This window comes from Schistocerca piceifrons, chromosome 1 (assembly GCF_021461385.2).
Source record: "Schistocerca piceifrons isolate TAMUIC-IGC-003096 chromosome 1, iqSchPice1.1, whole genome shotgun sequence".
Classification (NCBI taxonomy): Eukaryota; Metazoa; Arthropoda; class Insecta; order Orthoptera; family Acrididae; genus Schistocerca; species Schistocerca piceifrons.
Window position 1 is genome coordinate 1,142,042,315 of NC_060138.1, and position 72,089 is coordinate 1,142,114,403.

The following is a 72,089-nucleotide window of genomic DNA, read 5'->3' on the forward strand; positions in this document are numbered from 1 at the left end:
CATTGTCTCGAAATTTGGTAGAAAATCCGAAGAAATTCTGGTCATATGTAAAGTACACAAGCGGCAAGACGCAGTCAATACCTTCGCTGCGCAGTGCCGATGGTACTGTTACCGACGACTGTGCCGTTAAAGCAGAGTTATTGAACGCAGTTTTCCGAAATTCCTTCACCAGGTAAGACGAATGGAATATTCCAGAATTTGAAACACGAACAGCTGCCACCATGAGTTTCTTAGAAGTAGATACCTTAGGGGCTGCGAAGCAACTCCAATCGCTTGATACGGGCAAGTCTTCAGGTCCAGATTGTATACCGATTAGGTTCCTTTCAGATTACGCTGATACAATAGCTCCCTACTTAGCAATCATATACAACCGCTCGCTCACCGATAAATCTGTACCTACAGACTGGAAAATTGCGCAGGTCGCACCAGTGTTTAAGAAGGGTAGTAGGAGTAATCCATCGAACTACAGACCTATATCACTGACGTCAGTTTGCAGTAGGGTTTTGGAGCATATACTGTATTCAAACATTATGAATCACCTCGAAGGGAACGATCTATTGATACGTAATCAGCATGGTTTTAGAAAACATCGTTCTTGTGCAACGCAGCTAGCTCTTTATTCGCACGAAGTAATGGCCGCTATCGACAGGGGATCTCAGGTTGATTCCGTAATTCTGGATTTCCGGACAGCTTTTGACACCGTTCCTCACAAGCGACTTCTAATCAAGCTGCGGGCGTATGGGGTATCGTCTCAGTTGTGCGACTGGATTCGTGATTTCCTGTCAGGAAGGTCGCAATTCGTAGTAATAGACGGCACATCATCGAGTAAAATTGAAGTAATATCAGGTGTTCCCCAGGGAAGCGTCCTGGGACCTCTGCTGTTCCTGATATATATAAATGACCTGGGTGACAATCTGAGCAGTTCTCTTAGGTTGTTCGCAGACAATGCTGTAATTTACCGTCTAGTAAGGTTATCCGAAGACTAGTATCAGTTGCAAAGCGATTTAGAAAAGATTGCTGTATGGTGTGGCAGGTGGCAGTTGACGCTAAATAACGAAAAGTGTGAGGTGATCCATATGAGTTCCAAAAGAAATCCGTTGGAATTCGATTACTCGATAAATAGTACAATTCTCAAGGCTGTCAATTCAACTAAGTACCTGGGTGTAAAAATTACGAACAACTTTGTTGGAAAGACCACATAGATAGCCGGCCGGTGTGGCCGATTGGTTCTAGGCGCGTCAGTCTGGACCCGCGCGACCGCTACGGTCGCAGGTTCGAATCCTGCCTCGGGCTTGGATGTATGTGATGTCCTTAGGTTAGTTAGGTTTAACCATTTTTGAACCACATAGATAATATTGTGGGGAAGGCGAGCCAAAGGTTGCGTTTCATTGGCAGGACACTTAGAAGATGCAACAAGTCCACTAAAGAGACAGCTTACACTACACTCGTTCGTCCTCTGTTGGAATATTGCTGCGCGGTGTGGGATCATTACCAGGTGGGATTGACGGAGGACATCGAAGGGGTAAAAAATGGGCAGCTCGTTTTGTATTATAACGTAATAGGGGAGAGAGTGTGGCAGATATGATATGCGAGTTGGGATGGAAGTCATTAAAGCAAAGACGTTTTTCGTCGCGGCGAGATCTATTTACGAAATTTCAGTCACCAACTTTCTCTTCCGAATGCGAAAATATTTTGTTGAGCCCATCCTACATAGGTAGGAATGATCATCAAAATAAAATAAGGGAAATCAGAGCTCGAACAGAAAGGTTTAGGTTTTCATTTTTCCCGCGCGCTGTTCGGGGGTGGAATGGTAGGGAGACAGTGATCGTGGTTCGATGAACCCTCTGCCAAGCACTTAAATGTGAATTGCAGAGTAGTCATGTAGATGTAGATGAAGCTTTGCTCAATTTACTATTTGTGTCTGTGTCGCAGTAATTGTCACATATTAAGATAAACATTTATTCACAGTCAAAATAACTTCACCACCTACGCGAAAGCTACTTTGTCACGGTCTTATTCAGATTTAGTCAAAAATCAAAGCTCAGTTGGTAATCTTACGGGAGCGCAAAAGCCGGCTGCGCCCCTGTCGAACAGCTAGTCCTCAACAATTGCGTGCTGTACGCCCCTTCTCCCCCACTAAACTGTTTGTGACACCAGCACCATCTTTTTCCTTAAGACAGACTCATTTTACCTTATACTGTCACTGTTGCTTTCTGCGCATATACACTTTTGATCTACACTCTTCTTCAAATTTTACCCTGGCCCTCTGCTCTAATTAAAAGTTTTGTTTTCAAACGAACTACTTTTTTACCCTTTGGCAGCCTCTGGTCGGACCAGTCCACCTTCTCCATCCCCAAGAGGGTTTCACCTGTGGGCCGGCCGGTGTGGCCGAGACGTTCTAGGCGCTTCAGTCTGGAACCGCGCGACCGCTGCGGTTGCAGGTTCGAATTCTGCCTCGGGCATGGATGTGTGTGATGTCCTTAGGTTAGTTAGGTTTAATTAGTTCTAAGTTCTAGGCGACTGATGACCACAGAAGTTAAGTCGCATAGTGCTCAGAGCCATTTGAACCATTTTTTTCTTGGGGACTGATGACCTCAGATGTTAAGTCCCATAGTGTTCAGAGCCATTTGTCCACCTGTGGATACTACGTCGTATTTCTAAGCTACTCCTGGCTTTTCTGTGTACTTCCGCCTTCTCGTTCTTGCAAGTCACCATGCTGGCCTACCGCACCCGACTCGGCTCTTATCATAACCCTTCTGCACGCTACCTCCGCTCTGGCCGTTCGTCTGTCTGCCATCCAGCTGCATTCTAATCGGCATTCGCTTAATTAAAAAGGTTACAACTTCAATTCATTGCCCGTACAACAACCGGGTTTCCTTCTGAAGCCACCTCATATTCTTAGCTATCGAATGAAGTTATCTGAAGCGTGGTCACTCGTACACAGCACATTGTCACGTTTCACAGTGATAGCTACTACGAGATCTTGAGCCCATAATTATAGCGGAAAAGGAGAGGGAAGCTTCCCAACGTTTAATCTATTTTATGAAAATGCCTGAGCCGGCCGTTGTAGCCGACCGCTTCTAGGCGCTTCAGTCCGGAACCGCGCGACTGCTAAGGTCGCAGGTTCGAACCCTGCCTCGGGCATGGATGTGTGTGATGTACTTAGGTTTAAGTAGTTCTAAGTGCATTGGACTGATGACCTAAGATGTTAAGTCCCATAGTGCTCAGAGCCATTTGAATCATTTTTGAAAATTCCTGTCCTCGTACAACTGGAAAAAATACAGAGAATTCTAAATCCTTTTTTTTAACTGCTGGAGCAACCACCGTATGATTCTGATCAAGTTCCAAGTGATTTTTTGACGGAGGAGACCATGCGCGAATCCAGTTTCTCGTGGGACGACGAAGCTCTGAACGTTACCAGACACTGTGAAGTACTAGAAACATGAAATTCGTTAGGGTCAGGTTTTTGTTAAGAAGGGAAAGAGTGGGAGAGAATCAAACGTATCTTTACGGGGACACATTTCCCGCAACATAAAGTGGGTGGCTAGCAGGCACTGAAGAAGGAATGTGAAAAGTGAGGCTCTGATGATCTTGAGCTGGTACCAGATATCTCACAGAGCAGAGCACTGACAACAGTGTCGCGGAAATATTTTCCAAAAACATGTTTCACTGATGTGACATGGTAACCGCCGCACGAGTGACCATTCGTATAATACAGAATAAGTGTTGCTGATTCTTAGTGATAAATCCTGGTTCCTATGACTGTCAACAATGCCTGTAGGATCATTGTATGAAGCATCTACGGTAAATATACGACCTTTTATAGGTGGCGCAGTGCAGCGAAAGATGTCGGTACCACAGGGACGCATAGTCAACGGCGAAGAAGCGGAACCAGGCGAATTTCCTTTCATGGTAAGTACTACCAAAAAAAGCTTGACGGTGTAAATTTCACTCACTAGAAAGAGGAAAATCATATGGTGACGATCAGGTTTAGTTATTTTGCCCTCCAGTAACTCTCTACACATTAATGAGTGTCTCCTTTACAGGGGAAAGGAGAAAGGGATTCTTCAGGTACCTGCCTATTCCTGTAGATCTTTTACAGTAAGATATCTCTGGAACTTCAGTATTGTTTTCCTTGTTTATATACTCTGAAGTTGGAAACCGAATGTAACAAAATAACAGGAAATCATTGGTATGGACTCGTATCCAATACAGGCAAACCACGATAAGTGAGAGTTCAAGGGACCAGAAATTTTACCCTATTTATAGACGTTAGCAGAGGTTCACAAAGAACTCCTAATACTTTTAGAGGTTATTCTTAATGTAGGTGTACACGCTACGAGAAGCTGTGTACAATGGCATACTCTCAGGCAGTCGAGGGCGTATCATCCACTCGGCAGAATTCCATGGAGTTAGGATATGTGTAATTGTTTATGGTGGTTCAGACATCGGATGGAGACGCCAAATAAGACGCCATTAGCCTTATTTGAGAGAAGCTGGCTATGATCCAGCACCGAGTTCAAGGCTGTCCCTTTCTTTGCCTTCCATATTTCTCCATAGCGAGACAAGAAAAACCGCCCGTCACAGTCACACTATCTGTGCAGAAGCATACGTTACGCTTCATACAGTGTCAACAGGAGGGCCGGCTGAGAATCGTCACTGGCGGAGCATAACAGGGAAAATTTGTAGTGGAACATGAACAAATTTCCCGATCATTATATTGAAATATTACGAGCTATAGAATGGGAGAGTGATTTTTCTGAGATTATTCTGAATGTTTTGTCCGATTATTATTTCGAGAAGACAGAGAACTAACTCATGAGGTCAACATTTCGGATTCGCTATCGTGGAGGAGGGTTCCAGCGACCATAAAGGTATGATAACATTAATGTCTACCTATGTTATAAGATGTAGAGGCCTGGAGTGTGACCTCGACGCTACGAGGAGGTGAGGCTGGCTGAATTAGGTGAGTATGTCTTGCAGTTCAGTACCTGACGACTGACTGCAGTGGTGTAGTGGCAGGTATCGGACGGTGATCCTTCATGGAAACAGTACTGGTTGAGTAATCCGTTTATTTCATAACAAGTACATCGGCGAAGGAAGAACTGAGTAGGCGGCCAGTGCCCTCTGTGACGTTGGTGGTCTCAGCTGGTGAGGCGTGCTGATGTCAGCAGCGGGCAGTTGGAAGGGTAGAGCACTGCATCTCCTCTCAGGTGATGGCGGCAGTTGGCAAAACTGTTGCTGTGAGCATGGCACCAGCTGGTCTGAAGGAAAGGATGGCGACCCCGCCCTCCCCCTGCCCCTTTCTAGAAAAAGAAAAATAACTACGCTCTGGGTTAGCAGTTGATAACTAGGAATTTAGGTGGAAGGGTTTCGTATATGGTAACACTAATGGAAGGACTGGGGTTCACACATAGCTGCTTCAGCGTTCATAGCCTTTAATATCCTTGGACTATATACCAAAAGCACAGAATCCTAAAAACAATCAACAGTCATCGAATAGTTAGCTACAGTTAACAGAAGTTCCCTGATCACATTTCAAGCATTATCGAACAGCTGCTATTAAGTTTGAAGCCACCATCATTCTGTACACAGGCTAATTATAGTAAATGTCTGAAGATGGCCTTGTAAGCCGAAAACCGGTTAACAATAAAAGTAATATTGTTTGATGCTTTTCATTTATTATTATGCTAATTATAGCGTTATCAAAACAATTAGCAGTCACTGAATAGTTAGCTACAGTTAACCAAAATTCCCTCATCAGATTTTAAGCAAGTGATTTTTAAATAGCTGTTATTAATTATAAACCGGCTGTCAGTCAGTAGACATCATAACGCAGAATTAAAAAAAACAATTAACAGTCACTGAATAAGTAACTAAAGTTATGAAAAATTCACTGATCAGATTATACAAATAATTTTTTAAAAAAGAGTTGCTATTAATTTTGAAACCCTGTCTTTCTGTACAAATGCTAATTACAGAATTATCAAAACAATTAACAATCACAGAAGAGGCAGCTATAGGTATCCACAACACACTGATCAGTTTTTAACCAAATGACCTTTAAACAGCTGCTATTAATTATAAATGGTGGTTGCATAAGCCCCACAGGGGGTGGGGGTGGGGGGGGGTCGGGTGGGGGGAAGAGCGATATGTAAGTAAATACATGGAAGTTACTTACATTGGACAGGATGGCCGCTGTCCGTCAACTCCTTAAGCCTGGAAGAGATCCTCACTAGCGTCGAACAGGCCGTATAACCTCCCAGTCGCTGGTGTGTTTCCCAAAATGTCATGCCCAATCAAGGAAACCGACGCGCTGGGCAGGCGATAACCCACAGTCAAAATCAGGCTCGGTGCCTTCAGAGGAGCCGATTCGCTCTCTCGTGTACCGTCCAGAACTCCAAACATCTTGTTCCCCCAGCCGACTCCCTCCGCACACCACACACTCACTGACCAAAACTTTGTCGCTTAGTGGCTGTTGTCCCCAACGATGACGCCACATGCACACTTCTACAGTTATTCAGACAAAGATTGTCAACGATGGGTGAAATTAATAGCAGACGCAGCCCGTATGGCTCACAGTATAGGGGGAGGAAACCTTCCGCCACACACTGTTAGGTGGCTTGCTGAGTATGATGTAGATCAGACGAGGTTTTGGATGTCCGCAGCAGTTGGGACTCAGCAGTACTTTGTCGTGTTTCAGCTGTCGCTGCAGCAGGGTGAGGCTCACTGGTGCGGCGCCTCCATCTTGAACGAGCAGTGGGGGATCACCGCAGCCCACTGTCTCAAACAGTGAGTAATTACCTTTCGCGGGCAAGTGCTCTACCAACTGAGCTACCGAAGCACGACTCACGCCCGGTACCCACAGCTTTACTTCTGCCAGTACCTCGTCTCCTACCTTCCAAACTTTACAGAAGCTCTCCTGCGAAACTGCAGAACACGTGTATCTTTCCATGCGATCTCTGCTTTCCCTTACTTTAATATGATGATCATTTCTCCCTATGTAGGTCGGCGTCACCAAAATATTTTCGCATTCGGAGGAGAAAGTTGGTGACTAAAATTTCGTGAGAGGATTCCGCCGCAATGAAAAACGCATTTGTTTTAATTATGTCCATCCCAAACCCACTATCATGTCAATGATACTCACTCCCCTATTTCACGATAGTACAGAACGTTTTGGTGTTCTTTGAACTTTCTCGATGTACTCTGTTTATCCTAACTGATAAGGATCCCATACCGAGTACAATGCTCCAAAAGAGGACGGACTAGCGTAGTCTCTTTAGTAGCTCTGTTACATTTCCTAATGATTCTGACAATAAAACAGTCTTTGGTTTGCTTCACCCACAATATTTTCTATGGGTACTGTCAAATTAAAAATTTTTCATGATTCTAATTCCTAGGTATTTAGTTGAATTTGCGGCCTTGAGATTCAACAGATTTGTCATGTAACCGAAGTTTAACGAATTCCTTTTAGCACTCACGTGGATGACCTCACACTTTCCGTTATTTAGGGTCAATTGCCAATTTTTGCACCATACAGATATCTTTCCTAATCGTTTTGCAATTCGTTTTGATCTTCTGATGACTTTACTGGATGATAAACGACAGCATCGTCTCCAAACAACCTATGACGGCTGCTCAGATCGTCTACTAAATCGTTTAAATAGATAAGGAACAGCAAAGGGCCCATAACACTACCTTTGCCAACGCCAGAAACCACTTCTGTTTTATTCGATTACTTTCCATCACTTAATACGAACCGTGACCTCTCTGACAGAAAATCACGAATACAGTCACATAATTGAAACTATATTGCATATTCCACAAGCGTCTTAAGTGATACATTTTGGAATAAATTTTAGAAATGGATGGAAATAAGGAATCTATTTGAAATCCCTTCTAAAGAGCACTCACCACTTCGTCTGTGTAAAGAGCTTGTTGTGTTTCACAAGAACGATGTTTTCTATATCCGTGTTGACTATGTGTCAATAGACCGTTCTCTTCCAGATAATTCATAATGTTCGAACACAATGTATGTTCCAAAATCTTGCTGCATACCGACGTTAGGGCTGGTGCCATATAAAAAAGTTATACCGCTGTTCATATCTTTGTAAAAACAAAGCTACAACGAAGGCAATCATGCTGATTGATGTCCCCATGACAGCTAAAGAACATTTGCTTGAAAAAGTTTGTAATTTGCATCTCGATAAACATTTATGGTGGTCAAGATAAATGGGGCACCCTGTATACTAATCCAGTCACACTTCATAACCTTCACACTGAAAAAACAAACTGCAGAGGTGTTTCAAACAGTCTCAACTCTGCTTTTCAAAATTCAACAGCAACTGAGTGTATAAGAGCAGCAACGGACAAGTATTATTCCTTTTTTTTATACATTCAAAACTATAATAAAGCATTAAGATATCATAACCTAATTCTCAAATTACAGTTTCATTTATTTCAGCCTTAATTTCAGATCGAAAGATGTAATAAATAAGAGAATGTGTTAATTCACTCAGCTGTGAAGCCTCAAATCACAATACTTGCAGGGAATTAATGGAGAATTACCTCCATTGTAGCACACAAATGAAATTAAAATTAACCATTCAACTGTTCCGGGAACAATCCCAGTTCCTACATGAACTACTAGAGACGGAGGCATTAACTTTGCAAGCACACAAAAAAATGATTGATTCTATTATTTTCAGCATTAATAATTACTGACCAAACTCTCCACTCTTATCTCAACATCAGATCAACACAAGAAATCAACTGATTGCGTTTACACTGATTAGAGTACACTGTGCCCGCAGTTCTCTCAAGATCACTGAATGAAGAAACAGAACTTTATCATAATATAACCACGCGCAGCAATACAAGTAACAAATGAGATCTCAGATATGAGCAACAGTGAACGCACTTAGTAATAATTCTCTTCTTCTGTAGAACAGAGACCATGAGTAATCACAATCTTACCTTTTGCAACCTGTAATAAATTTTTTCCAATCACATCAAACAAAACTGCACATTTATACTATTCACAGCCAATGAAACTGGCAAGTATAGTCCCCACAATTAATTGCAAGTGCCAATAGGAGAAGTTACGTGCATCTAGTGAAAGATTAAATTGAGTATTACACTTCCGAACAGTGACGAGGTAAATGTTAATACTCGCAGTGAGTCAAGAGCGTATGTGCTAGTACTTGGTAAATGTCTGTGGTGTTCAAACGAACCTTCTGGTTAACAGATTTAGTTTTAGTCGCTATTTGTATGAAATACTTACACGAAATACTGTATGTTATATTAACCGACAACACATCTATCTAAGTGCTGTACACTTGAAAATAGCTCTATGTAACGGTAACAAGTTGCACCTATTTCTATTATGAATATTTCTGATACAGTTTTGTTTTCTTTTGGCTATAGGGTCAACCCATACGGGGTGCTGGCTGGTACCATCCAACTGAAAGAAGGGGGTACGAGACACAACGTGACAGAGATCTACATTCATGCAGATTATAACGCCTCTGATTCCTATGTCAATGATATAGGGGTATTCAGGGTAAGTACTACACATTTTTTGTAGTGTGATTCATGTCATGAGTGCTCAATAAATTTCGAAAATATTCAAACTGGACAGATTCAAAGATTCAGCACACAGAGACGTAGAAAAATGTGAAACTGAGAAGGTGAGGCGTAGCGCCGTATACCGATCCTGCCTTTGGGGTGGTTAAGTGGGAAATGTGTCTCAGAGCTGGATAGTGACAGATGGTGACGCGAAACTGGACGCGCACGTAGTTTATGTATAAGCCGATAGAGGACAGTACTGAATAGGAGACTGTCATTTAGTTTAGATTGTGCCCACTAGAGTGCACAAAAGTAATAGAATGTTTTTAATAAATTGTTCTAGTATTTTCATAAATTGTTATTACGAGGTGCATTCAAGTTCTAAGGCCTCCGATTTTTTTTCTCCGGACTGGAAAGAGATAGAAACATGCGCATTGTTTTAAAATGAGGCCGCGTTCATTGTCAATATGTCCCAGAGATGGCAGCACCGTACGGCAGATGGAATTTTACCGCCAGCGGCGAGAGTGAGAACCGTTTTAAATATTTAAAATGGCGACGTTTTCCTTACTTGAACAGCGTGCAATCATTCGTTTTCTGAATTTGCGTGGTGTCAAACCAATTGAAATTCATCGACAATTGAAGGAGACATGTGGTGATGGAGTTATGGATGTGTCGAAAGTGCGTTCGTGGGTGCGGCAGTTTAATGAAGGCAGAACATCGTGTGACAACAATCCGAAACAACCTCGGGCTCGCACAAGCCGGTCTGACGACATGATCGAGAAAGTGGAGAGAATTGTTTTGGGGGATCGCCGAATGACTGTTGAACAGATCGCCTCCAGAGTTGGCATTTCTGTGGGTTCTGTGCACACAATCCTGCATGACGACCTGAAAATGCGAAAAGTGTCATCCAGGTGGTGCCACGAATGCTGACGGACGACCACACGGCTGCCCATGTGGCATGTTGCCAAGCAATGTTGACGTGCAACGACAGCATGAATGGGACTGTCTTTTCGTCGGTTGTGGCAATGGATGAGACGTGGATGCCATTTTTCAATCCAGAAACAAAGCGCCAGTCAGCTCAATGGAAGCACACAGATTCACTGCCACCAAAAAAATTTCGGGTAACCGTCAGTGCTGAAGAAATGATGGTATCCATGTTATGGAACAGCGAGGGCGTAATCCTTACCCATTGCGTTCCAAAGGGCACTACAGTAACAGGTGCATCCTACGAAAATGTTTTGAAGAACAAATTCCTTCCTGCACTGCAACAAAAACGTCCGGGAAGGGCTGCACGTATGCTGTTTCACCAAGACAACGCACCCGCACATCGAGCTAACGTTACGCAACAGTTTCTTCGTGATAACAACTTTTAAGTGATTCCTCATGCTCCCTACTCACCTGACCTGGCTCGTAGTGACTTTTGACTTTTTCCAACAATGAAAGACATTCTCCGTGGCCGCACATTCACCAGCCGTGCTGCTATTGCCTCAGCGGTTTTCCAGTGGTCAAAACAGACTCCTAAAGAGGCCTTCGCCGCTGCCATGGAATCATGGCGTCAGCGTTGTGAAAAATGTGTACGTCTGCAGGGCGATTACGTCGAGAAGTAACGCCAGTTTCATCGATTTCGGGTGAGTAGTTAATTAGAAAAAAAGTCGAAGGCCTTAGAACTTGAATGCACCTCGTATGTCTTTTTGTGTAGGTAAAATGTTATAAATGTGTTTGAGCAGTATGAATGATGCTTGAGTGTGGTTTAAGGTTAATATGAAGATAACTGTTTAATGAGTTATGTAGTTGGATTTAGTGTGGGAACATTTCGAAGAAGTATGGATGTGGACAAACGGGATTTTTGCAGAATAGATTTGTAAAGTAAGTTTATGGTAAAGGGAAAGTTAATTCAGGTATAAATAACAATAGTAAATAACTTTATGAATAAACAAAACTTCAGCATATTAGATAATTACGTCGGTAAAAAGTGCAGTCGTTAGCTTTACTATTTTGCGATTGGTTATTGATGAAAAGCGCGGACTGACGCGGTAGAATGTTGTTTTGCTATTGGCTGTTGAGTAAACTGACCAATGGTAAAGCAGTATTCTTCGCGCACCTTTCTCTGCTGGTAGAGAAGACTTAGAGTATTCTAGAGAGGAGTCGGAGCCTAGCCATGAAACAATTCGGACGTGTGTAGTAGTAGTTCCGATGGAAATGATAAGTTTTCGGATCTAGAAGTGTTTCATACATCAAAAGTGTTGTAAAGTGACGGCATAATTATTCCGATGGGTGTGTAGAAATTTCGGAATTTTTAAGTGAATGTTGCACGAGAAAGACATAAATTTCGCGTCGTGTATTGAGTAGGTCGGTGGCTAAAAACTGTGACTGCATTAGGTACCGACAGACTTGATATTTGTCGACCATTCTCAGTCAAAAACAATCGGTATTATTGTAGCTATTACGTTTTCTGGAAACGCAACACCATAAACTTGCTAACGTGAGTGAAATGGATTATGAGTGACTGTGTTAAGATTAGCACGGGCTTGGCAGTGATACTTGTTCACCTAAGTTTCAGAATATATTAATTAAGGACAAAATTTCCAACCTTTCGTTTCGTGCGAAGACTTTCTCCCGAAACGTAGATTTAGTGACTTTAATTGCAACCTGGTTCACGTCGAAGCACAGTAGGTTTCGCTCGGCTTCCCTACTAATGATCTGCTGAGATAATGTTCACAGGCAGGTGCAGGTTCGTCGTAAAGGGACGGAAGGAACCGCGCCGCCGCAAAGGCGGCCATGGTCCCCCACTGGAGACAGCTGACTTAAGGATGGTCAAACTACTGAAAGGACTCCAGAAGCCTGTAAGACGTAGGAGACAGCTACGTGCAGACTTGAAAGCACATCAAAATAATTAAACCTACAGTAATAGCATTATCATTTCAAATTTTATCCTTATTAGTCAATTCATGAGTGCAGAACACGACAATCAATAACTGTCCACAAGTATGATGAAATCGAAAGACTGCCATACCAACGGTAACTACTCGAACCAGAAGCCTTGGAAGGTAATGAACCTATCACACTTCACATAAAAGGTGACATGGAAAATGTTCTAAAAGAGGAACGCAAGATTATGAGAAAGATTTTTGGTCCAAATAGAACAGAAGATGGCTGCAAACTAAAACCCTAGAAACAACAGAAACATTTTCCCACCTCTTGTTAGACATCCCAAAAATTAGATTTAAATTTTATGGACATCTCCAGAGACTTCCATCAACAAGACTTCAACAATAATTTTTAACCTACACGGAACGACTGAAACATATATTCCATAAACAAAATAAATCAGTTAAGTTCCAAGACAAATTCCTCAGATATGTCAACCAGAAATCCATACTGACAAAAAACTGACAAATGAGAAGCGCTGCAAGAGAAAGGAACTACAAGGGAAACAGGAATAAAATTGACTGATGAAACTTTAGGTTGCTTTTCCTTGAGTCATGAATCAAATGAGTGGTTCATTGCAGTCTGCCATGAATTCCTCTCTTCTGTCAAACTTCTTCGTGGTAACTCCGTCTACCTGTCGGTAGAATTTACCACCACATTGGAAGTAAGTGGTAGTCACTGCGTGGCGGAAGAGTTCCGCTGTTTCTTCGTCGAAGTGGTCCCTTAGTAAATTCGAGGAGTGCTCAGAAGGTAGCCGTGTGAAGAAGGACGTAACATCAAAGATGTCCCTCGAAGTATCTTCACAAAGTCCGTACTGTTTTTCACAGGGTGAGGACAATGACCCACGAGAGGTTCAATAGCTGCACCAGGTGTCTGGCTATTCCATAAGTTGACAAATGTTTTGCGTCCTCTATTGCATGTAATGAAACTCCCTTCTTGCGTGACTTCGGATGTCCATGAAAGTTTGGTGGTATCAGTGCTCTGGGGTTCAGCATTCGAACCATATCCTTGTCCATTCCTGAGTTCTTTAGCAGTGAGATGGTCTTACTCGTCACAGCTGATGTAGGATCGTGTTTCATTTGGATCTTAGAAAGGCATCTATCTTCTGCCAGTAGTCAAGTGATCACAACAGCATCGTCGCTCTGCCTTTGTCCGCCACTAGGGCGACCGTATCTTCGTCTTGTCGTAGGTTGTGCATTGCCCTGCGTTCTACCATGGAGGTGTTGGTTTCCCGCGTTTTTGCTTTTTACATGAGTCTGCATGTCTCCCTTCTGACGTCTTTGGTGGTGTCAGAGGGAAACCCGCTGGTGGCCTGGTCGACGCTACTGATGACCTCCCATTTAGGTAATGTCATTTAATCCATTTGACAGCACGGATGTTGCTGCTTCGTTCAGTTCCTTTCCAGTTAGATTGACGGTGGTCCCCGAGCCCTTTGTATTGATGCGCTGCACTTGAGCCCCCGGCAGTTGTTGGAAGTTGTCTTGTTGTTTCACGGTGGTTTCGCGTTTGCAAAGTTCACTGGTTGCGAATGTGTTAGGCGAGAGTTTGGATGCCAGTTCCAAACAGTGTGAAAGAGGTGGACTGATAAGGTAAAGAATGAGGAGGTTCTCCAGAGAGTCGGTGAGGAAAGGAATATATGGAAAAGACTGACAAGAAGAAGGGACAGGACACCAAGACATCTGTAAGACATGAGGGACTAACTTCCATTGTACTAGAGGGAGCTTTAGAGGGTAAATGTAGAAGAAGATAGAAACTAGAACACATCCAGCGAATAACTTAGGACGTAGGCTTCAAGTCCTACTCTGAGATTAAGAGATTGACACAGAAGAGGAATTCGTGGCGGCCCCATGAAACCAGTCAGAAGACTGCTGACTCTAAAAAAGAACTTCTAGTAGAGTGCATGTATATTACCTGGCGCCTAGCTGCGAAGGTGGCGCGGTAGGGGAGCGGACAACGGAAGTATTGCGGGCGCCCTTGCCGACAGAACAGCGCGGTTGGGGAAGTGTAGTTCTATATCTTGAGCCCTCACACAAACGCCTATCTTGGACAACTTCTAAGCTACAGTCAACTGTGTGTTATTGAAAACACAGTGGATAACTTAATTACTCTGAAACAGGAGAGATGGAGCAATTTTTTTCTCCTGATTTGCGAACTTTTTTCCTCTTGTTGCCATGTTAAATTTGCTTACCTTGCAAAAAAAAAAAAAGGGGGGGGGGATTGTGGGGTTTTTCTCAATTTCAGCCAGGTAGCTTGCTAAAGCAATTGGAATTGTGACAGACTCCTGGAACAGCCAAATGTTAAATAGACTATAGAGGAGAAGTCAAGTCAATAGCTTATGAAAATCACATGCTCGGTATAATAATAAAAGTATGATTCATTCACTTACATTATTATAAATCCATACTAACTTCCATTCCCCTCGTGATGACTGGGTGTTGTGTGATGTCCTTAGGTTAGTTAGGTTTAAGTAGTTCTATGTTCTAGGGGACTGATGACCATAGATATTAAGTCCCATAGTGCTCAGAGCCATTTGAACCATTTTTCATTCCCCTGCCTGTCGATGACCTTTAAAATAATGACATTATTTCATTGAGACAATTGTAATTCGTTGAGTATCACAGTAGGTATGAAAGTTTTGCATATTGATTACATGGAAAAATTCTCTCCACTTTGCATGCTATCAGTTGACAAAAACTCGTTTCGGTACCTCTAACCATTTGCGACATATAAAATATGACATAAAGGAAATACAGACATTGGCTTAAGTCAGCGAAGAAAGTTGAAAATTTCTGTCAGACCGAGATTCGAACCCAGGTCTCCTGCTTACTGGGCAGATTCACAACCACTGTGGGATACAGCGATCATCGCATCTGTACGAACTATTATAGCACGCCTCCTATCAGACCCAAATTCTCACCTTATCCACACACTACTGATCACAGATTTTCAACTTTCCCACCACCACACACAACACACACATACAACACACACACACACACACACACACACACACACACACATATATATATATATATATATATATATATATATATACATAAACCCTGGAGTCAATGATCTCTCCAGTGCAGATGTACATCCGGATCGAATTCTGAGGGGGATTGGTGAAATGCCACGAGTAATGATAATAGTGGAGAAGGGCCTTACATTAGTATTGTATGGATAAGTTTAGACTTTGGGTCTGACGTTAGGGGGGGCGCTAGGATAGTCCGTGCAGTTGGGATGATCACTGTGTCCAGATGGTCCATTAGTCAGCGCATCGGCATACAGGAGACCTGGATTCGAATACCGTCTGGCACAAATCTTCAACTTTCCTCACTGATTTAAATCAATGTGAGCTCGCAGCTAATGTGTGTAATTCATTTTTGTCTTAACTCATAGTGACTGCTGAATCAAAATGGTACGTGTTCTTTTGGACATGAAGAATGTTACATACATTTTACTCCCACTGTATCGTCTGTGTAAGGGATTTCAAGTGAGTGCACTACATACGATCCAGTTTCTCAAGACTGAAGATAGATATAGATCTCGTCTCAAGTTCAAAGAGAAATTTAATAGGTTATCTACACTCCGTATGCTGAAATGTATTACTTATTATCTATCAAGCGTAAAATCATAGCAGCCCCAATTTTTCACTGCAAACTACTCGAATGTCGCGCAGTGCCTTGCTTAATATAGAAATATCACAGTAAATATGACCATTAACGAAGTGATACGTGGTTCCTCCTGAAGCTGGTGAATGAGGCTATGATATGTGAGAAAGTCAAAATTTCATACTGAATAGTTTCTTGAAACCGTGTAAGAAATGCTGCACTGTAGCCGCTGTGCACACCCCTCCGTTCCCACACTGTAGCCAAGGCAGAAAGGGACTGTCTGGGTCTTAGCAGAAGAAGTAGACATATCAGAAGGCGACGGCAAACTTAAGCTGCCACCCCTTCAGAAAAGAGGGGTGGACTCAACGACCGCTGAGAACGAGAGTGTGTTTCTGTGCAGGGGCCAGGTTATCTCGCACAAGCTGTAAGCAAAGTGAACTCAACATGCCACAACAGCAAAGCTTTGTGTCCTTACCTGCTAAGAGAATGTTACTACCACAGTAAATATTTATTCGATATATTACATAAACATGTCACGGGACCTAAATGCTGATGGTTATTAAAGACTACTGGCCAGTTATCTCCTTAATCGTCGATGTAAATGTATCAAATAATTTTATTCCTGAATGCGATTTTCACTCTACAGAGGAGTGTGCGCTGATATGAAACTTCCTGACAGATTAAAGCTGTTTGCCGGACCGAGACTCGAACTCGGGACCTTTACCTTTTGCTGGCAAGTGCTCTACCATCTGAGATACCCAAGCACGACTCACGACCTCTTCTCACTGCTATTAATTCTGCCAGTACGTCGTCGTGCTTTGGTATCTCAGATGGTAGAGAACTTGCCCGCGAAAGGTAAAGCTCCCGAATTCGAGTCTCGATCCGGCACACAGTTTTAATCTGCCAACAATATTCCAATTCGCTGCACACTTGTCATTAAAATACCAAATCAGCGATCGTCACCTGACTACTTTCTGTACATAACAATTTTGTTGAAACCAAAAACATGTAACCTCGAAAATCCACATTTTATTCATTTTCTATAGAGGTTATTACTGATATTTATAGGGATTTAACAATAATGGTCTGCTTTGTTCATTTATATTAATTGATCCAACGCCATTACATTTATTATACAAGGAGTATTCGGATAGTAAATTCCGATCGGCCGCGAAATGAAAACCACTGTGAAAAATGTTTTATTTCCAACAGTTAGCTACAACTTCCAGCTACTTATTTACATAGTCGCTGATCCGCCTTAGCCATTTTTCGTAGCGTTGTACCAACTTTCAACACCCTCGTCACGGCGGCCGCTTGTGCTTTCTGCCAGTTCTCTACGCTGGTCTACAGTTCGTTGCCTGTGCCAAAATGTTGTCTTCATAGCCAGCGGCTCATGTGAACACAGACGAGAAGTGGATGGAGCCATTTAGGGACTGTAATGTGAGTGATGAAACACTTCCCATCGAGAACGCTGCAGGAGCATCTTCACTTCCCCTGCAGAATGCGGCTGAGAATCGTCTTGAAGAAGGAAACGCATGACAGTTACGTTATGTGGACTGCATAGCTTCCAGCGAAATTTCTCAGCATGCCCTCGTACTTGGCGGGAGACACTACTGTTCTAAGCATCTTTACGTGCTCACTGTAGGCTCCGAACTGAAAAGAGCGATTTGACGTGATCAATGAGCATACTGGAGACACTGCCCAACACATCTGTGCAAAGTTTCATCAGATTTTTCTGAGGTATCCATCACGCGACCGATCGAAACTTATTTTCCGAATAGCCCTCGTATTTTCTCTATGAGGTCTTTCTGTTTTATTTCCATCTAAAGTAAAGGGAAGTCATATGGCGTGAATGACTGGAAGACCGTGAAGGGCAGATTAAGCCGCCTATTTGGAAAGTTTTTCCCTATCCTTCACATTTGTAGACACCTTTCTTCATGAAACATGAGAGCTACATACATATCTGGTAAGGGTAGGTGATTGTGGCAGGTTTGTGTGTGTGTGTGTGTGTGTGTATGTGTGTGTGTGTAATCTAGTGTCATGTTCATACTGGAGGCGACGAGAGGAGGGAAAAGGTGAAACCCACTGCTGGCACTTGACCTACTCCTCTCGAATAGCACCAAGGGATTCACAGAGATTAACTTCCCCATCCGACAGACGGATCATCGTCAACAGATCGCAGACTCTCACTTCATGAATCTCTGTGGAGAGGTTTGGAATTTAATCCAGGACATTTGGCGCAAATCAGGCATTCCACGCCACAACCCCTCCTGCCACCTCTACCACAATGGCAAAGGGGCAAATGGCAACAGGACGCGGCATACCTGGAGGGTCACCATCCAAGTACTGGCGACGCCCGATGATGCTTAATGTCGGTGAACTGACGGAAATCCTACTGCCCACCTCAGCACGGCCGTTGACTATTTCATACTTGCCTGCCTGCTCTACTATTTAAATCAACAACAAAATTTCTCTGTTGTTTCCTATGTCTTCTACTATGTCATTAAATTTGTTGAAGAAGGTATATTTGATATCATCTGGTTCATCTTCACTAACTACATAGGCTCCAATCAGAATAGTTTAGTGTAAAGTACAAGTTAGGATTGGGCGGCGAGTTCATCAACAGACAGATGAGGCTCTAACCCGCAGTGTGTGGATGATGTTGTTCACACTGGACGCGGTCTGTGATCTTTTGGACTATGACTTCGCTCACTCAGGTTACCGTTAACATGAAGTTTGCTGTTTCTATCAACATTCTAAATGATGAAGTATTGCCCTTTTTTCTCTATCTTCATGTGACTACACTACTTCTTTTATTAATTTCGCCACGTGGGGTAGCTGTGCGATCTGAGGCATCTTACCACCGTTCGCGCGACTCCCCATCGTCGGAGGTTCGAGTCCTCCCTCGGGCATGGGTGTGCGTGTCGCCCTTAGCGTAAGTTAGTTTAAGTTAGTATAAGTAGTGCGTAAGTCTAGGGACCGATGAGCTCAGCAGTTTGGTCCCATAGTCCTTACCACAAATTTCCAAAAAATTATATTTATTTATTTTTGTGAAACGGAATAAAATTGCTGTTACTACAATGACAGTGTCCGATTTGTTGGTGATCCTGGCTTTTCATGATATTTCTCAAGCACCCCTGCATTCTCCATTCATGAGACACCTCACAACAATCGACCGCTTAATGATGCCTACAATTTTTGCCTCGACATTTCTTAATGTCTCAGAATGTGTCTCATCAAGCAATCCTTCCTTTTATTCAAGTTCTCCCGCTTATTTTCTGTATTCAGTACCTGTTCATGAGTTACCCGACCTACTCATCTAATCTTGAGCACTTTGCTGTGGCATCATATATCACAAGCTTATATTTTACTACTGTCTATGCTTTTACCGTCCAATTTTCACTTCCATATAACACTATACTCTAGACAGGGATGTATTGTTGAGTGGTACTTAAGATAAGTAAAAAAATTAGAGAAATTAGAAAACAAATGAAAAACTTGGTTTAGTTTAGAGAGTTACATACTGGCAAACAGCAGGCAGAACAGCAGAGCAGAAGAGACAATGACCATGAAGTCAGCAAGTTCCACATAAGTGGACGCTGTCGATTCAGCTGTCAGGGCATCGCCCGACCGGCTCACGTGTTTCTCAGTTGTCACGTGTGAGTGAGCAAAGGCCCTCGCCTACATTCGAAGAGCCAATGACCGACGTTAAGAAGATTCTTCGAGAAGCTTTTCAACGTGACAGAAGAGGCAATGACCGGCTCACGTGTTTCTCAGTCGTCACATGTGATCAAAGGCCCTTGCCTACATTCCAAGAGCCAATGACCGACGTTTAGAAGATTCTTCGAGAAGCTTTACAACGTGAGAGAAGAGGCAATGACCGTGAAGTCGTTCACCTCCAGTAAACTGAAGTGAGTAAATACGCGAGACGCAGTGGGCCCGACAGACGAAGAAGACGAAGAAAGAAGAGAAGAGTAGCAGTAGTTTTCAGTCAGTTTTGGTGCTGAAGACCGTCATGCAAGAAGAGACTACATCATGCACAGACGCACCAAGTCCGCCACTGTAATGGAATAGCAATCAGCAGCCTCGGCGCCAGAAGACAGAAGTTAAAAGGTATTTGAAGTCTGATTTTTACGTACCCGGGTGACTCGTTAGGACGGGAAGGAGACGGCCTCACATCAGCAGTCACCTGTGAGCTGGGATGAAGATCTGACAGCCGAAGACTGACAAGCGGGAGTCCGTTGTTCGAGTCCAGGACACTGGCCTTGCCCCGCCGCGCCGCTCCGCTGGCCGACGCACAACACACGCGGCCACTTAAAGAAAAGAAACACTGGGACGCCACATCCAAGGTATCACCATCCGATGCACGACTTCACTCACAATAATTAAATGGGCCACCTCGCGCTGCGCGTCTCCAGTCAGCTTGGCGAGACGGCGACACGAGATACACACTGCCACGCGTAATCAGACGCCGCCGCTGCTGCAGCAGAAGGCTTCGCAAACGACACAGCTGCCGCTCTCCGAGCCAGAACATCGAGTAAGGAAACAGTTGTACAAATCTTCAATAAAAGTTATCTTATGTAAAAATGATGTTTCATTCGACCTCATACCCGAGCCAAGGAAGAAACCACACTGCCCACATGTTGTTAAGAGAGAAAAGTAATTAATTTAGTATTTTCACCCTTACATAATGCTTTAGAATTAAATGCCCATTGCAGTAATGCTCAACCTGACAATTGACTAGCATCAAAAGAGAAAACCCAGTTACATTTAAGTACCAGAACTGCTACAGTATAGACTTGCTGGTACAAAGGGTCGCAAAGCCCTTACTATGACTATGTGAGGGAAGTAGTGTACAATTACTTCGAATTATTTGTTTCCCAAATATTCACTTTTTTCCACACATACAGCTGAAACTGTTCCTAGGGTCTTCTTTTCTAAACTAATTGCCTGATTTAATACAAGTGCATTTCGTTACGTTTATTTACAAAAATCCCTTTTCAACTAAGTATTATTGTTCATGCTTTTGCAGGTGACGCCAGATTTTCAATTTGATGGCGAGACAGTGGCGCCAATACCGCTGCCAGAGCAGGGGGAACTGCTTCCAGATGGCGTCAACATCACTGTCATGGGCTGGGGAGATCTCTGGGTAAGTACCGTCTACCTAATCTATATTTTCTGCTATCAACTTCTCATAAAATCCAATATTTTCTGTTGTCTTCTCCTTTACATGCTATAATATTACGTATCCCTTACTATCAAAATGTTCGTAGAAGTACAGAAAGTAAATATCCTGCGTTGAACTAACTACTCTAGTGTTTTCAACGTTCATATACTTTCATAAGGGCAGAAACATTACACATATTAGCAGACAAATGTTACTTATCTTCCTACGGCTGCCTTGTTGTCTAAGTTACCGGTTTCTGTTGATGATTTCCAAATAATTCGGTAGGAGGTTTTTGTCTCAGTAAAAGCCCCACGTAAATTATTGATTTTTGACGTCATCATAAATTCTTGACACTTTCTACAATGGTTCAAACGGCTCTGAGCACTATGGGACTAAACATCGGAGGTCATCAGTCCCCTAGAACGTAGAACTACTTAAACCTAACTAACCTAAGGACACATCCATGCCCGAGGCAGGATTGGAACCTGCGACCGCACCAGTCGCGCGGTTCCGGACTGCAGCGCCTAGAACCGCTTGGCCACCGCGGCCGGCCACTTTCTACAACAGCGCCTGTTAAGAGAATGAATTTTGCAACATTACAACACAACACAAGGAACGTGACAGTTACGTTGACCAATGGCGACACTAACTGAAACTATTATGGCTCCTAAAATTTCTGTAAGTATTAAGTACATGCGTTCCAGATGAAAGTCTTATCTGAAATTACTTTTCAGGTAAAATTTGCATAATGTTGTCTGGGAATAATTGTTTATATAATTATCAGCTTTCAGTCCTTGTATAATAGTTGATTGAACTATCGACAATAAAATTAGACAAAATAGAAATGAAAAGAGAAATTTTTACATGAAAAATAAAGCACAATAATATTAGTTTCAGTGTAAAGTGTCTTTTGACTCATGTAGTCAGGCCGAAATTTATACGGAATCGAACATTTCAATTGAAGTACGGAAGTTCTGAGGAGGCAGGATTCATTAAAATACCCAGGTGGAAAGGAGAACACTCGATTAACAACCACAGTCAGATAAAACAAGTCTTTATTTAGTTCTTAATGACACATATCTTTAGAGCTCTCCCCTGCTGTGACTGACGCGAGCAACCCTGGAATTTTGTACCAGTATAACTCTTTATTTCCAATGTAAACACAGAAGCAATCGAAGACTCTGAGTTGTATGTTAAGGCATACCTGTAGGTCTTGCACTCGAGAGGTTTAAGTGCATTTACTACAAACACTTTCCGTTACACACAACTGAACACACTGAAAATACATGTCCGCCATAAACTCGACAGAGCGACGATTCGATGAATGTTCCACTGGTAGTTTAAGGCAACTGTTGCAGTAGCACCGATATCGCTGGATTCCGGCGACGACCGACATCGGCCAAGACCGCCGATCTTTTTCGAATCAGTACGCCATTACTTGCGCAGCCACGCTGTAACCGATGTTATAGTCAGAACATACAGACTTCGGACAACAATCGGTAAAATTCATATCAGTTTGTTTTCTTCGTTCAAATCCACCGAGGGCCGGCCGCCGTGGTCGAGCGGTTCTAGGCGCTTCAGTCTGGAACCACGCGGTTGCTACGGTCGCAGGTTCAAATCCTGCCTCGGGCATGGATGTGTGCTTCGGTTAGTTAGGTTTACGTAGTTCTAAGTCTAGGGCACTGATGACCTCAGATGTTAAGTCCCATAGTGCCTAGAGCCCATTCAAATCGACCGACGTTGTCACACGAAAAATATGGACTGTGAGAAACTGATAAGTTTAGTCCAAGAAAGAGCGTATTTGTGGCATCTTGAGAACGAAAATATCATAACCGGGACATACTTCGGAATCTATGGGCTAAAATCACAGGTTTGCTGAAAACCACAAGCAGGCAAAATCTTTATTGGAAATCTTAGACAGAGATTACAAATTCAAAAAATAATTTGTTGAAGTGAGACGGATGTTGTATCTTATATGCTTACAGCTACTGTACTGGATTTTTTTGGTGGTAGATTGGCTTTAGTTGTCTACAGATTATTAGTAATGCTTACTGGCGCTAGTTCTGTTGAGTTTAGGAGTTAAGGATACCTTATGCTTGCTTTTCACGCGTATGCTGACTGACAGTCATTCAAGTTAACTTGACGTATGTCTTCACAACCTTCAATAAATACAGCGAAGCAGAGTGTTTGTAACCTGCTTTTCAAGGTCACCACGAACTATCTCGAGTATGTAACAGAACGTTTCTCCCGTCATCTCATATATTCGTAAAACCCATCTGGTTATTCCGGCAACTGAGGACAGAGTGTACAGTACTCGCCATGTTTTCTTCGAGGCAGAAAAGTTGATTCACACGCAGTCCGCTTCTTTTTAATATCAAAAGCCGATGTGCAACACTCGTTTCTAAGCACACAGACTTAGTGGTATGCATCCCATCCTAAGAGGTTAAAATCGAACCTACTTTATACATGGAATAGATTCTAACCTAAGCTAACCTAACCTCCTTGATCCCGCCATAAACGGACGAAGGAGATCGGATGCACTATGACCAGGCTGTCGGCCGAAGATAACAAACATTTAAACTCACAGTTAAACTCAACCGTTTGTTATTTGTAATGGCAACATGGTTCCACGTGCGATTGTATTTACAGTGAGTCACAATGATTTCGGATATAAGTGCTCTGAAGATAGCTACACAGTAGTTGGAAACGACCTAGTTGAAAACGACCTGCAATAAAAGATTAAAAACTTACGACCGATGCTGCCTTTACTCCTATCCTGTTATAATAGTTTCCAGAATGAAAATAATCGAAATCAACTGACGAAAGCACAGAAATCAGTGAAAAGTGTTTGGGTAAAAAAATAATAATCAAACGGTGGAATTTTTCTCTAATGTTGCACACTAAATCTGCTGCTTTTCCTGTTGCTTAAAATTTGGCGGATGTGGAAATACATGTGTTTCCAACGACATGGTTTGATTAAGCAACTAGACCTTCATAGTTATATCTATATCTATAAATACACTTCGCGAACCACTGGCGAGAATGGCAGGTCAATTTCGTGATCTTCTGTCTGGCTCCATTCGCTTACTGAGCGAGAGAGAAAAAAATTCGTCCTATTTTGGACCTCATAAATGCTCTCGTGCGGCATGCAGTTTCCTGATAGAAATAGACCTGAATTATTATTACACATTAACATCTTGTGGAGATTATATGAATTTTGGTTCAAAAATGGTGCAAATGGCTCTGAGCACTATGGGACTTAACATCTGTGGTCATCAGTCCCCTAGAACTTAGAACTACTTAAACTTAACTAACCTAAGGACATCACACACATCCATGCCCGAGGCAGGATTCGAACCTGCGACCGTAGCAGTCCCGCGGTTCCGGACTGAGCGCCTGAACCACTAGACCACCGCGGCCGGCTATGAATTTTGCCTTAAAGCTATTTACATATACAAAGGACCGATAACTAGACGTCAAATGTTATGGTAGTTACACATTTTACTAAAGACACTTGTCAAGAGTTGCCTCAGTATATGTTATACAGCTATGCTCCATTGAAAATTAGGCCTACAATGCTAATTTCGAAAAAAAATAGCTATACAGTTGTTTACATAACCCATGTAACACTGTTAGATATTTATGCCGGTAGTTTAATATTTACGACTCCTTTAACGATTTGTCATCTGCATACAATGAAACATATTCTATTTTTCTGCTCTTCGTCCACTTGAGACTGGAAACCTTTATATAATATCCCGCTAATTAGTGTGTTGCCTACGGACTTTTATGCTGTTCAATCGGTTCCTTTATTTTTACACAGTGGAACACTTATCTCTTCCGCTATTGCCGTTTTGATGTCACACACATATTTATTATGTTCTATTAGGAAAACGATAAGTTTCTGTCACTATTGTACGTGTTCCTATAGCTACATCTACATCTCTGCAAATCACATTTAAGTGCCTGGCAGAGGGTTCATCGAACCACCTTCACAATTCCCTATTATTCCAATCTCGTATAGCGCGCGGAAAGAATGAACACCTATATCTTTCCGTACGAGCTCTGATTTCCCTTATTTTATGGTGGTGATCGTTCCTCTCTATGTAGGTTGGAGTCAACAAAATATTTTTGCTTTCGGACGAGAAAGTTGGTGATTGGAATTTCGTGAGAATATTCCGTCGCAACGAAAAACGCCCTTCTTTTAATGATGTCCAGCCCAAATCTTGTATCATTACTGTGACACTCTGTCCCATATTTCACGATAATACAAAACGTGCTGCCTTTCCTTGAACTTTTTCGATGTACTCCGTCAGTCGTATCTGGTAAGGATCCCACACCGCGCAGCAGTATTCTAAACGAGGACGGTCAAGCGTAGTGTAGGCAGTCTCCTTAGTAAGTCTATTACATTTTTAAGTGTCCTGCCAATAAACCGTAATCTTTGGTTAGCCGTGCCCATAACATTTTCTATGTGTTCCTTCCAATTTAAGTTGTTCGTAATTGTAATACCTAGGTATTTAGTTGAATTTACGGCTTTTAGATTAGACTGATTTATTGTGTAACCGAAGTTTAACGAGTTCCTTTTAGCACTCATGTGGATGACCTCAAACGTTTCGTTATGTAGGGTCAACTGCCACTTTCCGCACCATTCAGATATTTTTTTTCTAAATAATTTTGCAGTTTGTTTTGATCTTCTGATGACTTTATTAGTCGGTAAACGACAGCGTCATCTGCAAACAACGCAAGACGTCTGATCAGATTGTCTCCCAAATCGTTTATATTGAGAAGGAACAGCAAAGAGCCTACAATACTACGTTGGGCAACGTCAGAAATCACATCTGTTTTACTCGATGACTTTCCGTCAATTATTACGAAAAGTGACCTCTCTGACAAGAAATTACAAATCCAGTCACATAACTGAGACGATATTCCGTAAGTACGCAATTTCGCTACGAGCCGCTTGTGTGCTGCAGTGTCAAAAGCCTTCCTGTCCGCCTGCTTAGCCGAGTGATGCCGGCACAGTAGCTCAGCGTGTTCTGTCAGAGGGTTAGTCGCCCTCCGCAACAAAAAACCGAGTTGTTGGATCAACGATGAACTTCAACGGATGTCATGGGACGTCCGCTCCGTACAAATGCAACGAACAATAAGAAACAAAATGAGATTAAAAAACGTGCTTACGTGCTTGCCTACCATGCAGCGAGCCCGGGTCCGATTCCCGGCCGGGTTGGAGATTTTCTCCGCTCGTGGACTGAGTGTTGTGTAGTCCTCATCCCCTTCACCGGCAGGCAAATCGCCCAGTGTGGCGTCGACTGTAATAAGACTCGCACTCGGTAGCCGAACTTCCCCGGATAGGGGCCACACCATCATTTCATTTTTTTTTATCATTCTCCTTTATTTCTTTGCATCCTTGTTTCGCAGTGGCACAGAATTTCGGTCACCGTATACATCTACATCTATACTTTGCAAACCACGTGAGGTGCGCAGCAGAAGGTATTTGAGATAGAGAAAAATTATTTGATCGCCTCCATGAGCAGAAATCTAGAAAGGCTGTATACTGAAACTACTTCGATAATAGCTGGAACATTATAGCACAATGATTGGGGACCATTGTTACAGAAAAAGTGGGAAGAAACAAGTGTTCAGATGTTGCTGTCAAGATATACAACCTAAGTAGACGAATGAGGTAACTATGAGTAATGACAAGGTGTTAGATATTCACAACTCATTCACGAACTTCAATATTGGGAACTTACTGTATGCGAAAAATAGAGCAGCTGGCAATCTCGGAAGCAACTGCTATTGAAGTACACTCATGCTCAGATAAAATAGAGCACCCTGACCGACTAGAGATACGGCGTTCATATTCACAGGGCGTGTACAGTAGTATGTTCTGCAGCAATGGTTAGCATTTCAGTCACCTCGGTTCGGTATGTGTCCCGTTGCATGGTAGGACACGGTCTGCCATTTCGCCCTGGTAGCTTGTTCCTTACCTGATGGCATCGACGCGTATAAGGCGCGAATGGCGTCCTCTGTAGTATAGCCATCCATGCTCCTTTCACCTGTTTCCACAATTAATCTGTGGCGACAGGCCTTAAGTCACAGGGTTGCACCCGGCATTTCACCATGTCCCACACACTTTCGATTGGTGGCGAGTCTGGTGATCTAGTGGGCCAGGGCAAAAGGCTAACATAATGAGATTTTCACTCTGCAGCGGAGTGTGCGCTGATATGAAACTTCCTGGCAGGTTAAAACTGTGTGCCGCACCGAGACTCGAACTCGGGACCTTTGCCTTTCGCGGGCAAGTGCTCTACCAACTGAGCTACCCAAGAACGACTCACGCCCCGTCCTCGCAGCTTTACTTCTGCCAGTACCTCGTCTCCTACCTTCCAAACTTTGCAGAAACTATCCTGCGAACCTTGCAGAACTAGCACTCCTGAAAGAAGGGATACTGCGGAGACATGGCTTCGCCACAGCCTGGGGGATGTTTCCAGAACGAGATTTTCACTCTGCAGCGGTGTGTGCCCTGATATGAAAGTTCCTGGCCGATTAAAACTGCAAGGTTCGCAGGAGAGCTTCTGTAAAGTTTGGAAGATAGGAGACGAGGAACTGGCAGAAGTAAAGCTGTGAGGACGGGGCGTGAGTCGGGCTTGGGTAGCTCAGTTGGTAGAGCACTTGCCCGCGAAAGGCAAAGGTCCCGAGCTCGAGTCTCGGTCCGCCACACAGTTTAATCTGCCACCAAGTTTCATAATAGGCAAATATCCTGTGACACCAAGAAGGTACGTGCTCGTGCAGTAACATGTCGTCGTGCATTGTCTTGCTGAAAAATGGGGTCTCCGGTGTCGTGCAGAAAGCATCGCAGAATGTCATTCACATAGGTCACACTGGTCACAGGCACCAGTTGTCATTGTGGTTGTAACCAATAGCACACCACACCATAAGGCGTTGAGCTGGCGCTGTATGTCTTGTGCGAATGCGCTCACAGTGGTGCCGCTCACCCTGGCTGCGGCGAACCGAAATGAGGCTATCACTTTCCTGTCCACATTAAAGTCGTTCCATGTACCATTGCTCCGTGTAACATGTTGCTACACATTCGTCAAAGGTAGGCGGACAAGTGGATGACGCGGACGTAGCCCATGCCGTAGTAAACGGCGACAGACTGTCACCCCTGAACGGTGTGTTAAGCTATTCCACTGTTCCGCCGGAGCCGAGGAGGATGCAGATATCTCCAGCAATGCCATTCGGATGAGGTGTCGATCTTATTGGCGTGTGGTCTGGGTGGTGCGACTTGGCTCAAATGGCTCTGAGCACTATGGAACTTAACCTCTAAGGTCATCAGTCCCCTAGAACTTAGAACTACTTAAACCTAACTATCCTAAGGACATCACACACACATCCATACCCGAGGCAGGACCGTAGCGGTCGCGCGGTTCCAGACTGTAGCGCCTAGAACCGCTCGGCCAACCCGGCGGGCGGTGCGACTTGACCCATCTCGTCGTGTTCTATGGTCTTCAGTGAACCATTATGCATACAGCCGTTGCACTGCCGAAACACTTCATCCCAGACGAGTAGCACACCCCGATGGATGTCTCACACGTCAATAAAGCCCCCTCTTTCAAACTCAGTGATTTGACGATACGGTTCGCGCATACGAAGTATCCTGCTCGTCTGCTCAAGTCACACTGATTCATTACCTTTGATTTACAGCGACAACGAGAGCCTCAGCCATATTTTACAGTTAGGTGGTGTTGCTCCACGATATCGGTGTTGCTCTTGAACTCGCCGGCTGACATGGTTCATACGTTAACCATTTCTGCAGGACATATTAATGTACATGTCCCGTTGATCGGAACGTCCTAACTCTAGTAGTTCTAAAACTCTCTCTCTCTTTTTTTTTTTTAAAAAAAAACAAAAAAAAACATGAGTATTTAATCGAGGGGAACTTATAGATTATTGCAGAAAATGGAACTTAATAGCAACAGATACTGATGTTTCTGGAAGATAAGTAGGGGCAGCTGGGTATTGAGTTACACGGTTAATTTTGTCAATCTACTTCTAACATCATACAGATGGTCTTGACAAGTGCTGTTTCACTGTTCTGATACGTGTTCCACGGGAACAACGACGAATATTTGACGACCTATGATTATTATTGAAGACCACTGGTGAACTCCCAGGTAGTATTACGATACGCTTGTCCTCAATTGCTTAACAGTCCTATTTAAAGTAACTGGCATTTGACAGCGAGCGGAATGAACTCCCGCCACAGTGTACCAATGGGAGCCGTGCTGGCATTGTTGACTGCCACCGTGTTGCCACGTCCTCTGTGCAAATCATTGTGCCTGTCAGATTGCGTATAGTACACTTTCCAGGCGCGAAAAGTTCGCATGTTTCAAGGATAAATCTTAGCTCTTTCTGTTAGGAACAGACATTTGATACGCCTAGAGACACACACGATATGTCAATTTCATAATTTCTACGATATTACTGTAGGAGATACAGATCTCAAAATTCATACATGTACGAGAAAACTGAAATCATTGGAAAAAGTCCATTTTCCGAAGCTTATACACAGCAAAGGGAATGCATTCTGTAATCCCGGATAAATCTGTCGTCGATTGAGGTATTTGCTGCTCAACGAAACTAACTATTTCAGTTATTTCACTAGTTTTCGAATTCTGACGTGATAATTTTGTAATGGTATCGAGATAGGAAAATTTCCATGTGTTTCAAACATATTAATGTAACTAACTAGTAATAGATGTCTTGCACGCTTAGAGGCATTATAGGCAAGTATTCCATATTTGAATTACAGATTTTTCAATTTATATTTGTGGAACCTGAAAATCTACTTTCTGTCGCTTGTAGAACTGAGTTCCTAAGTGGTTGCCTGCAGATGGTACTCACTGCGACAACGTTCCAAATTCAGACCTTGAATCAGATGATATCTGATTTAAAATAGACTGTAATTCATGATATTATATATTATTTCTGTCTATACTGTGTTAAAATTTGTGGCACCTGTAAAAGAGTGGTCATTACAGGTGACTCACGTTATATACAAAGGTTGTGCAATAACATTTGGAAACACATATACGGGGTGTTCAAAAAGTCTCTCCGCAGTGCCGTATGATTGTTAGCCGCGCGTGCCTTATGATTGTTCGCCTGCCTGGCTTCCTTCCCTTCAAGTGGATCTCCCAACATTCCACTGTTTCGTTTATCCAGCCAGCGTCAGTAGTATCGTTGGTGTGTGTCGTTACGTGTTGGCGTGAACGTTTAAGTTTCGTTCTTTTGTTCGTTTGTTTCGTTTTTGTCACTGTTAAAATGCTAACCATTGAAGGACGTGTGTTTTTCGTCGAAGAAGTGTTCAAAGCTGGGAGTAAATACACAGTTTCAGTTCGTCAGACATTTAATTCAGATTTCCCGGAGACAACATTCCCACATCGCGATACTGTGCGAGATGTGACTAACAAATTTCGAAGTACGGGTTCAGTGACAGATGGACCGAGAAGTGGTCGTCCTAGCGTTTTGTCTGAGGATAAACTACTCGCTTTTTCCGATATAATGTCCAAGAGTCCGAACAAGTCAGTAAGAAAACTCGCCCAGGAAATCGATGTTAGTGTCGGAACGGCCCACACAGCTGTAAGGAAAAAATTAGAACTTTTCCCATACAAAGCGACAGTCGTGCAAGAACTGAAAAATACTGATCAGGGAAAGAGACTACATTACTGTCAATGGTTCAAAAATTTCGTTCAACCAAATCGAAGGGATAGTCTTAATGAAACGTTTCTCACTGATGCGTGGTTTCATTTATCCGGGTACATGAACTCGCAAAATTATCGTATGTGGAGAACTGCAAATCCATTGCGTGTTCATGAGAAACCACTTCATTCTGTGAAAATAGGAGTTTGGATCGCAATTTCTAGACGTCGGATTGTGGGTCCAATATTTTTCAACGAAACAATAAACGCACAACGATACTTCCGTGATATTCTGCACCCATTCATAGGAGAACTTGTGTTAAGTGAAATACTGAACGGCTATTTTCAACAAGATGGTGCAACCGCGCATACAGCTCGTATTTCAATGTTACTGCTTGGTGATGTTTTTGGTGACCGCATAATTTCACATGTACTTTGGCCTCCACGATCGCCTGACCCAACACCTCCTGACTTTTTCTTCTGGGGTGCAGCGAAAGTAACTGTCTATAAAAACCGTCCAAAATCCATCGATGAATTGAAAATTGCAGTATCCACTTTCAGTGCTTCTGTTACAGAAGAAATGTTTCAGCTTGTGTTTGGAAACATGATTAGACGAATTGAATTGTGTATTCAACCACAGGGGGGACACTTTCAACATTTAATGTGATAATTTTTAAGTAAAAATAAGTATTCAATAAATTAATAACTTGTATTTCGCTGAGTTTAATTTCGGTATATTTATTGCGGCATCCGGCACGCGCGGCTATCTTACGGCACTGTGGAGAGACTTTTTGAACACCCCGTGTGATAAAATACTGGTAAAATTCCAAAATGCCATGGTATAACGTTTGTTAACCAATGGTGATTCTGTGTCCAAGAAGACAGGGCCCCTTTTACACAGTTTACGTCAACCAGGACTGGCTTTATGAGCACAATGATGAATTTTATCGTATCTCCTGGCTACCACAGTCACAAGATCTCAGTATCAACGAACCTTTGCAGTCTACTTTGGACAGAAGTTTGTCGTTACCTTGATTTGACATTATATTGCGAGAAGGATGATACAAGATTCCTTTCAAAACCATCCAGGATTTGTAATTTTCCATTCCTAAACGACTGGAAATTCTTTTTGAATGGCAATGGTTTTCCTATACCGTACAAGGCACGGCAGTGTGTTGTGTTCTCGGTGTGTCTATATTTTTGTCTAATCCCTGCTATTTCATTTGTTAAATCAGAGGTTTTGAAAACTGGAACATGTTAGCATTGCTCTGGTATAAGGAAAAGATTTTTTTTTTTCACAGGCTGGAGGGCCGCATCCATATTCCCTGCGAAAAGTGGACTTAACAACAGTCAACCAAGAGGAGTGCCAGGCGGTGTGGGCCACAGAGAACGACCCTATCTACGATACGCAGTTATGCGTTGCTCGTTTTGAAGACATAAACTACGACTCCTGCACCGTAAGTACAGAGCAAACTGGTGGTGAAAAGACTGTCTGGGAGAGGAGCACACATTAGACAGCGCTAGGTCCGATGCAGAAATACGCGGAGGTGACAAAAGTCACGGGATAGCGATATGTAATATACAGATGGCAGTAGCATCGCGTATACAAGGTATAAAAGGACAGTGAACTGACAGAGCTATCATTTGTACTCAGGTGATTCATGTGGTAAGGTTTCCGACGTGATTATGGCCTCACGACGAGAATTAACAGAATTTGCAAAAAAATGGTTCAAATGGCTCTGAGCACTATGGGACTTAACAGCTGTGGTCATCAGTCCCCTAGAACTTAGAACTACTTAAACCTAACTAACCTAAGGACATCACACACATCCATGCCCGAGGCGGGATTCGAACCTGCGACCGTAGCAGTCGCGCAGTTCCGGACTGCGCACCTAGAACCGCGAGACCACCGCGGCCGGCCAGATTTTGCAGACGGAATAGTAGTTGGAGCTAGAAGCATGAGACCTTCCATTTCGGAAATCGTTAGGGAATTCAATATTGCGAAATCCACAGTGTCAGGAGTGTGCCGAGCTAGAAATTTGAGGCATTACCTCTCGCCACCGACAGCGCAGTGACTGACGGCTTTCACCTGACAATCGAAGTTAATGGCGTTTGTGTAGTTGTCAGTGCTAACAGACAAGCAACCGCGCTTGACATAACCGCAGAAATCAATGTGGGACATATGACGAACGTTTTCTTTAGGACAGTGCGGCAAATTTCGCCTTAATGGCAACGGCAGTAAACGACTACGCAAGGGCCTTTACTAACAGCACGGCATCGCCTGGGCTCGTGACCATATCGGCTAGAACCTAGTCGACCGGAAAACCGTGGTCTGATCAGATGCGTCTCGATTTCAGTTGGTAAGAGCTGATGGTTCGGTTCCAGTGCGGCGCAGACCCTACGAAGCGAATGATCCAAGTTGTCAACAAGTCATTGTGTAAGCTGGTGATGGTTCGATAATTGTGTGGGCTGTTTTTACATGGAATGAACTGTGCCCTTTGGTCCATCTGAACTGATCATTGACCAGAACTGATTATGTTCGGCTACTTGGAGAGTATTCGCAGCCTTTCGTGGACTTCCTGTTCCCAAACCAAGATGTCAAGTCGCCGAATCACAACTATCCGACGTTGGTTTGACGATAATTCTGAACAATTCCAGTGAATTATTTGGCTACCCAGATCGCCCTACGCGAATCCCATCGAACATTTATGGGACGTAATCGAGAGGCCAACTCGCGTACAAAATCCTGCACCGGCAACACTTTGGCAATTATGAACAGCCATAGAGGCAGCAGGACTGAGTATTTCTGCAGGGGGCTTCCAACGACTTGTTGAGTCCATGCCACGTCGAGCTGCCGCGGTACTCCTGGCAAAAGGAGATCCGACGCGATATCAGGAGCTATCACATGACTTTCGTCTCCTCAGTGTGTGCATTTTTGTCTGTGACGATTGACTTCTTACTGATTATACCGTTAGATTAGGTCGCAACGTTTAAATAAGCTGAGTGTGAGTGGACAGTACAATAGTCTCTATCCTTGCAAGAGCACCGTGGTTGCTTAGGACCACTGTAAATGGTTTAGGCCGTACCAGAATGTCATGAGACATTCCTCTGCTAACGTAAATCACGTTAGTGAAGTGGAGACGTGACAGAATGGCAGAAATGAGCTATCGTATTTGGAAAGAACAATGATTCTAAAAAGATACTAATTCACAAGCGTGTCCAACAACCTGATGACGCACTTAAGCCGCATTGTGCGGAGGGATGGCTGTTTTTTTTATAAATATTCTCGGTGAAGAAGTATTGCCCTTTCTCCTGCGTCTACAAGATGGATAGCCCCCTTTAGTTTGACACTTTTTCTAGGACATAAAGCTACCTTCATTTTTATGAATTTTGTTATATGATTTTAATAAATACCCAAAAAATATTGTAATACAAAGACGGAAAAAGTCAGAACACCAAAAAATAATTAATGTAGAGTAATGAAATTTTGGGAATTCATTTGTCTAGGTAACTGATTAACATTAAAAGATTACAAGTTAATGTAATCGTGAGATAATCTGTTGCAAATGTGAAATGCTGGGACGTTAATAACCGGTGTAACGGCCAATATGTTGAATGCAAGCGTGCAGACGTGCATGCAATGTGTTGTACAGGTGACGGTGTCTGTTTGTGGGATAAGTTTCCACGCGGTTTGCACTTTTTGGTCAATACAGGGGAGACTAATGCTGTTTCAGGATGACGCAGGAGTTCTCGTCCTATGATGTCTCATATGTGCTCGACTGCAGACAGATCTGGTGAACGAGCAAGCCAAAGCAACATGTCGACACCCTATAAAACATGTTGGGTTACAACAGCGGTATGTGGGCCAGTGGTCTCCTGGTGGAAAACACTCCGTAGAATGCTGTTCAAGAATGGCAGCACAACAGGCTGCATCACCAGACTGTCGTACAAATATGCGGCCAGGGTGCGTGGGATAGCCACGAGAGTGCTCCTTGTGTCATGCGAAATCGCACCCCAGACCATAACTCCAGTGTGTCTATCAGACAGACAGGTTGGTTGCAGGTCTTCAACTGGTCTCCTTCTAACCAACACACGGCCGTCACTGCCACAGAGGAAGAACCAGATTTCATCAAAAAACACAATAGACCTCCAGCCTACTCTCCAATGAGCTCTCGCTTGACACCAGTTCAATCTAAATGGCTGTGGTTTGGGGTCAATGGAATGCACGCTACAAGGCGTCTGGCTCGGAGCTGTCCTTGAAGTAACCGATTTGTAACAGTTCTTTGTGTCACTCTGGTGCTAACTGCTGCTTCAGTTGCTGGTGCAGATACAATACAATGCGCCAGAGCCACAGAGCCATATGGCGAACACGGTGGTCTTCCCTCTTGGTAGTGCCACGAGGTCGTCTGGAGCCTGCTCTTCTTCTCACCGTACGTTCTCGTGACCACCGTTTGTAGCCCTGTTAGGCGACCTTGTTCAAACTCAGTGAGATGTTGATAATGGCTTCTTTGAGTAACATCAACTCACGACGTCCAATCTCAAAGGTAACCAAAGCTCACGTGCTTTACAACGTTTATTTGAAACAAACTTGATTTCATCTACATCTACATTTATGCTCCGCAAGCCACCCAACGGTGTGTGGCGGAGGGCACTTTACGTGCCACTGTCATTACCTCCCTTTTCTGTTCGAGTCGCGTATGGCTCGCGGGAAGAACGACTGCCGAAAAGCCTCCATGCGCGCTCGAATCTCTCTAATTTTACATTCGTGATCTCCACGGGAGGTATAAGTAGGGGGAAGCAATATATTCGATACCTCCTCCAGAAACGCACCCTCTCGAAACCTGGACAGCAGGCTACACCGCGATGTAGAGCGCCTCTCTTGCAGGTCTGCCACTCGAGTTTGTTAAACATCTCCGTAACGCTATCACGCTTACCAGATAACCCTGTGACGAAATGCGCCGCTCTTCTTTGGATCTTCTCTATCTCCTCCGTCAACCCGATCTGGTACGGATCCCACACTGATGAGCAATACTCAAGTACAGATCGAGCGAATGTTTTGTAAGCCACCTCCTTTGTTGATGGACTACATTTTCTAAGGACTCTCCCAATGTATCTCAGCCTCGCACCTGCCTTACCAACAATTAATTTTATATGATCATTCCACTTCAAATCGTTCCGTGCGCATACTCCCAGATATTTTACAGAAGTAACTGCTACCAGTGTCTGTTCCGCTATCATATAATCATACAATGAAGGATCCTTCTTTCTATGTATTCGCAATACATTACATTTTGTTAAGGGTCAGTTGCCACTCCCTGCACCAAGTGCCTATCCACTGCAGATCTTCCTTCATTTCGCTACAATTTTCTAATGCTGCAGTTTCTCTGTATACTACAGCATCATCCGCGAAAAGCCGCATGGAACTTCCGACACTATCTACCAGGTCATTTATATATATTGTGAAAAGCAATGGTCCCATAACACTCCCCTGTGGCACGCCAGAGGTTACTTTAACGTCTGTAGACGTCTCTCCATTGATAACAACATGCTGTGTTCTGTTTGCTAAAAACTCTTCAATCCAGCCACACAGGTCGTCTGATATTCCGTAGGCTCTTACTTTGTTTATCAGGCGAGAGTGCGGAACTGTATCGTGCGCCTTCCGGAAGTCAAGGAAAATGGCATCTACCTGGGAGCCTGCATCTAATATTTTCTGGGTTTCATGAACAAATAAAGCGAGTTGGGTCTCACACGATCGCTGTTTCTGGAATCCATGTTGATTCCTACAGAGTAGATTCTGGGTTTCCAGAAATGACATGATATGCGAGCACAAAACGTGTTCTAAAATTCTACAACAGATCGATGTCAGAGATATGGGCCTATAGTTTTGTGCATCTGGTCGACGTCCCTTCTTGAAAACTGGAACTACCTGTGCTCTTTTCCAATCATTTGGAACCTTCCGTTCCTCTAGAGACTTGCGGTACACGGCTGTTAGAAGGGAGGCAAGTTCTTTCGCGTACTCCGTGTAGAATCGAATTGGTATCCCGTCAGGTCCAGTTTACTTTCCTCTGTTGAGTGACTTCAGTTCCTTTTATATTCCTTGGACACTTATTTCGATGTCAGCCATTCTTTCGCTTGTGCGAGGATTTAGAGGATTTTCAACCTCATAGTGGCTCTATTAGCGCCACTCCTATGCGACTGGCACGAAATTTGACTAGACATCACCTTTCACATGTGGAAAGACATCTACCAGCTTTCGTATATGCCGCACAACTCCTTCTTGATTTCGTAATTGATTTTCCTTCAGTCTATATGAGTGCATCTTCTACTTAACTACATTTTTACTTCTTAAATTCTTTCACACATTGAAGCAAACATTTCAGCCTTTAAGTAACTTTACTATCCATAACGAATCCTACTCATGTTATACAACTTTCTTCTGCTGTTGATATTACTCTATTCTCGTTTTATCAGAAATGCTTGTCTTCTTTCTACTTCCCTTCATTCACCCTTACTGTATATAGATTGAGTTTTTGCATTTCCCTTTTCAGATTTTCTAAGTTCCCTACCATGACCATACTTCTGACATTCCAAGCCGCTACTCGTAGAACGTTATCCTCTTGTTGGTTATTCAATCTTTTTCTCATTTCGATTTCTTCCCCGGCGGTCCTCTTCCGGATATCCGAAGGGTGGACTATTCCGGAATCTTTCGCCAATGGAGAGATCATCATGGCACCTTTTCAATTACAGACGACTTGTCCTGTGGATATACATTATGTGCCTTAAATGCAGTGGTTTCCGTTGACTTCTGCATCCTGGTGCTGTTAATCATTGCTGGGGAGAACCGATAGAGGTACTCAAGGTACCCTGCGCCACACGCCGTCAGGTGGCTTGCAGAGTATGGATGTAGATGTAAATTCTTCCGCGATGTAGGTGCAGTTTCCCATCCCAAGGGCAAGGGAATACCTTGACCCTCTGTCCGCTTCTCTGCCCTCTTTGACAAAGCAGTTGACAGAATGAGGGTGACTGCTTACCCCGGAAGTCTTCGGCCGAAACTGCTGATGATTTTTATCCACGATATGGTGGCGGGATTGGAACCCAGGACCGACGACGTTTTGATTAATAATCAAAGACGCTACCCCTAGACCACTGTGGACATCTGCAAGCTACACAAAATAGAATAATGATGAGTTGGAGAAAATGCAATACATGTTATTGGAAAAATGTGTTGTAGCAAAGGTAGCTTACATGTAAGTCTGTATTGATCTGCAGTATTAACTGAACTGCCAGTTTCTTATAATTATGTCATTATGCAGTATTTCCATACATATCGTTGTGTAAAATGTAGACCTATTCAAAATGGAGATTAAAATACTGAGAGTTTATATTTAAGGATACGAATTACAGTTGAGTCTGATCACGAACATTTTTAAGTAACTGGAAAACAAGTGTGTATTGTGATAAGAAAGGGGGGAATTATGCCTTTTAAAATATGAGTTTCTACACTCGCCACAACTGATTTTAGCCAACGATCTGTGCAGGGTGATTCAGGCGGTCCGCTGGTCTACGAGGGAAAGCTTGTGGGGCTGGTGTCGTGGGGCTACAGGTGTGCCACCCCTCCCTACCCCTCGATTAACACCCGAGTCTCCAGCTACGTCAACTGGATCACCGAGACCACCAGTGGATCAGTGGTGCCGCACTAGTACCGTTGTAAATGTATTTGAATACAGTTTTCAAATGCTGATCAAAATTACTGTTATTGCGATAAGTTATCAATGTCAATATATGTCTACAACTCATAATAAAATTCTGTTCGTCGGCAGTCTTGTAGTCTGTGATACTTTCATTCTGAAATCGTAACCCTGCATTACAATATTTGTCATTCAAAGCTAAACGTACACAACACTGGGAAATATCCAATTACTAGGATCTGTCGTCTGCTTTAAGTCATCACCTCGAAAAATCAAGCTGCGATCATGACACGTGGTGAAGACATCAGTTCCTGTGTACTTATTTACCCTTCAATTTTTCCCAACGTTAGATGACGTGGAAGACAACTTGGTTGTTGAAGTGTACACTTGGACTGTACCTGAAATATTCTTCGTTGAAGATCATACACATTGTGAAACACGTATGTAACGCAGCAGCGATGGCGAGGCATTGTAGCATCTGTGACCAGAGAGTATGCGCTTGACCGCGCGAGTGTTGCGAGCGGTTCTCAGTCTATCAGTAGTCGTTGCGAGTCTGTAGCTCTGTCTAGTTGAGGGCAGTACTCTGTCAGTAGTCGTCGCGTGCAGTACGCTAATAGTCGTCATGGAGAGCGGTCGGTCAGTAGTAGCAGCCCAGTGCGGTTGTGTGATGTAGGCGGTCGGCAACACTGGTCAAGATGGTGAATAAGGTATACTGTTAATTAATATAATCATTAGATAATGAAAAATTTTATTTATTGTAATTATTCTCCAACAAGTCCCCCAATAATAATTTTTATTTCAAAAGCATTTTTTCAAAAATTTAATTTTTTATTGAACTAAAGATTTCGTTGCACTTCCCATTTCATTCCACTTCTTTTGAAGAAAAATTTCACTAGAATCACAAAAAAAGAGAATATTATTATTTGTAATGCAGTTCCTCCAAGCGGTGCGCAACAACAAGAGCAGAAATGTGACATCCATTTATTCTGAGGTAAGACTTTAATTCTGATTGTTTTGCACAGGGCCAAAGACCGATATTTCGGTTTAATTGTATTTTCTTGTCACTGAACGGACTTTAATTTTTTTATGAAAAACTTATATTTGAGTCAGATTGCGAATTTCACATTTTGTTGCCATTGTCAGTACATTTCATTGTGGGCAGGTTACGCTTAGCGCAATGTCCATTAGCATTCATAATTAAATATTGTCGTGTTTCTTTCTTTCAAATTTTTGTGGGGAGGTTACACTCGGCTCCCATTTGTATTAAATATTGTCATTTCATTTCCCTTTAAATTACGGTGGGGAGGTTACAATTGTCACGGTGAAAATACCTGTCACACAACTGTTTCTTCGTCTGAGGAGTGAGGGAAATACCATGTTGGGAGAATACCGAGAAGAGACTGAGGCAAAATTTGATAGCCGCAAGAAACATTATGATGACTGGATACTTCCACCAACTCAACATGGACTGAATCAGCGCTGTTCCCCTTGAAATACAGAAAGATGATTCCCAAACCGCAACTGACTTCATCAACAGGATACGCCCTTTTGTTCTGGCCCCTCTAGCATCATAACGCGGTATTTTGACGCAGGAATTCCAAAGCGTACCACAACTGCCGACTTGTGCCTAAAAAATTACGAACTTCTAGCATTCCGGAATGACTGCAGGGCAGCACCTTCTGTTAATCAGTACAACGGTAAACCAGTCAAAGTTGCAAATTTCACTATTTTACTTACTTGATGACCAGTTTCTGGCCGGGAACCATATTCAAATCACCCTACAGGACAGAAAACCAAATTTACAGTCATGTACAGCACAGCTATTACCAAATTTGTAAGCGCACGCCAAAAATACAGAACGTACCGTTTCAAGATTTAAGTACCAGACATTTAAAACGGTATTACCAAAAATACAATAACCATGTCAAGATAAATGTATACCTATTATGAAGTGCAAATGCACAGTTGCGGTGCATACACATAACTGGCAGAGAACTCCTCTCACCGCCGTAAGAAAACCTCGAGAACTGGGCGCCCTATCAAGATATAGGAAACCTTCTGTATTTATTACAGTATTCTCCATCATAAAAAATACAAGAATTAATCCCACAACAGTAGAAGTCTACAATGAAATTACTACTTTAAAATCTTTACCAAAAACGCGTCAAATACTTAAAATCGTTGAACAATAAAGCACAACAGCGTCGCATACGGCGTATATGATAAAGCTGTATGCCTTATTGGCAAATAAAAACCATTACATGTGAACCACAACATTAGTATTAAAAAAAAACAATTAAAAAATCTTCATCACTTTCAGTCCTTTACAAGCATAAAATCTTTACCACAGCAGACTTTACTAAATTACATGAAGATGAAACAATTTTTTTTACTTGTCTCAGGTAAGACTAGATATTGAACCACAAAGCACCAAAAATGTACTTTCATCCTTGGGGGAAGACGTAGCAAAAACACACGCTTGTGTGTGTGGGATAGGGGTGGGGTTGTAGAGGGAGGATGTGGGAAGGGGAAGAGACAGTGGGAGGATGGAGGGCACGGAAACCATGAAGATGAAGAAGCACGAAAGAAAGGGGTCAAGTGGGCACTCAGGGCAATAATGTAACATATGCAGCGTAAAGGCATAACAGACACTGAAACCTAATTACCCAATCAGCAGGAATCATATGCACCACAGGCAACAGTGCATACTGAAATCAATAACTGTGCTCCACTGTATATCGGCAACAAAAGACAATAAATTATGATGGGTAGCTCATGACAAACCAATGGTAATTGCTAGAACCGAACTACAGACGGTAAAGTTGGCAGTTTATTTTTATAAAATGAGGAAAGGAACGTGGAAGGGACGATGTGGCCGGGGGGGGGGGGGGGGGATAGGAGGAGGGAGAGAGTGTATGCACGAGTTGCGGGCGAGTCAGATGGATGAAAAAGCAGGAAACTGAACTCAGTACATGACGATCAACCCAGAGAACAAAATATTACTACGAGACTATAAGAAATGGAGGGGTTTGAGGACAGGAAAAGGGGGGGGGGGGGGAAGGAAACCCGGTATAAAGGAGCTTATGGTCAAGGCTTTAGTGGAAATGACAATGGGATTGGTGGTAGGGGAAGAGAGTATGAATTACACATCATTTTGGAACAGAGCAATGAGCAGAGCTTAATTAAGTAACTTTATTATGTTCAAGATGATAATTGAATCTTTATGAATAATCTTCGTATCAGAAGTACCTTCGTTCCTGAAATAACTACCGTTATTTATATTTATTCAAGTGATCAATTGTACCAGTTTAATGCATTGTCTTCAAGATGTGCAACAGCCTTTGTCGAATATAACAAAATTTTTACAGTTGGATTTCTTCAGTCTGAGCTGGCTAACGCTGTACCAGCCACATACTTCACGGTACTTGATGGGTGCTTACAATGAACATCAATAGCTCAAATGTGATGCCAGCATACGCACTGAGAAAAGAAAACACTTTCACACTTCCTTCTGCAAAATTCTCCAGCGATTTTAGTAACGCTACGACGAATAGTCAGAAAAAAAGATAACGTTACAACGAATCTTCAGAAAAAAATAAAGAAAAGTAAAATCTTTCCCATTTATTTCCATTGCGTGAAAGTTCTTCTTCTGAAATGTTACGGGCAGCATAATAGTAATAATAATAATAATAATGTATGCCCTTTTACTGTAAACTGGAAGAAATTAATGAATAACCAAAGCCAATAGATTTTTCAAGCAGCTGAATAATTTATAAAACTCAAACTGTTTCTATTGTTTCTTTCATAATTACGTCCTGTTGGTTTTATTTGTTGTTTCTGTACTGTGATTTAGTATGAGACTTAGACGGGGAAAGGACACCACAAAAAAATTTGTATTTCCAAACAGAGTTGACTGTAAGAAGGCAGTGCATACATCCAGTGGAATGGATACGTAATCACCATCCTAATTCTTTAAGCAGCAAGAAACATGCAATGGAATAAAGTGAGCCAAAATTTGAACGAAATACTCAGATATTTTTGCACGATGGATTTGGATTGGTAAACTCAATCATCTCTGAGTTACATGCAGGTCGTTTAGAAACATTTAACTCTTTCTGTGAAATTTCTAATAATAACACACGTTTCTTTTCCTCAACAAATTTTGTGAAGAATGGAGAGCGTAAAAGTTATTAAATTTTAATTCAAACTGAAAGAAAATATCTGCGTTAGAACAACATTGCAACACTTTCGAGTTTATCTTCGAGGAACTGAATTCTAATATTACTTGAGCAATGATTATATCGTCGTGTAGGAATTCAGGAACTTGCCAAATTTTCAAAAAATCTAACTTTTGTTTGGGCTTCCAGGCACTCCTTATGGGTCTTTGTTGTCTTATAAGTGTTCGTTGCGCTGTTTCTGGTTAGGGTCCACATCGTGAATATGCTTTGTAAGCTCCCCGTCTCTTGATTCTTCTTATAATTACTCGTCTCCTTGTTCATTACTGATTGTTCTTTAGTTACCATAATATGATTATCAATGGGGTCGAGTTCATCAAGTGCAGTTGACTGGGATATCAGTACTGGTCTATTAATATCATCTGTTGAATCTATTATTGAATTACAGAAAAACTATGCCGGGGTATTAGAAATAAATTGCAACGTATACGAATGATTAAATCTTGCATAGCTTCGCCCGACACACGACCGTAAAATACAGTCTACGATTCGTATGCTTTTTCTGATCATCTGTTACCAAGCAACCACATTTGAGGTCCGGATTCAACGACTCTCTCGCTGTCAGCGTGCTCAAAACAAACAAACTGTGGGGCAGCGGGTTAATAATAATAATTAGTCATAAGTAATAGGAAATATCAGAATATTGTTCGCTGTCTTTTACGAGTGCCTGGAAACTATTTTTGTGGTCAGCCAGAAAGCGATCGAGAACATACTGACCACAGTTTCCAGTCTGCAAGTCCACATTCTTGTCCAGCCCACTGAAAGAAATATTTATATTCTATATTTACTCAGCGGGATCAAGCACAACAAAGTAATACTCCTGACGATAAGACTAATAATCAAGTCTCTATCCTAAACAGCACGATGAACAGTTCAGAGGCGAACTCTACGGTAAGTTCCCATTAAATGGTCTTTCGCCCTGACTTCTGATAATCAAAATAATTGCTCACCACAAAAATGGAAAATAATTAGCACCACTTGCCACGCGGATTTGTTAACATTGTGGGCGGCACACTAACAGTTACTTCTGCGAAAACTAAGTGATCCAGGACGGTGTACAGTCCTCGCGATTTCACTTCCTTTTTGTACTTTAAACAAGAGTTTAGTTCCAGTCTTGGTGTGACGTCATACGAGGCAGCGCGTACTCCGGCGTTTGACAGACGTGGACCATATGGTAGCTGGGTGCGAAGTCAAGTCTAATTTTGCCTCTCGGGCCGCATTTATATACGGGTTCAGTGGACGGCCAAGGGAACAATTACTCTCATCCCCTTTATGCCCCCGGTGGTAGCCTCTAAACGGCCGCTTTCTCGGACACACAGTATTTTATAACAATGTCATGAATCAATTTAGAATCCTCGTAATTTATGTATGGATATAGTCAACTTGGTTAAAATCACAGAGAAAGTTTTAGCTCGCCTGCATTTAAACTTTGCCGCCTAGAACTTTTAGAACGGAACTGACAGTATAACATGACCTCTGAACTACAACCTTAAGACACCTTTTATTTCTTGTTATTAACATCAAGGACTTGAAATTTGTTATAGATCTCTTATTTAATAGGTTCCATCACGAGCTGTAGTCAGAACTTCCAAGCATCAATATAACAGATACTTATTCTATTACGCCGGCCGAAGTGGCCGTGCGGTTAAAGGCGCTGCAGTCTGTAACCGCAAGACCGCTACGGTCGCAGGTTCGAATCCTGCCTCGGGCATGGATGTTTGTGATGTCCTTAGGTTAGTTAGGTTTAACTAGTTCTAAGTTCTAGGGGACTAATGACCTCAGCAGTTGAGTCCCATAGTGCTCAGAGCCATTTGAACCATTTTGAACCTAATCTATTACAAACAAGGAAGTTTTAGTTCCAAATGTAGTTTTCAGTAAATTACTAGAAAACTACTAGAGGTCGCTAAATGGGATCACGTAGTTACTATTTTTTATGTCGAACTGAAGCGTCATACAAATTTTCATATTTCGAAGTCTAATATTCAGCGCCTTCAATTTTTTTCTTAAAAACATGTATTCTGGCCAAAATATTGCTCTAATCAAGCTGAACCTTAATTTTGACATACTTTTGCACATTCTGACCAATTTTTGGATTCCTAGCGTTGTTATTTAGCGCCATTTATTTTTTCTTAAAATGGTGTATTTCGGGAAAGATATTCATCTGATCAATCTGAGATTTGACAGTTTAAACATTAATACACTAAAGCACATGCTGATAAAATGAGGAAAAGCAACTTTAACTTTTAATTTCATTCTTAAATTATAGTGCAATACTTGTTCGCCACGCACAGGCACGTTATGGTGACTTGGAGCTAGTAGCAGTGAACTGTGGTAAGTGCCAGCACACTCGCTTGCCTCTGCATCTCTCAAATGATACAGCACTTGTTTCGCCACAAACCACGAATCTCATTGTTCAGTCCACAAATTCTTAACCATACGAGAACGTGTGAAAATCATCACTGTTGCTTTATCTTACAAGGTACGTTTGAATCAGTACCGAAAATACTGGTCTGGGATAGTGATCTGTTATTATCAGGTTTGCAAGTAAACTTCATAATTGAATGACCTCTCAAGATTCAGTGCCCCACTAGAATAGTTGATGTGAATTATAAAGTGCAATAAAAACTTTAGTAAGAGATATACAATCTGTAGCAGACACTGCCGAGTTCGTAGCATATGTAAAAATAAATAAATAAATCCGTAATAGTATCCTTGGTTGTACATCACATCAATCAGTAAAATGATGTACCAGTGTTTCTGCCACCCCTGATATTCATCAGGGTATGTAATGCTACAAATACAAAGTTGCATTGCCCTAGCAGTATTACATAGCCTGGTGAAGGGCAGCTGCAGCAATGGCTACTATGTTGGTACATCATTTTACAACGTGACACGGTCTGAAACTAAGAAAAGCTTGTAGACATTCATTCAAGGCGCAAACGTTTACAAGCAAACAATTAAGGGGCTGAGAGTACAAGAAATTTAACAAGAAAATGATCTACGTTTACATTTGTTAACCTAAAGTGAGGATTTCTTCACAGTAACAGAATTATAAATGATTTCCTGCACTCAGTGATGATGAAGTTTAGGCTCTAAACCAATGCGTGGTCTCCATTTAAAACATAACTACTACAAGTGAAATGGTGGACAGAACAACAATTACTGTTATCTTTAATGAAGGTTTACAGATACATTGTTTTGAAAGTGGTAGAACAGTGCGTTTTTAAGATTATTTATAGTTATATGTAATACAAGTTTAGGTAAGCCCGGTTTTGAAATAGTGATTGTACATTGTTAGGCAAACTAGGCATTTTGACATAATAGTTCCTTGAACCTGGCCATGCGTACGTGGAATGTGTTCACGAAAATAAACACTTGGAATATGTATTTTCCCCTAGACAGAATGGAAGCAGTGAAGAATGTCAGACTAAATTTTCCCGTAGTGGAAATGAAAACAGAAAACTTTCTTTCAATTAAAAAGTACCAAGTTGCTGAAGGCTCTCAAGGAAATAAAATAAAATGGAGGAGTATTAGTAGGCTCGGAATAAGCAAATAAAATCCTCTCACAACGCAGTTCAAGTATTCACTACAATGTGACCTTGAGTTTATTGAAGCAGCTTTTAGGACGCACAATACTGCCACCCATCAATACCTCCTCTGCAGCCATTGGCATCAAGATGAGTATGAAATACAGATTGCAAAGTGAAAAAATCTTCAGGAAGTAAAGAACGGCATCACTCCAATTGATCATGACTTCTACAACAATATATCCCATTCCCAGACAGCAGTTCCCCTGAAAGCAAGAAGAGGGCGTCGAGAAAGAAGAGGACGTGGTCAAAGAAGAAGACGAGGACATCTGAAAAATACACAACACAGTAGTACTGCATGACGAGTGCTGTCCCAGGAAGGACATTTTCCATGAGATACCGCAGAAGGAAATGATTCTGTATTAAGGCACTGACTGTTGGGAGATTATAGAAAGTGACGGTGAATAGTCTCTTGTACGTGTTGGAATCACACCAATATATTTTCGTTTTGCTATTTTTATTTTATTTGCAATTTAACATTTGTTTTTCAGCTTGTTATATTAATTTTGCGTTAATCACGCACGTATTTCTGTTTCATAACGAACATGTATTGTACTATAAGTATAATTTGCGTTATACCAAAAAAATCATCAGAAGAAAGCACTTCCACCTGTTTTACTCTAAAGAGTTTCAAGATGCAAGGAGCATAAGTATTGTCAATGTATTATGTAAATGAATAGAGAAGTGATACAGTCCCGCACCACAACTACAGATATACACGGACTATCTGACCATTAGGAAAAAATTCTGATGTTTCGACAGAAATTCAAGTAATTCATATATATTCATATATATGGAAATGGTAGAGGAGGTAGATGAAGATGAAATGGGAGATATGCTACTGCGTGACGAGTTTGACAGAGCACTGAAAGACCTAAGTCGAAACAAGGCCCCAGGAGTAGACAACATTCCATTAGAACTACTGACAGCCTTGGAAGAGCCAGGCCTAACAAAACTCTACCATCTGGTGAGTACGATGTATGAGATAGGCGAAATTCCCTCAGACTTCAAGAAGAATTTAGAAATTCCAATCCCAAAGAAAGCAGGTGTTGACAGATGTGAAAATTACCGAACTATCGGTTTAATAAGCCACAGCTGCAAAATACTAACGCGAATTCTTTACAGACGAATGGAAAAACTGGTAGAAGCTGGCCTCGGGGAAGATCAGTTTGGATTCCGTAGAAATGTTGAAACACGTGAGGCAATGCTGACCCTACGACTTATCTTAGGAGAAAGATTAAGAAAAGGCAAACCTACGTTTCTAGCATTTGTAGACTTAGAGAAAGCTTTTGACAATGTTGACTGGAATACTGTCTTTCAAATTCTGAAGGTGGCAGGAGTAAAATACAAGGAGCGCAAGGCTATTTACAATTTGTACAGAAACCAGATGGCAGTTATAAGAGTCGAGGGACATGAAAGGGAAGCAGTGGTTGGGAAGGGAGTGAGACAGGGTTGTAGCCTGTCCCCGATGCTATTCAATCTGTATATTGAGCAAGCAGTAAAGTAAACAAAAGAAAAGTTCGGAGTACGTATTAAAATCCATGGAAAAGAAATAAAAACTTTGAGGTTCGCCGATGACATTGTAATTCTGTCAGAGACAGCAAAGGACTTGGAAGAACAGTTGAACGGAATGGACAGTAGCTTGAAAGGAGGGTATAAGATGAATATCAAGAAAAGCAAAACGAGGATAATGGAATGTAGTCGAATTAAGTCGGGTGATGCTGAGGGAATTAGATTATGAAAGAGACACTTAAAGTAGTAAAGGAGTTTTGCTATTTGGGGAGCAAAATAACTGATGATGGTCGAAGTAGAGAGGATATAAAATGTAGACTGGCAATCGCAAGGAAAGAGTTTCTGAAGAAGAAAAATTTGTTAACATCGAGCATAGATTTAAGTGTCAGGAAGTCGTTTCTGAAAGTATTTGCATGGAGTGTAGCCATGTATGGAAGTGAAACATGGACGACAAATAGTTTAGACAATAAGAGAATAGAAGCTTTCGAAATGTGGTGCTACAGAAGAATGCTGAAGATTAGATGGGTCGATCACATAACTAATGAGGAGGTATTGAATAGAATTGGGAGAAGAGGAATTTGTGGCACAACTTGACTAGAAGAAGGGATCGGTTGGTAGGACGTGTTCAGAGGCATCAAGGGATCACCAATTTGGTACTGGAGGGCTGCGTGGAGGGTAAAAATCGTAGAGGGAGACCAAGAGATGAATACACTAAGCAGATTCAGAAGGATGTAGGATGCAGTAGGTAATGGAAGTTGAAGAAACTTGCACAGGATAGAGTAGCATGGAGAGCTGCATCAAACCAGTCTCAGAACTGAGACCACAACAACAACAACATATATAGCTGTTTAACTTCGGCAGTCATTTATACTGTTTGCATCGGCAAGCACTTCTACCACTTATACTCTCAATAATTACAACATTTCTCTGAAGAAATCCTCTGTATATGTAAGATTGACCACTTTCCCACAGTACGTATATAAAAATCCAGATAAAACCACACAGTGCCACAGTCATAGGAATATTCAACATATGAATTTAAATTCGTTTATGTCAGAAAAATTTTAGTTTTAGCAATAATCTATCAGCACACTCTTCCTACGGGCCGAGTGAGGTGGCACAGTGGTTAGCACACTGGACTCGCATTCGGAAGGATGACGGGTTACATACCCATCTGGCCATCCAAATTTGGGTTCTCCGTGATTTGCCTAAATTTATCCACGTAAATGGTGGGGTGGTTCCTTTGAGAATGCCACAGCCGGTTTCCTTTCCCATCCTTTCTTAAAGCGACCTTGTGTTCCGCCTCTAATGACCGTGCTGTCGAGAGGACGTTAAATTCTAATCTTCCTGCCTTCCTTTCCCTAATGGAAGTACTATGGCTAAACACGGAACCGAAATGGAATCACACATTTCATGCCCACAAGAGTTGGGCTGGAATTTTATCAATGCGTTGGCATTTGTTCCTTTCGAGTTTGCGCAAAGGTATTTGAAATTAAAAAAACGAATCTTTTTGCACATATTTTCAACACGCCTAATTTCTCCTGGGCAGCTATGAAGTTTCCGAGTATTGTTTCCATTTTCTAATAATATTTTCTTCTTCCTTCATCCAGTTAACTTCTTCAGCTCTGATCATTGGCTTCCTCATTCTATGTTCCCTCAAGTGATTGTTTATTTATCTGCCTGCAGCATCTGTGTTACAGGTACCAACTTTCAGTTTGTATCTATCTCAAGGCAATTTTCCACCTTCAGTTTTGCATTTGTCGATAATTTATTTTATAAGAGAATTATATTGTTCCTTATCACTTATAACATACATTTAAGAGGTTAATTTAATAACGTCTGTATCTCACGTGCTATTCAGCACTACCTCTTTTTCGTCGCTTGCATCCTAGTGCTCTTTCCACTGTATTTTAAGCTATTCCATCGATTTTCCGGCTCAGTAATCCTTTGAAGCGCTATTATTTCCTTTGTTTTATATTCTTTCAAGTGAGTCTACATTTGTAGTCCCTTCGACTTGTTTAGTTTCAAAGCGTCAGCTACGTTCCCTGTAACTTACTGAACTGCAACCGTTCATTCATTAGTATTGATTACAAAACATCAATATCAGCTCCTGGATAGCAATTGCAGGGTTTAACTTGATTACTGAACGTTTGTGTGGACTGGGGAGTGCTGTGGTTAACATCTCGCTAGCAGTAGCGGATCATTGTGGCTCATATTCTTGGAGTTTTGAAGACAGAAGAGCTTTAGAACAGTATTTATGGGACTCGGATGCTGCATTTGATGATACTATTATCATGACATTGTTTTTGGTCCTATAAAATTGTAATTCCGACGCCAAGAAGATCAGTAATAGAGCGAGGCCACTAGTGCTGCCATGACTGCATCGCCACCGTGTTAACAGCTTCTGCAAATGACGCCACCAGTATTACCAGCCTTCCACTAAATTGTTTATCTTTGACACTCTGTAAATGGGCCAAGTATTTGTGAAATTTGGTTGATTTTAATAATAATCGTGGTGTTGCTAAAAGCTCTATCATACACTCGTAATTATCGCACGTCACAAACCCGTACAGGAATCCTATCCTCGGAAATTTAATTCCGAGTGTTCTAATTTATTATGAGAAAGTGTTTGAACTTGAATTTAATGTTGTGTAGTCATTTTCACAGCCAATTATACTTTTGAATAGGTGAAAAGGCTGCTTATGAAAGCACATTTGTTATATTAAAGAGTTATAGTTTGTTGTGCTTTACTTAACTAATAATTAAAGGTAAGAATACTTACCAAATGGTTCAAATGTTTCTAATGGCTCTGAGCACTGTGGGACTTAACATCTATGGTCATCAGTCCCCTAGAACTTAGAACTACTTAAACCTAACTAACCTAAGGACATCACACAACACCCAGTCATCACGAGGCAGAGAAAATCCCTGACCCCGCCGGGAATCGAACCCGGGAACCCGGGCGTGGGAAGCGAGAACGCTACCGCACGACCACGAGCTGCAACTTACCATTTATCATACATACTGCTGTAGTTTTGTTAATGAGCATGGTTCTTCAAGCCATGAAAGTTTAAGGGCCCTCAAGTACTAGGCTAGTTAATTAATGAAGCAATGCAAAGGCTCCTTCAGAGCCTGTGTAGTTAGATTTGCATTCTGTTTAGTACCTTTAAACGGAGTTAAGAAAGAACTATTTGCTATTTCATCTATTCTAATTCAAGTTGGTTAATGCTCGGGCCTAGAGACCCTGTACTACGCAATGAAGTTATAGATTAAGATCATTATCAGACCCCCTGATTTAAATTTAGAATCATTTCAAGCTTTTACTTGTTCAGTATTACTACTAGTTTCATGTGCGTCGGTAATTGTTTTATAAATTGTTACACCTAATTGTTTTAAGGTACGTGTTGTTGAGAGGCATATGTTACTGTTTATTATATCATTGGCCATTTGTTTGTTAGTAGCACAAATATCTGCATGGTTAGGTTACTGTGTTGTAGTAAGAACAAATATATGGAAAGAGTTCAGTGTGTCTGTCAAGGAAGCCTTAGCACTTCTGCTAGATCATTTTACTTGACACAAGAATGCGTAATTAGGCTGGCGACCGTTTTTAATACGTAATGTCACTACATGCGTTTGTGATGGGAGAAAGTCTGTTCCTGGCCCACCATTTACTGTTGGTTGTACTATGCTGGACTGTTTCAGAAGCGAATGCCAGTTTGATTGATTTGTTTTCCTTAGGTCATCTCACGGCCAACTTTCTCAAAAATTCCTCGCAGAGGTATAACGTTAACGTCAATTTTAATGTGGCCGGTGGTACCGTTAAAGACTGCATTTCAGTCTCCTATTGCGGCTAAATTCTCATCCTCTTTGAAACTGAAAGCTTTCATAGCAGCTTTGGCTGTTGCTAAATGTAAATATTGTAATAGTGAAAAATCTGATATCTTTAGTGAGGACAAAAGAAACAGAAGAGGCCTATGCAACAAAATTGTAGTGGTATGTCAAGCGTGTAACATAATGAAATGTACAATAATATTTCCAGTAAAATGTACAAAATAAGTGAACTGAATATTCGTCTTGCTTATGCCACAAAAGTTTATTGGGAAGGAAAGAACAGCAGTCATATATTCTGTGCTATGATGGATCTCCCACCTCCACCTGTCAAATTTCAGAGGTTTTATAAACGTTTGCATAATGTCTTAACAGACTTCAGTGAAATATCTATGGAGACGGCAGGGAAAGAATCTGTAGATATTTGTCAGTCTACTGATGTTGTTGCTGCATTGGACGGTACCTGGCAGAAGAGAGCCGTACATCGCTGAATTTATTGTCATAGGTACCTCTGTAGATACAGGCGAGGTGCTGGACAGTTAATGTCTGATAAAACACTACCAGGAGTAGTCCAATAAGGTAAATGAACACTAATGTGACAAAAACTTTGAAGGTTTCAGTGGTGATATGGAAAGCAAGGGGGCAGTCTCTATTTTGTTAGTAGATCAGTTATTAGCCGTTGTGTGCAATATGCTTACTATCCTTCAATAGTGTTGTTATCTGCTAACAGGAAACTGAAATGTAAAAAATGGAATGCGTAGGACATATATAGAAAAGAAGGGGGGCAAGATCTAGGAAACTCTGCAAGGATATGACAGAAAAAAAACTCTCTGATGGGAAAGCAATTAGTGGACAAGACAGACTCACCATATCAGAAATTAGAAATAGAAAACCTCATAGAATGTTATGGTCTAGCCATCAGGAGAAACAGCGAAAATGTCAGTCAGATGATAAAAGCAATTTGGGTAACTCTGTTCCACAGAATATCTAATGACGGGGATCCACAGCAATACCTCTGCCCAAAAGGAAACACTTCGTGGTGCAAGTACAGTAGCTGCGAAGCAAATGTACAAAAACATACATACGCACACCCCGTGCCAGAAAATGTTATGGTAGAACTAAAGCCAATAAATAGAGATCTTTCAGAGTCTAAACTCATTGAAAAATGTTTACGTAATAAAACACAGAAGCCGAATGAAAGCTTCAGTAGTTGCATCTGGGAATGCTTGCCAAAAAGAGTTTCGGTTGGCATGTCAGGTTTTCAGGTTGGTGCGGTGGATGTCATATGTGTTTTAGTGGTGCAGTAACAAGCAGATTAAAAACCTTAAGAAGACTAGGCATCAAAACTGGGGGCAACATGAGAAGTGAGCTGCTACGAGTGGACAGGGAGTGTGTCGCTGTAACTGAAAAAGACGCTGAAAGCCTGACAGCGGAGGCCAGAATAACAAAGAAAAAAAAGAAAACCAAAAGGGATGGAAAGAACACTCAGAATCAACAAGATTATGGGGCTGGAATGTTTTGGCTTGTTATCATTGAGAAGAAAATGACGTGCAATATTAAAGCTGCAAAAAATGCACAAAGAATAATATAGTGCTTGCCTGCACAAAGAATTACATTATCAATAATATTTTACATGTTTTGAAATGGTGCATGTCACAATTTCTTAAATTATTAGGAGAAAAACGATTTCTAGAAAACATTTTTTTAATGCACAAAACAACAAATTGGTAAACACTCTTGCTTTACTGTGTCAAAAAGTTAATGATAAAAAGAATAAAACTTGTTTTGGCCTTTGTTTTCAATAGCGTGGAAGTATCGTCTACCTAAAACCAAAATTACACCTAATTTAGTTCGTAAGATAAAAATCAATATTCACTCCTGTAGATACTCCACAGTTTTCAAATTTTTACTTATAGGCCACCATATACTCACTACTTTGTTGAAGCTTCATTCCAATATCTGTTAAACTTTTTATTTATTAAATTTTCAAAATACTAGTAAAAAGTACAGGCCATGTCGTACACGTCCCCTTAAACTATTGTAAAAACCTCCACCACGGGCACTCTGTCATGCTATTCGGAAGCGGAATTCGCAGTCCCAGTCTGTAGTCACTCTGCAGTTGGCGAAGAAGTAGACGAAGCACTCAACTGTAACTGTTCCATAGTGGCAAGCTGCCAACGGGCCACTCCTGGAGACAGTGTATGTGTACTGGCTGGAACAGGTCCACCAGCTAGCCACAGAGACACTGCCTTAGACGTGGAATGTAGAAGCATGATACAGCTCAAATTATCTGCTTAAATGAAACAGCCAGTAACGCAGTGCCATAAGCCTAGAAATGGCTTTCCATGTACTGTCAGTGAAACCAGCACCATTCGCAGGACAGCAGGGGAGCAAATACGTAAACTCTGCACGCTCGGACGACCTCCAGGGATGGATCTCACTTTAAGAAAAGCTACTAGGAGGCGCGGAGAAGGGATGGAAGGCATCGAAGTGTGTCAGCAGAGTCAGATCGGGTGTGGCTCATAACAAAACGAGGATTCCTTCCCATTCACGGCTGTGATGTGTGAGATAGCGGCGAACTGCAAACTGTAGCGTATCTTCTATGATGACCACTAGCCTCGACGTGTTTAACTAGTCAACTAATAACGGAGAACGTAAACGCATGAAACTTGGTACGACCTGTTCTAATGTTGTCTGTGTTTCTATGTCTTATAAACTTGTGCAGCATTTTTGTTAGCTGTAAGTTTTGTGTCTCTTTGCCTTGTTTTTGTATCTATATTAGTCTGCGTATTGTACCTTTACGTGCTCATGACACAAAATAAAAAGGCTGGGCGGTTTTTTACCTTCAGAATGATATAGCCATGCTGTGGCGTCCCTGACTACGAAGTCTTCCGCAAATTAACAATAACAAAACTTTCTCTTGTTGGCGAGGTCTAAAGACTTAATGTAGCCCACTTCGATCCCACTGCAAAATAATTACACTGTTGCTGTTCTCACGGTAGTGATTAAATCAGGTAGCAGCTTTAGCTGAGGTTACTGATGATGTCAGTTCGTTAATGTCCCTCTTCAGGATGCCGCTGGTATCGGCCAGTGAGTATCGTCTCACTACTAATATATTTTTCACTACAACTTTATCTATATTACAGCTCAAAAAGATACAATGAAGAAAGGGATGGGATAGACAGTTGTGAAAGTGTAAAAACAAGGATACAGTCTCAAAGGATGCAGATTAAACAGAGAACAAATATAGATCTAAGTGTTATATTTGCAAATTGTCGTAGCTGTGTTGTGAAAGAACTGGAGCTCCAAGCTCTAATAGAAAGCACTGATGCTTCGTTATAGGCACTGAAAGCTGGCTAAAGCCATAGATAAGTTCAGACGAAGTCTTTGCCAAGGTCCTGACGGTGTTCCGAAAGGAGAGATTAAATTCTGTTAGTGGCGTCGTGCTTTTTATGTTACAAGTAGCTTATCTTGAAGTGAAATTGAAGGACATGGTTGCTGCAAGTTAGTGTTTGTAGAGGCTGTAGTAGATAACCGGAGTTCCAACGAGGTTTCACAGTGTGTGCTTCGTATAATGAACGTACAGGTATTACTGACAATGACAGGCACCATAGTTCATTACAAAGATTTTGCATTTGTTCTGTATTATGTCAGAGACAGCAAAGGACTTGGGAGAGCAGTTGAACGGAATGGACAGTGTCTTGAAAGGAGGGTATAAGATGAACATCAACAAAAGCAAAACGAGGATAATGGAATGTAGTCGAATTAAGTCGGGAGATGCTGAGGGTACTAGATTAGGAATTGAGAGACTTAAAGTAGTGAAAGGGTTTTGCTATTTGGGGAGCAAAATTGCTGATGATGGTCGAAGTAGAGAGGATATAAAATGTAGACTGGCGATGGCAAGGAAAGCGTTTCTGAAGAAGAGAAATTTGTTAACATCGAGTATAGATTTAAGTGTCTGGAAGTCGTTTCTGAAAGTATTTGTATGGAGTGTAGCCATGTATGGAAGTGAAACATGGACAATAAATAGTTTGGACAAGAAGAGAATAGAAGCTTTCGAAATGTGGTGCTACAGAAGAATGTTGAAGATTAGATGGGTAGATCACGTAACTAATGAGGAGGTATTGAATAGGATTGGGGAGAAGAGAAGTTTGTGGCACAACTTGACTACAAGAAGGGATCGGTTGGTAGAACATGTCCTGAGGCATCAAGGGATCACAAATTTAGCATTGGAGGGCAGCGTGGAGGGTAAAAATCGTAGAGGGAGACCAAGAGATGAATACATAAGCAGATTCAGAAGGATGTAGGTTTCAGTAGGTACTGGAAGATGAAGGAGCTTGCACAGGATATATTAGCATGGAGAGCTGCATCAAACCAGTCTCAGGACTGAAGACCACAACAACAACAACAACTGTATTATGTGAATTTCCATTTATGCAGTGATAATTATGTCGTGCTCAGGATACTGCTTTTTTAAAATATTTCCCCGAAACTGTTGCAAGTGCTCCACACTATAATCCATAATCATCAGAATCCGCCTTTTTTGCAAATCCTCCTTTGGTGTGTATTGTGAAGAAAATGACTCAGTAGTGGAACGAAATTAAGCCATATGCCCCTTAACCTGCTGTGTTACTCAGTCTTGACACAAACCGAGTGACATTTCACGAAAACTCCTCCGAGATCTACTTTGCGTAATTTTGACCTTAAATTCCTATCGTTTAGACTCAAAAAGTACTCACTTTACTTCCAAACTTAACGAAAGTAACCAAATCAGATTCTGGCAATAAACACCATAAAAATTTAACACATGTAATTTCCGTAAGGAAATTCGTAAACAATTAAGAAAGTGGCTATGATTTTTTTTCAGCTATAACTGTAAGAGCCAAATAAACTAGCACTTGGTCATGCGAATGTCGTAATGTGTCGTGTTATTGAATGTAAAAACAGTTTACGTAGTTGACAGGTGTTAGATTCAAGCCGGCCGCGGTGGTCTAGCGGTTCTGGCGCTGCAGTCCGGAACCGCGGGACTGCTACGGTCGCAGGTTCGAATCCTGCCTCGGGCATGGGTGTGTGTGATGTCCTTAGGTTAGTTAGGTTTAAGTAGTTCTAAGTTCTAGGGGACTTATGACCTAAGATGTTGAGTCCCATAGTGCTCAGAGCCATTTGAACCATTTTTTAGATTCAAAATTCCAACCTATAGCGTGCCTTGCACCAACGGTGGACGAGCGGAATTCAATAAATAATGGCGGACCCCTCAATTTACACGAGCTAACAAATGCCACAACAAACACGTAAATGCGTCTGATAAAAACACTACACACATGCCTGAAAACAAATGCCTCCTAAAGAATACGTAAAAAACACGCAATAACAGCTACAATAAAATGTGAAGAAAGCTGGAAATAGTTTTGACTTCTGTCTATGGTGGGACAACGTCAACACTAGTTGTAAATACAAATTGCAAAAATTAATTTTATTTAAGAAAAGCAGATATTCAGAAAAGTTCGTCGCAAAGCAAAAATAAATTTCATTTGTATCTACGTGAAATGCTTCAAGTCTTTACAGGGCGAAGACCGATTGCAGCTTGTTTGTGTCCCTGACAGTTGCGTAGTGACGACAGAGGCGATTTGCTAATGTTGGCGGGGTAATTGCCTTATTTCCATTAGTCATAAAATTGCCATGTGTACGTCCTCCTGCTTAGTGTAGGCTTCTGTAGATAGTAATATTACCCTCCTTTGCGTTCTTCTGGCCACAGATCGGTAGGACGTAATCGTTGCTGTATAAATAGAAAGTCCCAAGTGAACGACAATACTATTTTACTTTATTTTTATTCATATATTTTTTATGTGCATCCATTTTGAATACTGAAAATACGATTCATGACAAGACACGTTAGTTGTCAAATATATCATGCATTAATATGAAATTTACCCAACAATAATGAAAACAATACCTTACTGAGAAATTATGCTCAAGAATTCCACAAATGAGGAAATAATTTTATGTTTTCAAAATTAGCGATAAGTATTGTACCATGTGCTCCAGTTTAAAAAATCTAGAAAAAAACAAGTAATTACAATACATTTACACTCTTAAATTGAACCCTATTTTGATACGTGACTGTAGGCTTTCCCGGCGTAAACTATTGATGAAGGTTTCCCGGGTCTCCAGCCGGGTGGTAACGTTGATATCTCGCGATATCTCGCGATATCAACGCTACAACCCGGCTGGAGACCCGAGAAACCTTCATCTATATTTTAATAGTTTCTATCTACAGTAAATAACACTTTTCATTACCCACTTTCAAATGTCTTTATAATTTGTCTGTATATGACTCTAAAACTATTCAGCCCAATTATGGTAAGTTCTCGAATGCACTTTAACCTAATGAAACAGTAAATTCCTTTACAATCTGACATTGCGTGCATCTTCATTAACTTATATGTCTTAGAGGTTACTGCTCCATAGTGTGCTATAAAATCTCAAATCTGATCACTGAAGTTACTAGTTAAATGTCTCATTATGTTATCAAACTTCTCACATCATGCACCAAGTTGCCTTTCCATTACACCTCCAAATATATCAGAACCTCCTTTTATCTTTGGCAAAGGGCTATAGAAATCCATGGCTGACAATTCTATCAAATCATTAAGTTTATTGGAGAGACGTCTATAGACGTTAAAGTAACCTCTAGCGTGCCACAGGGGAGTGTTATGGGGCCATTGCTTTTCACAATATATATAAATGACCTAGTAGATAGTGTCGGAAGTTCCATGCGGCTTTTCGCGGATGATGCTGTAGTATACAGAGAAGTTACAGCACTAGAAAATTGTAGCGAAATGCAGGAAGATCTTCAGCGGATAGGCACTTGGTGCAGGGAGTGGCAACTGACCCTTAACATAGACAAATGTAATGTATTGCGAATACATAGAAAGAAGGACCCTTTATTGTATGATTATATGATAGCGGAACAAACACTGGTAGCAGTTACTTCTGTAAAATATCTGGGAGTATGCGTGCGGAACGATTTGAAGTGGACTGATCATATAAAATTAATTGGTGGTAAGGCGGGTACCAGGTTGAGATTCATTGGGAGAGTCCTTAGAAAATGTAGTCCATCAACAAAGGAGGTGGCTTACAAAACACTCACTCGGCCTGTACTTGAGTATTGCTCATCAGTGTGGGATCAGTATCAGATAGGGTTGACGGAGGAGATAGAGAAGATCCAAAGAAGAGCGGCGCGTTTCGTCACAGGGTTATTTGGTAAGCGCGATAGCGTTACGGAGATGTTTAGCAAACTCAAGTAGCAGACTCTGCAAGAGAGGCACTCTGCATCACGGTGTAGCTTGCTGTCCAGGTATCGAGAGGGTGCGTTTCTGGATGAGGTATCGAATATATTGGTTCCCCCTACTTATACCTCCCGTGGAGATCACGAATGTAAAATTAGAGAGATTCGAGCGCGCACGGAGGCTTTTCGGCGGTCGTTCTTCCCGCGAACCATACGCGACTAGAACAGGAAAGGGGGGTAATGACAGTGGCACGTAAAGTGTCCTCCGCCACACACCGTTGGGTGGCTTGCGGACTATAAATGTAGATGTAGATGTTAACATTTTGCATGGAACGGTTGCACATTTGGTTGACAACTTCGGATCTTTGACATTTATGCATGTTGTGATATGGTCCTTCGCCCTTTGTACCACATTGTTGAAAAGTACACACTCTCTTAGCTTCTGAATGCACATGCCCTCTCTGTCGTGGGGCTCCATTTTCCATTTGGGGCTGTCGCCCTCTGTAATGACCTCTACCTTTGAAATTCACTCGACCTGTCCCTTCTCTAACTCTTAACCTTTATACAATTGACTCTTTTCGTCTGATACCTTTTTTGATGGTACTATGAAATGATGAATTCCTTTCCCACCTATTTATCCACAAAAAACGTAAAAGTAATCTCTGGTAATGAGCAATATCTTCACACTACGATGCATTCACCGTATTCTGTGTAGTATGTAGACCAAACGACTTCGACCATGATGGTTTAGGTAATCCCTCAGATCACTAAGGTCGAATGTCTGTATGTCTTTCCCAGCAATCATACGTTTCCCTCCCATTCCTCACTTCCTTAAGTAAAGCGAGTTTCTAATGAACACGACGTTATTAGTGCTTTATGATGCCTACTATTTATGACATTATAAACGTCATTCTTATGCTAGTGATATGTCTACAGCGGTTTATATAGACCAAGAGAATACTTTCGATTATAGCAGATTTAAAGCATTGTCTTTCATCTCCCATAAACTGTTACTTTGCGATGGTGATTCTATTTCCATTTTGTACTGCATGCAGCTTATCATATACACACAAATCCAAATGGCTATTTTATTTTATTGCCCTTACATTCTGGTTCTTCCGTCTGTTTTTTACATTTTTATCTCCAACAATTATTTCTTTCATGTTCTAAGTTTTTCCTCTTATTTCACATAGTACACTGATGAAAAATGTCTGGACAGCAATATATTAGTGGATATTATTACGAGTTTGTCCACCTTGCATCTTTATGGTGGTTTCACCTCTGCCGGGGATACTTTCATTTAAGTGTCTGAATGTCTGTGGACAAGTGACTGCCCAATCTTCCTCAGGAGCCGAAACAGAGACGGTAATGAAGAGGGATTCTGGGGTCCGAAGCGAAGTCGACGTTGTATCTCATACCAAAGATGTTCCATTGGGTTGTGCTCAAGACTCTGGGAAGGCCAGTTCATTTCAGCAGTGTTTTTGTTCACAAATCATTGCCTCAGTGATGCTGCTTTATAACAGGGTGCATTGTAATGCTGGTACAACCATCGTCTCCGAACTGTTCTTCCGCTGTACTCAGTACACAGTATATGATCATTGTCTTCTTAATTTAACGTTTTGTGGAGTTCAATAAGGGGATTACACACTAAACGCGAACCTTAACCCTTCCATTGGGTTATCAGTTGGTACAGAATGATTCATCGCTCCAAAGGACTCGTTTCCAGTTACCCATTGTCGACGAGTCACGTAGCTCTTCACATCACCTCAAGCGTCGTTTATCACTAACTGCAGAAGACGTTCGACCATTATACCCCGTATTTCTAATTTCTCACGCTCAGTCATTGTGTTTGCTGGACTGGAAGTAACAGAACTCAAGAGTGATGCCTTCCAGCGATTTCATGCAACTGTCACAACCACCTTCCACACTGTTCGACGGTCTCTGTCTGTCAGTTCATCAGGTCTGCGTGGTCATGCTTTATTTGTTGTCGTGATTTCGCGTCTCCACTTCACAATCACACCACCAGCAGTCCACTCGAGCAATTTTAGAAGGGTTGAAATCTTCATGCCGGATTACCTACTCAGAAGACATCCAATGACTAGTTCACATGTTCGAGGTGGCCGAACTCTTCTGACCAACCCATGACACAATAATCCACAAGTAGGGGTTTTCGGACACTTTTGATCAGATTGCTTAAGCAGAAATATAAACACATTTAGTAAAATTTTTGAGGTGGCAAGAGGGGATTGGTGATGGGATTATGACCCCCCAAGAAACCAAGGCCCCCTGCGCTCTTGGATCAGAGACTAGTTGTTTATTCACCATAACTTTAATGTACAGAATAATACAGAAACTATCCCTTTCCTCTCACATTAAGAGGGAAATGCAGTGTCAATACACAAGTGAACAGATGCATATTTCAGCTGGGGCGCACTGCACGGACAATAGTACGAGGAACACCAGCAATGCTGTCTGCGGCATGGTGTTCTCGGCATGGTGTTCTCAAAGCGTCTACAGCACACACAACGTTTTTAATGTTGGGAACCATTGCAGCCAGATATCAGCCGATGACGATATTGCTTCCAAAAAGGAGTCTTATCACTCTAAAGCGACTGTTAAAAGAGCGTGAGAAAGCTTCTGTCGAATAAGTTAATGTCTGATTATATGCTCTAATAATTAAGTTCGCAATAGGTCATCATCAGGTAATATATCAATATCCATGAGTCGAAAACTGCGTTCAGCAATTTGTGTTGTTACCAAATCCATCCATCAGTGCCCTCGTTTAACTAAGATACAGTGTCTCATTCACGTAATACTTATCTGTGTTACAGCTGTTACCAACAGACAATGCAGTCCACGTTCAGTAACGGAGGATAATTCTTTGAGAACGCGAGTCACTGGCCCAGGAGAAATGTCAGATTGTCAGTCAAACAGCCCCCGGTCGAAGAACGTGAAAGAGGCGCACTCAGGCAATCTGTCAAGAAGTGGCAGCGAAAGTCTGGAAGTTTACTGAAGATGGCGCAGTGTCTTGTTACATACTGACGATGTATTTACTCATACATCGTTAACCTTAAGGCTGTTGGAAGCCATCGAGAGCACTCCAAGATGGTAAATGAGGGAGACAATCCAGAGAGCCGTAGAAATTTGGCTTCAGAGAATTAACTGGCAACTATATCCACCGGCTAGACGCTGCTGTAAAGAGTCACAGTAAAAGACAGTCAAAACAGGCACGTTTTAGTGTAGGTAGCAAGCCTGATATATGATCCTGAGAACAGAGACGACAGTGGGGTTACAAGAGTGCAGCAACCGCGGCTACTACTCACTAGAGGTCTCGGAAGGGGAGTGTTGTTATGGCGAGGGGCCGGGGGAGCCAAGTGAAGCAGAAAACTGCTATTGGACGCCACAGTAGGAAGGGCAGTGACGTTTAGCTTTCAGGTGAAGGCTGTTTCTACCAAACTGGAGTTCGTTAACGTAAAGATCAGAAGCTTCGCCACCTACAGTGTAGTAGGAGGGAATTGGTCTGAACGTGGTTGGCCAGAGGCAACCGAGAGGTGCAGAGACCCACGTCACATTAGCCAATGCCTGTAAACTGCCGTTGGACTGGTGGACCAGTTATACATCTACATCTACATCTACATTTATACTCCGCAAGCCACCCAACGGTGTGTGGCGGAGGACACTTTACGTGCCACTGTCATTACCTCCCTTTCCTGTTCCAGTCGCGTATGGTTCGCGGGAAGAACGACTGTCTGAAAGCCTCCGTGCGCGCTCTAATCTCTCTAATTTTACATTCGTGATCTCCTCGGGAGGTATAAGTAGGGGGAAGCAATATATTCGATACCTCATCCAGAAACGCACCCTCTCGAAACCTGGACAGCAAGCTACACCGCGATGCAGAGCGCCTCTCTTGCAGAGTCTGCCACTTGAGTTTATTAAACATCTCCGTAACGCTATCACGGTTACCAAATAACCCTGTGACGAAACGCGCCGCTCTTCTTTGGATCTTCTCTATCTCCTCCGTCAGACCGATCTGATACGGATCCCACACTGATGAGCAATACTCAAGTATAGGTCAAACGAATGTTTTGTAAGCCACCTCCTTTGTTGATGGACTACATTTTCTAAGCACTCTCCCAATGAATCTCAACCTGGTACCCGCCTTACCACCAATTAATTTTATATGATCATTCCACTTCAAATCGTTCCGCACGCATACTCCGAGATATTTTACAGAAGTAACTGCTACCAGTGTTTGTTCCGCTATCATATAATCATACAATAAAGGATCCTTCTTTCTATGTATTCGCAATACATTACATTTGTCTATGTTAAGGGCCAGTTGCCACACCCTGCACCAAGTGCCTATCCGCTGCAGATCTTCCTGCATTTCGCTACAATTTTCTAATGCTGCAACTTCTCTGTATACTACAGCATCATCCGCGAAAAGCCGCATGGAACTTCCGACACTATCTACTAGGTCATTTATATATATTGTGAAAAGCAATGGTCCCATAACACTCCCCTGTGGCACGCCAGAGGTTACTTTAACGTCTGTAGACGTCTCTCCATTGATAACAACATGCTGTGTTCTGTTTGCTAAAAACTCTTCAATCCAGCCACACAGCTGGTCTGATATTCCGTAGGCTCTTACTTTGTTTATCAGGCGACAGTGCGGAACTGTATCGAACGCCTTCCGGAAGTCAAGAAAAATAGCATCTACCTGGGAGCCTGTATCTAATATTTTCTGGGTCTCATGAACAAATAAAGCGAGTTGGGTCTCACACGATCGCTGTTTCCGGAATCCATGTTGATTCCTACATAGTAGATTCTGGGTTTCCAAAAACGACATGATACTCGAGCAAAAAACATGTTCTAAAATTCTACAACAGATCGACGTCAGAGATATAGGTCTATAGTTTTGCGCATCTGCTCGACGACCCCTCTTGAAGACTGGGACTATCTGTGCTCTTTTCCAATCATTTGGAACCCTCCGTTCCTCTAGAGACTTGCGGTACACGGCTGTTAGAAGGGGGGCAAGTTCTTTCGCGTACTCTGTGTAGAATCGAATTGGTATCCCGTCAGGTCCAGTGGACTTTCCTCTATTGAGTGATTCCAGTATAGAGAGGGAGAAATAGTGCGTCGGTACAGTCCTTTAAAATCCCATGTTTTTTTGTATTCAGAGGAGTTGTCAGTCAGATTGCTGGGCCGCCAACTCCGCGTCGCTCGTCGCCAGACTCTGGTGAATCTGGACAAGCCCGCTTCTCTCACCTGGAGAGCTGCTCTTAAAGTCTGTGCTTTAGAGTGCTCCTAATGACTCATACTCCTGTAAGCTCTCATCCCACAGACTCAAGACACTGACATCAGTTGTGCAACGGTTGCATCCTTTTGTCTTTCTAAAACTTAGAATTCGCCTCCAGTGTATTAATTTAGTTTTAATGCATTATTAAATGGGTTCTTGTTACTCCATCTTCCGTACCAACCTCTTAGTCTCAGAGAATAACCGAGCATGCAGATGCTAATACATAAATTAGTACATTTCAAGACTTTAGTAGTTCCTTCCAGAACAGTTTAATCTCAGAAGACCTTTCATTTGATTGATATATTACTCTCGATTATCCTTCTTTAGGAGAAGCTTGAACTTACGCCAATCATAGATTCATTTCCTTTCCTTGTTTTTCCTTTTCTTCCAAAAACCTGTTCATCAATTCATTGTCTTTTTTTCTTCATGTCGTCTGTCCATTTTTTCCCTGTTGTTACTCTTGTTCAGACTTGTTCAAGGTTTTTGTGTTTGATTTTATGGCTGATTGTTTTCTGTCCTCAGTTTCTTCTTCTGAAACTTTCCATTGTTGTAGGTCCTGTCGTGTTTCTGTCATCCACCTGGTCTTACGTTTACTGACATTGACGATGTCAAAACTTTTCTGAATTGGTTTTCATCCATCCTACATAGATGTCCGTAGAACTGTTATGAAGTATGTATGTAGAACTGTAAACGGATCCTAACCAAGGCTCGACATACATTATGTACCAAAAGTAATGGGGATGTAACCTTTGTGCGCAATTTCTGGTTAAGCCATTTCACAAGGACAACCACAAATTTAAAAATTACAGTGTCGTCACCAGCTCAAGCCCTTCCTAACAATTAAGCAGAGACCGAACTGGAAATTATCAGTGTAATTAAATGAAGAATTTAATTATAAGAACGCAATTTTTTAAAGAAATTAACAAGATGAACGGCATTGTATGTCGTATATAAAAAAAATCAGAGAATAGAAAATTAATTTGAAAACTGGCATCAGTGACAAAGATAAAGGACGCAGAGTTTATCTTTTAAGTAGCACATTTATTTCATCACTGAATTTGATGCACATCCTATGAATACACATGACTGGTGCCTGAATAAAAAAGTTTAACTAAATAATTCGCCAAAAATTGTAGAATCGCGCAATTAAAAAGGAAAACACACAAAACGGAAGTGGAACACAATAATTCAATCATTTCATTTACATACCCAAGACTGTCCGAAAGCAACAAAGCAACTTCCACACTTTTAATTTCAACCACCATCATCGCCGATTTTTAACAAAATATTTATTCCACATTCCGAAAATACACAACTACACACGATTCAGTTAAGCTGAAGTACTTAAATACGCCTTGAATTTAACATAGGGAAGTTCTAATTAGACCTACTTCCTATCAGCAGAAACCTTCTCTAGGAGCTACGAACTGTACTCGCCAACCGCTGGCTGCAGTGAGTCCTTTCTTCACCGAGCTTCGCCTAACTACCGGTGCAACGGAAGTTACCAGAGGGGTAAGCTTCCGCAAGCAACCTGACAGACAAACCAACCTCAGACTAAAAGGGGTAAACCTCTCTGTCCAGGTACTGGGATCCTAAGTAGGTCATCCTTTGCTACCCTCCAAACGAGAAGCAAACGTCACCTGCTCCTAGCAGACGACGACCAACTCAGCGTCCCCCACAAAAGAAAGCCGAAACCACACGTAAAAACACTCTTTCAGTCACATTCACGCACGCACAGGGTAAGGTGAACGGAAAAACGTAATAAATACGGGTCATGATTTCCTATGGAACACAAAAAAAATCAAACATAATATAATTTAATAAGCCTTAGTTTGTTTGCTCAGTCTTTCTGGGAGAGTTAATAAATTAAACCGCAGTCAGGCGGTGGGCAGAATACGATGCACAGAATCCAGTGAGACAAGAGTGTAATGAAACGACTCCACAGAGACGTTTCACTGTAAGCATCTTTTTCTAAACTTTTCTGCGATATCTGGGCATTCGTAGAGTGTCTTTAAAAGTCGGTTTATCCGAGTTCCACGTCGGAGAATAGTGCCGTATATTTTTCTAAGAATTTTAGGTTCTTGTTTCTCTGTCATGAATATTTGTCATCCCTCATATTTCTGCCGTTTCTGCCGCTTACAAGGCTTCTGGTAAAACAACCGTGTTGTTGTGTCGTAGTTCTTCATTACATGCATTACGAATATTGCCTCTTTATTATAGTGATTTCATTTCAGTTTGCACGCTTTTTGCAGTTGTAATACTCTTCTTGTGTTGGAGACTGTGTTCAGCCCTGTGGTTTTGTTGGTTTCTCCTAAGAACATGGAGTGATGCACATGATGTGTCTTATGAAGTCATCAGTTGATCAAAAACTTGCTAAACGATTTAGACAAGATAGTGCGAAAAGTGGCAGTTGACTGTAAGTAATGAAAGATGTGGGTCATTCACATGAGCACCAAACTAAAAACGCTAAATTTCGGTTTACGATAAATCTCCCAAATCTAAAGGCTGTAAATCAACTGTTTACTTAGGGATTACATTTACGAACAACTTAAATTGGAATTATCACTTAGATAACGTTGTGGGTAAAGCAAACCAAATACTACGATTTATTGGCAGAACACTGAGATAATGCAACTTGTCTATTAAAGAGACTGCCTACACTGCGCTTGTACGTCCTCTTCTGGAGCATTGCATCACATAGGATTGACGGAGGACATCGAATAAGTTCAATGTACTATAGAGAGCACCACGGATATAATACGTCAATTGGGATGATTTCATTTTCGTTGCGGAGCTTCTTTTGATGAAGTTTCAATTACCAACACTCTCCTCACAGTGTTAAAATATTTTGTTGGCGCCCACCTACATAAGCAGTAATCATCATCATAATAAAATAAAGAAAATCATAGATTGTCCATTATAATTATCCGGGTTGTTATGCCGTGGTCGGTTGATGAATTCTGTGTCAATTCCCAACGTTTCGTCCCCGACTGCGGGAGACATCTTCAAGGGGGTCCGTAGCTCGATGGAAAGTCCAACACACCCACTGGCTCGCTACTGACTGCCGCTAAATTCCGTGTCCGCGCGCTCCCACGCCGCGGCGTGACGTCACGTGTTTTGAAAACGTCAGTGCAATTGGCCGCTGTCCGTCGCCACCGATCGCCGTTGCCATCACCCAGTAGTGGACGGGTGATACACATCTTCTTTAACACCGGCATCCATATTCCGTTTAATTTCACGCCCTCCTCCTTTCGGTTGAAATTATTTGGGTGTTTAGCGATTTCGATTGCCTCCCTGTCGAGCCTTTCGTAATATCCGCTTGTGGCCGCTAGTATTTGCGTCTCCTCGAAACGAATATTGTGGATCCCTGGCTGGGAAGCATGCTCCGCAACAGCTGATCGTTCCGTTTCTCCTCTTCTACAATTTCCCTTGTGCTCTTCCAAACGTTTAGAAACAGTTCTTTTAGTGGTACCCACATAAACATCTCCACAGCTGCATGGGATCCTATACACTCCAGCTTTTGCCAACGGTTTGCGAGCGTCCTTGGGCAGGCTTAAGGTATTCCTGTATCTTCCTGGTGGGCTTGTAAATTAGGGTAATATTCCGCTTCGTCAAGATCCTCCCTATTCTTTCCGTTACATTTTTAACAAACGGCAGGAAAACCTTAGATTTTGCAGTAGCCTGTACGTCAGTATGATTTCTGCGTGGCTGCCTCAACGCACGTTTTACTTCGGCGGACGAATATCCGTTCTTTATTAGTGCAGTGTGGAGATGTTCCATCTCAGCTTTGAGCAACTTAGGTTCACAAATATTTCTAGCTCTGTCCGCTAACGTATTGATAACACCCCGCTTCTGTTGTGGGTGGTGGTTCGAATCCCGGTGCAAATAACGGTCCGTGTGCGTGGGTTTGCGGTATACCGAGTGGCCCAAACTACCATATTCGTTTCTAAAAACAAAGCACATCGAGGAAATGTAATTTAACGTCTACCTCCTCCTCCACTGTAAACTGAATTCTCCAGTTTATACTGTTCAGATGTTCGTGGAACCGGCTTAGTTCCTCCCTACCATATCTCCACAGCAAAAACGTGTCATCCACGTATCGGAACCACACATTTGGTTTTTTGCTGGCAGTACCTAAGGCCTGTTCTTCGAATTTCTCCATAAAGAACTTTGCAATTACGGGACTTAGGGGGCTTCCCATAGCCACGCCATCCGTTTGCTCATAAAACTGTTCATTCCACTTAAAGTACGTGGTCGTCAAACAACATTTAAACAGTTCTGAAATATCGGCAAGAAAAATTCGATCCAGCTGTTCCAATACATCATTAAGTGGAACCATGGTAACCAGCGATACCACATCGAAGCTGACCAATATGTCCTCCGGCTGGACCACTGTGCCATTCAATCTGCTGATGAAATGTGTCGAATTCTTTATATAAGAGCCCGAACGGTCCACATGTGGTTTTAACAGCGTAGTCAAAAACTTGGCTAACTAGTAGGTGGGCGAACCAATGGCACTTAGTATCGGTCTTAACCGCACATTTTCTTTATGAATTTTGGGCAATCCATAAAGCCTCGGTGGTAGCGGAATCGAATTGCAGAGAACTTTCTGAACACTCTCTTCAATGGAGGACTTTTTTATTAACCGCGACACAGTTCTGAGAACGTTGTTAGTGGGGTCCTTATTCAGCTTCCTATATGCTTGCGGATCCAGTAGATCAGTAATTTTACTCTGGTAGTCGGCCACATCCATAATCACCGCTGCGCTTCCTTTGTCAGCTGGGAGAATCAAAATACTATCGTCGTCATTCAGTAGTTTTAAAGCTCTTCTCTCACCCACCGTTATATTACTCTTCGGCGGTTTTGCATTGGCTAATATTCTCACTGTTTCTATACCGATTTCTTCAGCTGTTACAGAATCCACACTGCGAATTCCTGCTTCTACACTGGATATAATTTCTTCCGTGGGCACAAAACGCGGACTAACAGCAAAATTTCCTCCCTTGGCTCGGAGCACTATGGGACTTAACATCTGTGGTCATCAGTCCCCTAGAACTTAGAAATACTTAAACCTAACTAACCTAAGGACATCACACACATCCATGCCCGAGGCAGGATTCGAACCTCCCTTGGCAAGCACAGATGTCTCATCGTCAGATAACGAACGTTTGGACAAATTGATAACGGTCCGGGAAACGTCTAAATGCCGAACAGAGATTGCAGAGAAAGATTTAAGTGTTCGTTTTTCCAGCGTCGTGATCGAGAGTGAATCGGGCGATAAATAGCTCGAAGGTGGTTCGATGAATCCTCTGCCTGGTAATCCATTGTAAATTGCAGAGCAATGATGTAGAAGTAGATGTAGTCCCGTGAGATTATTTCATACTGTGCTTTCATTGGGAGTTCTCCGGTTGTTTTGGTATCTGTATCTTCAGTTTTTTCAAAGGAAATGTGGAGTCCGGCTCTTTGGCACATTTTATCCAGTTTACCTAGTGCTTGTTTGCCTTCATCTTTGTCGTTTATTAGCCGGATCATCTTCGAAGGCGAAGCATTTCGAAGCGATTCTTTTCTCTTTCTCTTTTCCAATTTGGACACCTTCGACGTACTTTTCACATTGTCTGAAAGGGTTTTTTATTATGGTGTTGAACAAGAGTGACAATAAGCCGACTCCTTGTTCGTCTCCTGCGAGAATTTCGAATGAGAGTGAGTTCTCTCTCATGAATTTCACTTTTCAGGTGGCTCCTGTTAAGGTTTACTGGAAAATGAGTCTGCTTTTTGTACCGACTACTGGTTCTTCTAGGCTATTAAACAGCGTCTGTCTGTCAACAGAATTGTAAGCTTTATCGAAATAAAAAAAAAATTAACTGTAGTTTTCCAGCATCGTATAACTTTTAGTATGGTTGTGTGATTCTTTTTTGTGGAGTGGATATATCAAGGTTCTTTTCCATTCTTTAGGGATGTTCTCAGTTTTCCAGACTTCTGATATTACTCTGTTAATTTATGGTGCGTTTTTTGTGCGGCGCAATTTCCATAATTCTACAATAATTCCATCTTCGCCAGATACTCTGTTGTTTTTCCACGACTTAATTATTCTTACTATTCTTTCCATAATCGACAGATACGATTGACACTAGGAGCAAGCAATGCTCTCTTTTCATGTGCTAGTCTGCTTCCTATACCCTAATTGCTTCGTCAATTTGCGATATTTTGCTTCCAGTCCAGCAGACTTCTCTACTTCTTCTTCCATTTGGTCCACAACTTCGATGATTGTCTTTAATCTCATTTCTGTTGTTCCTTCATAATTACATCTTTCTTTGGTTTCTTATCAATTCATGTTCTGTAATTCTTCCTCGTTTTCACGAAGGACAGCAACGTCATCAGGGCGAGACCTGCGGTTAGAAGAATGGGCAGCCAGACAGACCTACGTAGAACTTTAGTGGACTGCAGGGTATAAGAATAAACACAATACCTAAATTTTTGAATAACTGCTTCCACAAGATTCCTGGTGGAACTCTACATATTATTCCCACCGTTCGTTTTTGCGTAATAGGTATTCTCTTTCGATGTTATAAGCTACGAAAGTCTATTCCCCACATCTCTTTCAAAGTTATGAGCTACAAAAGTATATTAACCCACAGAACATTAATTATGGGATATAATAGAAAATATTCCACGATACTGATTTATTTGTCTCTAAACATAGCAAACATGGAACTCAGTAGTATGAGAAACGCAAAATTTTGCTTTAGTTGAAATTTTCGTCAATTAATTAACAGCACAAGAAAGAAGAAGAATTTCACATAAATCAGTTTATTCGTTTTTTTATATAAATTGTACATCTATCACATCTGTGTATTAATGTAAACGTCTGTCTAAAGAAATCCATTAAATTAGCATCAAAATAGAACTTTCTGCACTTTGTACTGAGAACAGTGTAATGAGGATAACGATACCCAGTTGCTAAAATCAGACTTAAAGTCCAGCTTGATAAGATTCATTTACGTTTTACGGTCCTCACGGTGGTAACTAAGCCTGGCAGCAACATGAACTGAGAGAGCTGGTGATATCAGTTCCTTAATGTCAGTCTTCAGAACGCCAACGTTATCGCCCAGCAAGTGTTGTCTCACTTCTGATATATTTATGGGCCACAAATTTGTTATCTTCAGTGCAGCTCGAAATGTTAAGAGCAACAAGGTGATAAGATGTATTTCCTGATTTCTCTACATGGTACTGAATAACGTACCCACATGATAAAGCCTTTTTGTTGTTAGACAAACGTCACCCATATTATGAGAAAACGTTGTCCAATAAAAGGGGAAATTCACTACCATCAATCGATATTTGCCTTACGTATTCTACTTTGCAAACCAAGAGGAGAACAGTGACTATCGTACTCAGTTCATTCTGCCGAGGGCGTCCCTTGTTAATTATTTGGATTGGATAACTCTACTCAGCTCTTTTTGAGACAACCTGGTTCGTATCGGAAGCTGACTCGTTTGCGTATTTTGATGCCTTTTTTAAATTTTTTTTATACCTGTTTCATTCCTAACTCGTGGGAGCAGACAAATCTTTCAATAAATTAGGAGTGAAGCATAGGGAACTCAATTGGCAGCTCATACACAGGGATCAGCAATGAAATTCGGCCATTCGCTTGGCGACCAAGGAGAACCTACTGGAAACCTTG

At 41.9% G+C, this 72,089-nt stretch overlaps 1 protein-coding gene across 1 annotated transcript; it reads left to right on the forward strand.

The window, feature by feature from the left end:
- The first annotated feature begins 3,846 nt into the window (after nt 1-3,846).
- On the forward strand, nt 3,847-38,671 carry LOC124778532 (trypsin-like). Its single transcript, XM_047253650.1, has 6 exons — nt 3,847-3,912; nt 6,704-6,792; nt 9,427-9,562; nt 21,139-21,255; nt 32,273-32,428; nt 38,510-38,671. The coding sequence occupies exons 1-6, from the start codon at nt 3,847-3,849 to the stop codon at nt 38,669-38,671; spliced, it is 726 nt and encodes a 241-aa protein (XP_047109606.1).
- Nucleotides 38,672-72,089: the final 33,418 nt, after the last annotated feature.

Coding starts and splice junctions, on each gene's coding strand:
- LOC124778532 (XM_047253650.1), top strand. CDS start 3,847: ATGTCGGTACCACAGGGACGCATAGTCAACGGCGAAGAAGCGGAACCA. Junction 6,793..9,426: donor GCAGCCCACTGTCTCAAACA/GTGAGTAATTAC, acceptor TTTTGGCTATAG/GGTCAACCCATACGGGGTGC. Junction 9,563..21,138: donor ATGATATAGGGGTATTCAGG/GTAAGTACTACA, acceptor ATGCTTTTGCAG/GTGACGCCAGATTTTCAATT.